At 40.5% G+C, this 64803-nt stretch overlaps 3 protein-coding genes and 1 long non-coding RNA gene across 7 annotated transcripts; 2 read left to right on the top strand and 2 right to left on the bottom strand.

Annotated features, from left to right (window-relative positions):
- Window positions 1–8009: 8009 nt before the first annotated feature.
- Window positions 8010–11997, bottom strand: LOC113012912 (E3 ubiquitin-protein ligase TRIM39-like). The gene is made up of 9 exons (XM_026153355.1): window positions 11771–11997; window positions 11586–11679; window positions 11383–11487; window positions 10379–10612; window positions 10077–10224; window positions 9757–9783; window positions 9369–9433; window positions 8833–8955; window positions 8010–8469 (listed from the first exon to the last, which is right to left on the bottom strand). Exons 1-9 carry the CDS (start codon window positions 11995–11997, stop codon window positions 8083–8085), a joined length of 1410 nt encoding a protein of 469 aa, XP_026009140.1. The 3' UTR covers window positions 8010–8082.
- A 10350-nt stretch (window positions 11998–22347) lies between these two features.
- On the bottom strand, window positions 22348–32716 carry LOC113019110 (E3 ubiquitin-protein ligase TRIM39-like). The gene is made up of 9 exons (XM_026162634.1): window positions 32490–32716; window positions 32305–32398; window positions 32103–32207; window positions 31103–31336; window positions 25036–25183; window positions 24716–24742; window positions 24328–24392; window positions 23792–23914; window positions 22348–23429 (listed from the first exon to the last, which is right to left on the bottom strand). Exons 1-9 carry the CDS (start codon window positions 32714–32716, stop codon window positions 23043–23045), a joined length of 1410 nt encoding a protein of 469 aa, XP_026018419.1. The 3' UTR covers window positions 22348–23042.
- LOC113019111 (uncharacterized) lies at window positions 26618–29464 on the top strand. Of its 4 annotated transcripts, none has more exons than XR_003271947.1 (4): window positions 26618–26927; window positions 27627–27692; window positions 28043–28743; window positions 29042–29464. It is a non-coding gene; the product is annotated as an uncharacterized LOC113019111 (long non-coding RNA). The 4 variants fall into 4 exon arrangements; XR_003271948.1 differs by having other exon boundaries at window positions 26618–27692; window positions 28043–28198; window positions 28651–28743; XR_003271949.1 differs by having other exon boundaries at window positions 26618–27671.
- A 21659-nt stretch (window positions 32717–54375) lies between the features above and the next one.
- On the top strand, window positions 54376–58033 carry LOC113012904 (polymeric immunoglobulin receptor-like). Its single transcript, XM_026153342.1, has 8 exons — window positions 54376–54482; window positions 54929–55267; window positions 55354–55435; window positions 55619–55845; window positions 57138–57186; window positions 57272–57354; window positions 57562–57605; window positions 57719–58033. Exons 1-8 carry the CDS (start codon window positions 54434–54436, stop codon window positions 57758–57760), a joined length of 915 nt encoding a protein of 304 aa, XP_026009127.1. The 5' UTR covers window positions 54376–54433; the 3' UTR covers window positions 57761–58033.
- Window positions 58034–64803: the final 6770 nt, after the last annotated feature.

Here is a 64803-nt window from a genome sequence, read left to right as displayed (position 1 = left end):
GTTGAATATCAGTCAGTTTGTTATCAGTCAATTTAAAGTGGCTTTTATCAGTTTTCTCTCCCCTAGATATTTGTAATATTGGTCGACTCCTTCACCTATTAGCAGACTCGGGAGACTGCTGTCACCTCCTTTGATTATGCAAACAAGACGACTGAAACTCCTCCTCTCTAAAAACAGCAACTAAAGGTAGTATGAGGGGGTCAGAGGGGCGGCGTAAGTTTTGGGTTTACACACAGGCTGATTCAGTTGGTTTAAACAACAAACTGAGGTTTGTAAATTACACAGGTATGAGTTAGAACACAGTTGCTCACAACCAAATGTAAAAAGTCCAGATTTTATTAGGTTGTCAAGCATCAACTAGGCATAACAGCCGTGTGGTGGCCTGACATTAACTTTTAGTGTACAAACTGGAGATGCCACAAAGTCTAAAACTGGTTCCATGATCAGGACAATGAGTTCACTGTGAGAGTGTCTGTGTTCACCTGAGAAGTGGGATGTGGTAGTACGGGTCATTGACAGGATGGATGAATGTGAATGCTCTAAATGTTTTTGCTTCTTTCCTGTTGAAAGGAAGGAGCTGAAAGCCAAGATTGCAGAGGGTAAAGAGTCCTACAGACGGAGGCTGGAAAACAAACTGCAGGAAAACAACACTAGGGAGGTGTGGAATGGAATGCGGGCTATCACTGGCCTGAGACAAAAGAGAGGTATTGGGATGGATGGGGACGTGGAAAGTGCTAACAACCTTAATCTGCACTTCAATAGGTTTGACTGCCCTGCGTCTCCTGTTTCCACACCCAGCTCTTCTCCCCTCTCCTGCCCCCTCAGACTGTCTCACCCTGTCCCTCTCAGCAGATGACATCAAAAAAAAATTGGGCAGACTCCACTCTAGCAAAGCTGCTGGCCCTGATGGTGTCAGTCCCAGGGCCCTCAGGTGCTGTGCTTCCCAGCTGTCTGGAGTTCTACAACGGATCTTCAACATGAGCCTGGAAATGCGGAGAGTCCCATCACTCTGGAAGACATCCTGCGTGGTTCCTGTCCCTAAAAAGATCAACCCGCCGACCCTCAGTGACTACAGGCCAGTGGCTCTGACCTCACATGTCATGAAGACGCTGGAGAGACTCATCCTGAAACATCTGCGTCTGCTGGTGGAGCCTTGGCTGGACCCCCTGCAGTTTGCTTATCAACCTCGTATCGGTGTGGAGGAGGCCATCATCTACCTGCTGGACCAGGCTTATTCTCATCTGGACATTGTTGGGAGCGCTGTGAGGGTCATGTTCTTTGACTTCTCCAGTGCTTTTAACACAATCAGACCATCACTGCTGGGGAATAAGCTCATGGAAATGCAGGTGGACGCCCCACTGGTTGGTTGGATTACGGACTATTTAACAAGTCGACCACAGCATGTCTGACTAAAGAACTGCCGCTCAGATAACATCCTGAGCAGCACGGGGGCGCCGCAGGGGACGGTCCTATCACCCTTCCTCTTCACTCTCTACACATCTGACTTCAGGTACAAGTCTCAGTCATGTCATCTGCAGAAATTCTCAGATGACTCTACCATTGTGGGCTTTATCAGGGATGGACAAGAGGAGGAGTACAGGAGTGTGGTAGACAGCTTTGTCGAGTGGTGTGAGCTAAACCACCTACAACTTAACATCACAAAGACAAAGGAACTGATTATGGACTTTAGGAAGCAGGCTCCTCCTCCTACCCCTGTCACCATCAGAGGGGCTGATGTGGAAAAAAAGTCATCTTTTTTAAGCTTACTTCCTGCTGTTTATTTGGGAAGATAGAGAGCTTTCGATTAAGTGTTTTTTTTTTATCTTTTTTTTTTTTTTTACTTGTCAACAAGGATAAATCTATGTGTACCTCTTCTATAGATAAATATGTCTGCTAGTGTAAGACTACTGTGCTGGGATGTAAGCGATTTAATAGACCTGGGAAATATTTATATAAGTGGTGTATATGCAGCTGCTTTAAATATCACTGTAAACTGTAAATTTAGTGTAAAGTGTTGTTATGGAGATCTGAGTGGCACTGGTGGGGAGTAGATTTCTGTCCCAGGCAGGGCTGGAGAGGCCACAGGGAGCACTAGTTTATTTCTTGGTGACCTGAGGTTTGTTTCGACCTGCCGAGAAAATTCAGTCAGCAAATAGTTTACAGATCGCCCAGAATCCATCCAGTCCAACACATGAGCTGAAACACAAAATAAGGAGTAATCATCTGCACAAACAGAGCAGCCTGGGATGATGTCCTGGCCTGTGTCAATCAGGCGCCTGGAAAAAAAGGAGGACATGACGATTCTCACTCTCGCAGTGGAAAAATCAGAAATTTATGAACATATTTGAGCCGTAGCCAAAATCTTGGAAAAAAACCTGCGACTGGTTCTTGTGATACAACCTGATAAAAGATGAGGAAATCAGCAAAACCGGCATCATTGTTCCTCTGGGAAAGATTTGAATGTCTGTAACAAGTCTTGTGCTGAAGCATCACAGAGACGGTGGCATTCAAATCAAAGCATGGCTAAAAAGGGAGAGCTGTCTATATACTGCATATTTGTGCTTTGTCCCTCCACAGCATTATTATACAACAGTTTTCTTTTCACAGATGCCAGTCTGGACTTTTATGCCAGACAGTCAGGATGCGATCTGTGCATCCCAGTTCAGGGTCTCATGAGGATACTGCCTTGTCTACTTCAAAAGCCCCTTCAGTGCTTTTGTCCACATTTATCACAGCTGCTGCTTAATTGTGCACTCCTCAGTGTCTGTTATACTGGAGACTGTTGTTAGTGTGGCAGTCAGGTGATGGTCAGCTGTAACCGAAACCAAAACACATATCAGGTTTAGTCAAAGCTGCAATAAATTAAAAAATAAAAATAAAATAAAAATCTTTAACCCTTTGCTGTCACAGATGTGCAACATCCTGTTTGGGATCGGTGAGCAATATTTTTATTTTGACAGGAGCTCGATTGTCTCCAAATGCTTTCCGCCTTGAAGCAGTGACAGCAAAGTGGACAGTGTTCATGCCTCAGTCTGTTCCCCACCCACACACTCAGAGATGTACAGGCAGAGCAGAGCCAGTGTTTCCGGGACTTTTATCCTTCACGTGGGTTTATCTGTTAAATCACGCCACTTGCCGAATGTTTCAGTCATCAGCCGCTTTTAGTGGAGACAACAGAAAGCTACAATCACTGCTTCATTCTGCGCTTACGGTCAATAAGTTCTATGTGAATTTTAGGGCTACAGCGACACCTAGTGGTCAATAAAAATGTTACTGTGGGTCAGTGTCTGCTCCCATGTGTGCTCCACTCAACGACAAACTGCTGCTCATTTCATTCAGTCACAGTTCAGACTACAGATGTTTTTTAGGTCCACACTTAAAGAAAATATAAACTGGCAGAAAAACGATCCACATTTGAACTGACAGAATGTCACCGTACCTAACTGTGCTGTTCAGAAACTATTAGTGTACAGAAAATGAGAAAAGGAGTATTTTTTGGTACCAAAACCCTATCTTATCTGCATATTTTCTCATTCTAAGTAAGCTGCATTGTAAATAAACTCTTTAACTTTTGTTCAGGACTCCTGCATTTGAGCCCCTTTTCATTCATCTGACTACAAATTCAGATATGCTTAGTATAATGCCCAATGGCAGAAGGTTGTGACTTTCTGTACAACATGTTTAAGCACAAGACAAAGAAGTGCAATTGTCACTTAATACAACACACAGGGTATAGCACAACATTTGTGAAAAAGCAAAGGGCAAAATGCAAGTGTAACCTATAATGCAAGTGCTACTGTAAAATGTAAATATAAGTTATATTTTACACTTCACTTACATTTACACTGTAAAATGTTAGTGTAACTGTACAATTTAACTGTAACTTGCATTTTACATTTTGTTTACTTTTACACTGTAAAATGTGTAAATGTAAGTGAAGTATAAAATATAAGTGTAATGTAATAGCACCTGTGCACAAATGTAAGTTGCACTAAGTGTAAGAAATATTAAGCAGTGTGAGATTCTGTGAAAAGGAAATGATATATTTTTTTCTCCCACTGTAGTTGCTGTTGCTACAAGTCAGTTATGAATTTTGAATGTATGACCTTTGAACCGTGCTACTCAAGCAGGATAAAGCACACTTTTTTATTGTAGTTATTGGGATACAAATACACAAATATAATAAGGTAGCAGAAGTAGGATTTAAGAAAGTATTTCTATTGGTAAATAACAGGAAAGAAACCCTTGTTCAAATAAACTCATTAAAGTGCTGCTTCTTTAACGATAAACCTACAAGCAAACACTGTACATCATCTATAAACATAATACATGAAGACATTTTAAAAAGATCTTCCAGCACCTCCAGCACTGAAAGCAGCTTCAGTGCAGTTTCAGTGCTCTGCCCCACATAAGATACTCTAAAGTTCAATACAGTGTTGACACAGAATGAGTCTGACTCACCATCCATGATGCAAATAAAAGCAGCGTGCAGACAACGTGGTTTGTTGTCAGCTTTTGTGTCGGTCTTTGATGACTTGTTGCTTATGGAGGTATGTTCCTGTGCTCTGTCTGTCACCAGTGGTTTGACTACCCAACGAGAGGTTGTTGAGTCATTTTTCTTTTTGTTTTAATTGTATTTTTTCTTAGTTTGATCCTGTTTACATTCTAGTATCTGAAACATTTATTGTTGCTAATGCTGTAGTTAGGATTTAGTTTGTGGAGTTACTTGTTTTTTGTTTCCAGAGTATTACTTTTGTACTATGAACAGTGTGTCATGACTTTCTGCTTGTTATCTTTTGTTTTCTGTGCTCCATTTTCTAATTCTAACTTTAGAATTTGTCTAAACTCTGCGTTGGGATAAAAAGTTAAAAGAACACAGCAGACTCTCAGGGATTCAGTTCACATTTATTTCAGCTTAAATACATCACAATAATCCAAATTTTTACAATAATGACAAGAAATTATATATACTCAATGTCTTACATGCACATGATATACTGATGTTAATATACTATTGTGGTACTATGATCTACGTGCTACCAACTAAAACAGACATGCACCTCTGAACTCATAAGACCATGTGACGTGTCCCTGATCTTAAACCAAAGATCCAAACAAAGTTGGATTCATAAAGTTCTTTTAAATCAGGCCTTGAGCTATAATCTAAGTTATACCATATCAATAAATTACCAAAGAATGAGTAGTGTAAAAATTAGAGATGGCACGATACCACTTTTTTATGTCCGATACCGATACCGATATCATAAATTTGGATATCTGCCGATACCGATATGAATCCGATATAGTGTTTTTTAATCAACAAAACTGTTTTTTAAATATCTTGCTGCATTTTGTATAAGTTCATACTCAAGTTTAAAACAACAACTACACTAAAGCTATTCTGTTATACCTGTATGCAAAAAAAATATTTCATAGTTCAGCAATACTGATCAATCTAATAAACTTACAGTTTTTTACAGACGCTAGGACACATTTCCCAATACTTAGGTCACTTTTGCAAAACTCTTCACACAATCCTCCTAACTGACCGTCAGCTTGGCAAAGCAGTTCATTTCACATTCAAAATGCACTACAACTACCAAAACACTTCATTCAGGTCTCAAATAAACTCATTCTTCCAGAACACTAGCAAAGGTTGACAGCCGACAAACACACTTTGTCACCCACAAAACAATGACCTAAAAAACACTAACAACATGTAGCATTACACAGTGTTTTCTTGTGTAAAACAAGGACACATCTCTGTTTATAATTTCAATATATGTTACTGGAATGAATCAGACATCATGCAGAATTCGTTAATATTTGTTTCTGTATTTTTATTTTTTTGCACTAAGTAATCCCAAAATACAAGAATTTGTATACACACCATCCACTGATACACATACAATAGTAATGCTAATCTACTCGGTCTTCTCCATTTGGCCACATCACATCTTATGTCATCTAGGGCAATACACCTAGGAAAGAATCTTCTGGCATGCCAGAATTGAAGGAGTTGAAAAATTGAAGGAGTAACACCTGTGTAGATGTTCATCTACAATGAGAATAAGCTGTGGCTGGTTAAACTGCATTTTTAGATTTAAAATATGTTTCAATAAAATATTGCTGTTGGATTTTGCTGTCTTTTTAAGTTTTGCATTGTGTTATTGTTTTGGCCATAAGTTTAACAGTTTTGAAAACAGTATGTAAGCACATGCAAAATGTCCTGTACGTACAAAGATTTTTGGCAGTTGTTGTGTCTGAGTGAGAAGATGATTCATGAAATTTGAGAGATGTAGTCATTGAATGCATTTTGTGCCAAAACAATGATAACTGGTCCTCAGTTTAGCCCACATAGACTTCTGTTGTGCTCACTGTGTGAGGAGTTTTGCAAACGTGACCTAAGTATTGAGAAATGTGTCCTAGCGTCTGTAAAAAACTGTAAACCTGCACCATCCTCCCTATTCTGGTATTTTAAAGAGTACTTAGCGTAAATATTAAGCAACCTAACTAATAGGGTTCCAACTCCCAGCAACAAAAATAAATAAATAAAAAATAGGGAACCACCCCTCACGCGCCACCTCATGATGCTTAATCGACGTAATCAACCTTAATTTGATGCAGTGTGAAAAAAAATGCACAGAAATCAATTATTTTTCAAGAAATATTAAATAGATTCAACATCTTTCTTCAACAAAATTGCAGACTGCACAGATGGTACCTTCCCAAAGGAAAAAGTACTATAGCTTACTAGGGTATATATATTATACTTAATAGTTACTATATACAGTAATGGACTTCTATTCATTTTGCATCAAATTAAAACTTTGGGTGTCAGATAATTATTTATTAAAAGCTCAGCATTTTAAATGAGGATAAGAAAGAAAAGTATGTCTTTGTGCCCCCTTTTCCCTGTTAATGCCCTATCGGCCCCCCTGGCTAAACTTTGCTAGATCCGCCCCTGCACAGTTACAGCCGTCAGCTACGTAGAAAAAGATCCTGGAGTAGAAAGTAATATTAAATACATTCTAACAACAGCTGATCAAGCTTAAACGTGCTGCTGTTGTTCAGCCACTGGTTTCCTCTTTCTGGTGCAAAGTGGGCCAAAAGCAAACTAGAGACACGGACTCCCGACAGAAAAGCCGATCAGCTGATCATTAAGCAGTTTCATGATTGAAGTAGCAGCAGGAAGAAGCAGTCGCTCCATATATCGCTTGTTAAGCTTAACGCAGGAATGCTTTACAAACATTCAGAGATGGACTTACACACTTGCTTTACTTCTCTCGGGATAACTTTGTCGGAGATGAAATGCCGGGTTGCTAGCGAAGCTCCAAATGCTATCCAGACCACCACAGGTCCCGCATGCCACAGCCGCTCTATCACGTGATGCATACTGCTCCGACGTGCTAACGTTCTGAGGTGAGTTACGGCGTGTGGCAAGTTTTGTGAGGTGCTTTCGTGATATTTAATGGATCGGATTACATTTTTTATTTTTCTCCGATATCCGATCCAGTAATTTAGGTCAGTATCGGACCGATACCGATACGTAATATCGGATCGGTCCATCTCTAGTAAAAATGTAGGCAGGATTCATGCAGTGCTATCCACCGTAGTGATCGTGTATAGGTGCATCTTATAGTTCCTAAACCATCACTAATGTGTCGTTGTCAGATAACTGTGGACTTATCAGTGGAAGTTTTATCCTCATTTACATACATTTGTCCTACCTTAGCAGACATAAGTGGATGGTTCAGATGAACCCTCGCTTGGGTCTTTAGCTCTTTTTAAAAACCTCTTTATAGATATCATCAGGAAGATTGAGAGACATTAGCAAACCTTGTGGTTAACTTATAGCTTTTGACTGGAATAAATAAATAAATATATCCAAACACCTTGCAGGAGCTAAGCTTGGGCTTGCAGTCTGTACCAGGACAATATTAAGGGTGTTCGCTTTACACTTGGGAGAAGAATATTTTCTCCTGTTCTTGGTCTTTCGTTTGCATTTACAGATTACAACTTATCCAGACAATGAATGTGGATGCTCTCGAGGTTTTAAAAAGGATCCTCCGAGTCTCTCGCTCAACGTGCTGAAGGGTCTACAGTGATCCCAGCCTCGATCGGGCAGATGACCAGCTGGGCCGTGTTCTTCCCGTTGTCATGTATGCAGGGGTTAAAGTACGGATACAGCGGCTCAGTGAAAGTGAGCCCGCTGTAAGTATAAATGTGAGTCTTTGCCTCTGTGTTGTAGAAGGACACCGAGCCTTCTTCATAGTCCAGGAATATACCGACTTTCTGAGGAATTTCTTTAAGGTGAAGAGTGACGGCGGGCCCAGCGCAGGCGCACAGGCTACCACCGTTACGTCGGCATATCGCCCAGTAACCGTTATCAGGGCGAACTGTGATGGCGCCCTTCCTGTTGATGGACTCCTGGGCCACCCCAAGATCCCAGTCTGTTTTATCCCCAACCTGAAACACAAAGAAGGACAAAAATGATGCTAAACTGCGGAGCAGAGCTTCATTTCTTTAGGTTGCTTTTTAAATGATAATAAACTTTTTCTGACAGTAAACACAGCAGATATAAAATCCGAAGTGAACATCATGTAGCCACCAGGGGGCGTAAAGAGTTTTATTTTCCTGCTTGTTTAGATCATATACATTATACAGTCCTAGTCACAGGTTGTGTCGTTGTGTTCATGTGTAATTTTCTTTGGTGTATTTTAATCCAAATCTTACTCTAAATAAAGCTGTTGTGTTCCACTTTGGATAATATTCACACTGATCACGACTATAAGCTGTTTAGCAGTTATTTATTTTATCCTTTTATCCTACCTGAACCACCCAGTAACGTTTCCCAGATGTGAAGCTTTGTTTTCCCAGCACGGCGACGCAGGAGTCGAACCTGCGGGGGTCGTCAGGTAGCAGGGTCCTCCACTGCTGGTAGCTCATGCTCACCTGTGGATTGCCACGATCACATTCATACAACAACTACTGATGCCGTACTTGTCATTATTTTGCATCTGCCTGACTTCTGATCCACTAGTTTCCATCATTTTAGTTCCTGCATAATATTTGTCATCCATCAGCTGTTGTCTGTAATTCACAGACTCTAATTTCACAGACAAGAAATGCAATTTCTCAATAACAGGTGTTTTAATAAGTGTTTTCCCAATAATATTACAGGGCTAAACTGAACTAGTGTGTATAACTAACTAAGAAAATGACTTTACACTTAATTATACAAACAGCTGCACATGTATCAACACTTTGTTGGATCATTTTTTACAGCAGGACAAGACTTTGTTTAACTCCGAGCTCTTGTTAAGGTGTTACAGTCAGGAATCATGCAGCTGATAATTACAGCTCACCTTTTTATTATCCGGGGACAGGACCACCCAGCCAGCAGCAGTAGCAGGATCCAGAGTTACATCCACTGGAGACAGAAACAGAAGAAAAACACATAAAAAGATTTGCTATTTCAGATTTATTCTAAATTTTCAGGATTAAAGAAATAATATGAAAAAATAACCCTGTTGTTTTGAAGCATATTGTTACTGAAGTCACCTTTTTTGGCAACAGAGTATCTGTATTCTGAATCATGTACATGTATAAAGATTATTTGAATCAGTGTGATGAGCCACTTTCTTTCTACTGACATCAGTAAGAGTCTTTATTAGATATGATGGTGACAAATTTTCAGTCTTGTGTAATCCATATAATGTAATCACAATATAAATATCATATCCATACACATACCTGCATATTTATTCATCTTGTTTACCTCTGCAAAAGATCAGAAAAGAAACTGTGTCATTTTAGTGTCATTAAACATTAACGTAGAACAATTAAAATATTCACTAATATTTTAGCGAATGTTACAAGATTTATTTTTGCACCCTAAGTGTATCACTAAAGTTAGTTATGTGCAGACTTATAGTGTAAAATATGATTTAAATATATATGCAATGCAAAAAGTGGCAGGATTATAATAAAACCAAAGGAACCAGTGATGCAAAGAAAGTCTTGTGTTCTAAAATCAGAGACTATAATGTCATGTCATCATAAGGATTACAGACCTTCTGCACACAGCTTCCTCTCCAGTTCTTGGCAGATGTCGACCAGTTTGGAGAAATTTCTCCTCACAGTCCGTGCGTAGCTCTCCGATTGGACTCTGACGTCAGCCCAGTGCTTGACGGACATCGGAGCGTTCAGATGTAAAAAGTTCTAAAACAGCATCAGTGACAGAAATGAGCACAAATAAATGATTTCACTAACAAGCAGACAGGCCGGTTTGTATTCATATCATATTACAATCGCTTTAGATGCTTTAAACTTGCTTGGCTGAGCAGAAATATTAAACACAAGTACTGATTCTGACCTGCTGGAGCTGAACTGGGTTCTCAGTGTGCTCCAGGAGGTGCAGCTCACTGCGTCTCTTCTGCAGCTCATTGATCTCCTGGCTGATCTCCTTGAGAAGCTCCTCTGCTCTCTTCTCAGCCACCTCCTGCTTCCGTTCGATCTCCTCGATGAGCAAAGCCTGGTTTCTCTCAATGGCACTTACCATCATTGTGGCATTCTGAACGCTGGCCTGTATCTCTCTTTCTTTATTTCTCTGCAGATATGAAAAGAGTTGAATTAATATGTGAAATATGTTAAAATGCACCACCTTTGTACTTTGCTACCCCTTCTTCAATGAAATTCAAAACAAATTAAACTTAGGGTAAAGCTGCTTATATACGATGATTCTTATTAATATGCCCATAATTTAACACATTTCCCCCAAAAAGAAGACAAAGAAGATGACCTCAGTGAGACCAGCCTGCAGTCCTCTGATAACAGTTGATCTATTGTCCCAACCCACCTCCAGCCCTGCTTTTCCATGTCTCTTTATGTCCACATAATGAAGGTTTATTATATCAATAAAAACAACTAATAAAAGATCACAAGAGCTCTTAAAACAGAGCCACGCTGCCATATATGAATTACTAAAGATGGAAAAATACTTTGACTGAAGTAATCCTGACTTTAGAAGATATGCAAGGATTTTAGCTTTTGAGTTTCTATAGTTACTCTGCCCTGTAATCAGAGTCTTTTGTGCACAAGGTTACTTACACTCTGCATGGATATTATAGCAGGATAAACTGCAAATAAAAGCCAAAAGTGGATTCCAGGCTTGAAAAGTGAAGCTAATGCATTTTTTAAAATGACCAGCAGGGGGAGTCTTCTCTGTCTTTTAAATACAGTCTACATGAAGCAGAACAACACTGCTGTTTTTCTTCTGATGTGAGCTTCTACAAACAAATTGGTTGAAGTTTTGTTTCTTAGAGAGCAAACAGGCCGAGAAATGTTCATGTCTGTAAATGATTAAAAAGCAATGCTCACTTTGCTCAGCTCCATTGACTGTTTGATCTCCTCGGTCTTTCTGATTCGGATCTGGATCATCTGTTGATACTGCTCTTGGGTCTTCTTTATCCGAGTCTGCAGAGGCTGAAGTTGAAAACATGTATTTCACATCTTGGATTATCTGGTGTTCCTTACAAGATAATCCATGAGCATCGTTACATTTAACCACTTCTTTCTCCCACCTTGATCTTGAACTCCATCTCTCCTCCAGACCTATTTGGCAGTAGTGGAATGATGGGTCTCTGTGGTTTGAATCCTGGCATTTCCTTTAACAAGCTTTAAGATGATGATGTACATCTGATTAGTTTCAATCAAATGTGCTAAAACGTTGAAATAAAGCACTATAGTATAGTTACAGTCAACCAACCTTTGAAATCTTTCAGTGATTTCTTTTAAGGTCCTATTCACCCTGAGTTCGGGGCGACTTCCAAAGGATTCTTTGCACAGCGGACAATCCGACTTTTGCGCCACATCCCAATAACGTTTGATGCACTCCAGGCAGAAATTGTGCCCACACGGGATAGAGACAGGATTTTTGAAGCTGTACAAACAGATGCTGCACTGAAATTGCTCTTCAGACAATGTGGAGGCCATGTTTCTGACAGAGAAATAACATTTTGTTACCCACACATGTTGAAATTCTTCTGTACTCTATGGGATTTAAACTCTTTGGGTCAGATTGTAAAGATGCAGGTTTATAAATCTAAGTTTAAAAAGATCTAAATGGCAAAGCAAGAAGACTAAAGGATATTTTTAAACATAAGATCAAAGTAAAGCGTCCAGTGTGCCCTTTTCACTTATATTTCACAGAAAAGGGTATAACACATGAAAGCTCATCATGCTGTAGCGCAGAGAAAAGTGGACAGATTTATTTCAGATGCTTCTAAGACAACAACTACGTTTAAGTTCAATCTGCCGACTGCAAATATACAAGGGTTCACAAACAGAGTCTGAAGGTCCTATTGGCAACATATTGTTACATTTTTATGAATCTAATGGATTTACCAGTGAAGAGATCAAAAAATGGGCTGTGAAAGAAGCAATAGAAGGAGAAAATCTCAGACTTTTCATTGACTGAATTCTTGACTACAATAATTTTCTTTGTAGTCAAATTTAAAATCAAAGAAATGCTCATTATTTCAGCGTAGATTAACTAAATTAAAAGAAAGAAATTTTGAGACAATGGGTAAAATTCAAATGAAAACAATATAAAGAGAAATTGTTTCTGAACCTTTTCTTACAATTTCATCACTATATTAACTATTTTACTTACTTACTTTAAATTTTTCCCAATAAATCAGCCTTCAGCTCTTTATTAATGCATTTTATTTAGCCACTGCTCTCCCCTTACTGAGTTCTCTCTAACACTCAAACTCCAGTCAACGTGTTAAAAATGTAAAAGTAGTAGTAGTTGTTGCTCTATTTTAAAGATTGAAACCTGAGATTACATCCAGAATACACACACCTACATTTTACACAGCATCTCTGAGATATCCACTTTTACTATTTCTGTGCCTCTAATTAAAAATATTGCCGTCAATATTTGGATCAAAAGTCAGTCTATCTTGAAGAAAAGGCAGCTGATGTCTTGTTTCATGTATTTTTATTCTCTATGCTATCTGCTTGGTATAAATAATCACTTACTTGTTTAGGTCATGCAGGTAGACGGTCCTTGAAAGATATGAAGAATAAATATCCACAAAAACACGCTTGTCTTTCTATAAAATAAAACATGGTACAAAGTTCCTCCCACAGTGGAGTTTCCCAACGAGTTATACCGGTTATTCTTGTTCTGCCTGTTAGCTTTTCCTGGTATTTACTCTACATTTTAATTGCTGTTCACTGTTGCAAATGTTTTTGTATGCAGTTATCAATTTAACTACAGATTTAATCCAAGCAATTAATAAATACAGGCTGGGAATGACAACAACGTGCACTTTGGTGCAGAAATAATCTACCTTCCTACACAGATGCTGGTTAAAATGTACAAATAAAACTAGAACAATGGAAATACAAATAGTATAAATAAATAAATGGAGACAAAAATTGAAGTATTAAATAGATTTGTGTGTAAAAGAGCTATGAGCTTAATATGCTGGTTTAATATGTAAGATGACCTTATGTGCCAAAATTATTATGTTACCTTATATTATCTTGGGAAGAGGGATGATAGTTGTGGTCTTGAAGCATGTGGGGACGGTACTCTGGCTGAGGGAGAGGTTGAAGACGGGAGTGAGAACATCAGCCAACAACTAGCACATGCTTTAAGGACCCGTCCTGTCTGGTCCTGCTGCCTCAATACATTGAGGTCATCTAGCAGACTGCGTGCAGAGCTGATGGTGCTGATGTACCCGGTCACATATTCAGCATAGTCCTGTATATTGACAGAGCAGATCTCCTGTGTGGCTGCAGTTTGAAACACATCCCAGTCTGTTTGGGCAAAACAGTGCTGTAGGATGCTCTCAGACTCTGGGGTCCACAGTTTAACAGGTGTGATGATGACAGGGTTCGATTGTTTCAGTTTCTGTCTGTAAGCCGGGTACATGAACAGAGAGATGTAGTCAGACTGTCCAAAGTGGGGCTGTGGTGCAGCCCTGTATGCACCGTGTATGTTGCTGTAGACGTGATCCAGGGTGTTAAGTAATGTTGCTGCGAGATGCCACAAATCGTAAAATCTTTCATTGTTAAGTTTGTAGTCATTTTAAATCTGTAAACAGAGTAATTCATTCGAGGAAGCTCTGTGTCACAGAGGCCTTGATGAACACACCCATGGTTGTTGGGATGAATCATTCCCAGGTCAGAGCTGGATTTTTCTAATCCATCCTATGTGACACAAAGCCAGCTAAAAATATGCAGCAATGCTTTTCAGGTCATTTACAGTAATTGCATTAGGTAGTGGCATATCGGTATAAACACACCCAAATAAAGACAATAAACACCATCAGCAGCCAGCACACAGACTGGCTCCCTGATACCAGTATCTTTTAAAGCTTCAATTATTCCTGGTTTATGTAGAAGAAGAAAGGAGGTGCTACCCGCTCCTGCTTCTGTTAGAAATATCACTGTTCCTACTCTGCTCTGTTTTGTTTCACTGGGTCACACTCATACTGTGTCATGACTCATTCAGGTTCCCGCTGGACGCGTCCTGTTTAACCTTTCAGCTGAATGCCACACCAAACTCACGTGTTTCACACTTCCAGTACAATAAGTATTAATTCTATTGTTCTTGCTTGTTCTCTGCACGAGCGTTGCCAATATGCACGTGTGTAAACCTGGTACACTGTCACAGCATTGCCCTTTGAACTAGGAAGTCATTTTTACCATGACAATTTTGGTTTCCAGTAATCTTCTAAAACAGTTTCCCCAAAAGAGATGACAGGTGAAACTGCTAGTGTAAAACTTCCTGGTATTTTTTGTTATTCAGCTCTTCACGTGCTATCTATAAATATACTGAACAGTGATGTGGGTATAAAGACTGGTAAAGAGGACCAGCTCTGTCTTGGCCAGTCCCCTAGACTCCAAAGAGGAGGATGTTAGCCAAGCAAAGGTTTATTATGGACAACACTGCAAACCCCCTGCATGATACTGCAGAGGCCCTGAGCAGCTCCTTCAGCAACAGACTCTTCCTGGCACTGTGTAGGAGACAGGTTCTTTATTCCTGCCTGTCTGGTTAGGCTCCTCCTACGCTCACCAGACAAAACATGACACACATGCTTACCAAATCCTTGATGAGAAGGAAGAATGAGGCTTTGGGAATTTAGGCCACGTAGTGAAAAGATTGACAAACACAAGGATTAGCTCATGTGGACGTCAAAGTTCACTTCCAGTTGGATGACACAGTTTTATTTGTTTGAGCTATTAGCATTAATTTTTCAGTTTTTAGTGAAGTTTTATTTGACTTGCTTCCCTTACAACTACCAGAAAAAAAAATCACAGTTTGGTGTTAAAGTACTTCCTGGTACTCTGAAAGGCCTAAAGTGAAACTCCACACGTGTTCCCCTGATCCCCAACACAGCTGTCAGGAACAATGACAGAATGATAAATCATCTTGTAAACGTTTTCTCACGTGGCTGTTACGCCCATGTTTTTAGCCTGGCTAACTGTTCCTGTTGTGCTGCTCACAAATATGCAAGCCTTATTTACGTGTAACACACTTAAATATAAAGTCTGGAATTCTCGGGATTCAACACACTAACAAACTATTTCTTTGTTGATTTTCAAAGCAGACTGACCTGACATAACAAACAATATGCTATCTCCATTCTGGAAGTAAGGAGCACAACCTGCCTGTTTTGTTAAGAAAGCTATTATGATAACTTCAAATATCCCAGTCTCAACTAGTTTGGGTCAAGTTAGTGGTTGATATGACTTCAAACACTGAGGCGTCCTCCCTAACTGATGTGAAAAGCACCTGATAAAATACAGAACCGATTTTTGAGTTAAATTAAAAAAGTCTTTGTAAAAGTGATGCCTGTGAAACCAATTCAAACCTACTTCCTGTCAACATTATGCCAGTGTGATTGTGTAAAAGGAAGCAACGATTCAATATTAATAACTATAAATGATTAAAAAAGGAAACCCAGAATGGACAAAAAAAAATGCAAGTAGATAAAAGGGATTTTAAATGATTAAAGCAGCTGACATGGAAAAAGAGACAGAACAAAGTACTTTCATTATTATTATACACATTGGTTACGCTCATCAAAGAAAAAACACAAGAACAACAAAAGCAAACACTCTTCCATCACTTTGGACGCCAGTATTTGTCCCAAAATGAACAATGTTGGACTCTGTGGATAAAAGGCAGTATACTGGTGCATACAGTATACAGTATACTATATTGACAGTAAATTCTGTCTGTAGACAGAATTTAGAAAACAAGAAAGAGCTAAAACATTGTATTTACTTCTTTCTAATCAAAACCATAAATTAGATCAGCGGACTCAAATGTTACTGAACCTCATCTCAAAGGTCACAACTGTATTTTAAAAAAATGATAGCATATAGGCAAAGTCAAAGTCAAATTTCTTTATATAGCACATTTACGACAACAACCGTTGACCAAGGTGCTGTACAATTAAGACAATTAAAAGAAATAAAAACATGACAAGAGTTAAGAAAAAGAATCATAAAATTAGAAGATTTGAGTGAGAAATAAGATAAATAAAAGTAATACAAACTCATTCTGATTTAAAAGCCAAGGAATAAAAGATACAGCAAATGAACAACAATCAACTACGTATTCTTACTAGGTGACGTCAACATTTTTTAATGAGTGAATGAGTCACAGCTCATTGTTTGGTGACTTAACAAAAACAGATTCCTCTGAAGATGGTCAGGTACAAGTACTGAAAGTGAACAAGCATGAATGAAGAAACAGCCAAGAAACAAACAAACAACAACAACAACATTTATTTTTCACTTCCCGTTTTACACTTTCAAGTAAAAGATCCACGCAGGATCAGTCCCCTTCCTCCTGACATGTAAGAACTGAAGTCTCTCTCACAGGTTGAGACAGTGGTTCCCAAACTTTTTTTGCTAACCCCCCTTTGTTGTAAAAGAAAAATGTTGCCCCCCCCCCACCTAAACACCCCCGCACAAACACATCCTCCAACCACACACACCCATATTTTGTTTTCAAACTCCATTGAAGTTTATTTCACACCTCAAACATTTAGTAAACAATTAAGCAAATAGACGTAAAGTGCAATAAATTACAGGTAGTAATAAATAAATTACTAACTCTTTTACGATACGTCAGGGGTCGGCAACCCTGGGCAGCTACTGACAAAACAGCAAATAAACATCAAATGTGTCATCTGTGACATTTGTGAGGTTACCTCAACCACACTCTGTCAGTCCTGTTGCTGTTGAACAACCAAATGTTTAAAAATGTCACGAGTTTACCTGGTGATATCCTCATCCAGGAGGCGATCACAAAAAAAGCTTTCTGCAGAAGGTGGTACCACACTGTGTGTGTGGACGTCCCCTGTACAGAAGGCGACTATAAATGTTGTGCATGCTAAATAAACAGAAACAAATGATCCCTGTTGTCATTGCTTAATGATTGTTTTTAATCTTGACAATTAATGTTGCTGGCATTGCATCTTTCAATATGTTTGTGGGTGGATTCGAATGCACCAGGGTAAGTGCAGCCACTCAGACTCTACTCAATGTGGTCATAGAAACAGATGCAGATGTGTCACAAGTTAATCTAGTAGTAGGCAGGCTTTGGCACTTGGCCACAGGTGGCAGTAGAATAGAATAGAATAGAATTCAACTTTATTGTCATTGCACATGCACAGGTACAGGGCAACGAAATGCAGTTTGCATCCATCCAGAAGTGCTTTAGTGATATAGATATATTACAATATATATTAGCAATAGTATAGATATGCAAGTATATTACAGAAATGGGTCTATTATGGTATGTTATAATGTACACGGTATGAAGTATGTTGTGAATATTCTATAACTATAAGTATGTACAGGCTGTAGTGAGTACAAGCTATGTACAGGCTATGAACAGGATATAAATATGAAAAACTATACAGAATATGAAATAAATAACTTTACAGAAATCTGAGATATACAGCTATACAGAAATGGGAACTATGCAAGTTGTAAACAGTTGTAGGATTAAAGATTATCGAATGTACAGAATGATTATTTACACAGAGCTATACAGTAGTGCAGTTAAGATAAGTGAGGGTGTAGATAGTTTCTACAGAGGCTATATAAAGTGCTAGTGGTTGTGAGTGGTGCTTCAGTCCATGTTATTATTGTGTGTTTGAGGGTACAGTTGTCCATTGTGGGTGTGTGTATGTTCAGTCCATGAGTTTAACGTGGGTCAGATGTCAGGAGGCAGAGTTCAGGAGTCTGACAGCTGTGGGGAAGAAGCTGTTCCGGTACCTGGTGGTCTTAGTCCGGAGGCTCCTGTAGTGCCTCCCAGAGGGCAGGAGGGTGAAGAGTCCATGTGATGGGTGACTGGGGTCTTTGATGATTTTCCCAGCCCTTTTCAGACACCGCTTCCTGTAGATGTCTTTTATGGCAGGAAGTGGTGCTCCGGCGATGCGCTGGGAAATTTTCACGACCCTCTGCAACGCCTTCCGGTCCGAGGCAGAGCAGTTCCCGTACCAGACTGTTATACAGTTGGTCAGGATGCTCTCGATGGTGCAGCGATAGAAGTTCACCAGGATGTCTGAGGACAGGTGGTTCTTCCTCAGAGATCTCAAGAAGAAGAGGCGCTGGTTAGCCTTCTTGACCAGCTTGGAGCAGTTGGTCGTCCAGGTGAGATCCTCGGAGATGTGGACTCCCAGGAACTTGAAGCTGCTCACACGCTCCACAGCTGTCCCCTTAATGTGGATGGGTGGATGTGGGTCCTGTAGTCCACGATGAGCTCCTTGGTCTTCTCGGTGTTAAGCAGCAGGTTGTTTGTGTCGCACCACTCAGCTAGTCGATCCACCTCCTCCCTGTAGGCGGCCTCATCGTTGTCACTGATGAGGCCAATCACCGTGGTCTCATCTGCAAACTTAATGATGGTGTTGGAACCATCAGCAGGTCTGCAGTCGTGCAGTAGTGGACTGACCTCCATTTGAGACTGCTCCAGCTGCTATGTGATAGTCAGTAGATCTGCTACAAATTGCAGATTATGTGCAAATTTTGGAAATTACATTATGAATATTCCTAACATAGCTTTAAAACCAAGAAATTCTAACTCTCCCCCACACTCAAAAACAGATGACACACCAACTGACACACCTGAGTCACTCACTTTCTTAAATCCACTCACTCTCACTGGCTGTTTATTACTAATCACTGTGTAACTGCTGTAAATTCATAGTAACTGCAATGTTGTTCAACAGCAACAGGACTGAAGGACTGTGTTTGAGGTATTCTCACAAGTGTCACAGATGACACATTTGGCGTTTTTTTTGCTGGTTTGTCGGTAGCAGCTCCTGAAAGCCAAGTCTGCCACACATCTGTTGGACCAAAGCCAGTTAATCTGGAACACCGGTCCGAGTGTCAGGTGAACTGAACTTCTATGGGATCAGAACGATGCCACCTTGAAATGAAACCTAAAGAATTATTGAAACGGAAAAAAAAAATTGTAACTGAAATAAATGTACTGAAAAATCTTGTATTGAAACTGAAAAAAAAAACGTATTGTAAAAAACAATTAATTAAGCTGTAAATGTTTTGTTTCGCTTTTTTTTCAGCTTCCATCCACTTTTTTTCAGTTTCAATCTGCTGGCAGTGTTTTGGCATCTGGGGGCGGGGCTTCCGACCCGCATGTATTTGCATAAATTATAGAGGCCACTAGTGCTGACCAAGCTGCCATCTTTGTCTCTTCTCGTCTTTCAATGGCTGCTTCAATTTCAGCTTGACCCTCTAAACCGCAGGTAAGTAATCATTTTTTGTCATCTTTCCTTGCTGTCCCGCTGGACTGGACATTAGTTTAGTTTTTTTAGCTACATCTGGTGAAGTTGTGGTAAAATGCTGGTATTAGCCTATTTGTCGCAGCAAGCTAGCCTGAAGCTAATATTTGCTAAATTTAGGGACACCCGTGTCTCTTTAGGAGTTGGAGGCCGGTGTTCTAGGAGCGGCACAAGATCTCATCAACAGGCAGTGTTGGGGAGTAACGTAATACATGTACCGGCGTTATTGTATTTAAAATACAAAATATGAGTAAAAGTATCCGTTACAGTTACCGTTTAATAGGTGATATTCAGAATACAGTTACTTTGTTGAAATAAATGGATTACATGGCGGTATTTTCCTGTTTCATATGTTAGGCTATGGTCTCTCTATTTTTGGTAATTCCACGCCGGTGGGAACCCAAACAAAACACACAATAAGAGGCTCTAATGCCTGTCTCTCTATCTCGCGGCCCATGTCACCCCTACTTACGGCCCGTGAGTGAAGAAATATTTTTAAAAATTATTAGGCTCTTACACTCAAACAGATATACGTGTGTTTGCTATACCATATATCAATGAGAGAAGATACGACCTCTCTCATGACCCTAGGAGGTGTGTGATCTATGCCAGAACACTCTGTAGAGGAGTGAACACACTCCCCTCTTCACGCTACTCAGAGTTGTTACAGACCCCCTAGGATGAGACATTCTTTCAATATGCAATCAACTATATATTTCTAAATGATTATTAATTTCTAAGAATATATGAATATGTATTTCTAAGAATAAATGACAACCCAACAATGTAAACCTTACAGTCACTGTTTTTCTTTTTGTTTTAATTGTATTTTTTCTTAGTTTGATCCTGCTTACATTCTAGTATCTGAAACCTTTATTGTTGCTAATGCTGTAGTTAAGATTTTGTTTGTGGAGTTACTTGTTTTTTGTTTCCAGAGTATTACTTTTGTACTATGAACAGTGTGTCATGACTTTGTGCTTATTGTCTTTTGGGCCATTTCCTGTTTTCCTTTTGTAGTTGGTCATCTGTCTTGCTTTGAGTTCTCCTTCACTAATGTGGTTATCTTGATTTTCTACATTTGGATGGCGTTTTTCCGACTCTAACTGCTTCCATAATGCAGCCATCTATCTGTTGAATTACTCTGTGCCTTTGAGTTTGTCTTTTCTTTTTCTCTTGATTTTGGCTTTTGCCATTCAAGATTTTAGGTTCTTTATTGTCACTGTAAAAAAAAAAAAAATACAATGAAATGCAGTTGCGGTCAAGAATTGGAGTCAAGAAGGCAGCGGGTCCAGATGGCATCAGCTCAAGGGTCGTTAGGTCCTGCGCAGACCAACTGTGTGGAGTGATGGAGCCCATCTTCAACCTGAGCCTGAGGCTGGGGACAGTCCCACAGACTTCCACAGGCACAAATATCCTCCACTACAACCATTGAACATCCAAGGTATGGACATTGAGGCTGTGGACAGCTACAGGTACCTTGGTGTTCATCTGAACAATAAACTGGACTGGACTCATAATTCAGATGCTCTCTACAGGAAAGGGCAGAGCAGGCTGTACCTGCTGCAGAGACTCAGGTCTTTTGGAGTGAAGGACCCGCTGCTGAAGACCTTCTATGACTCTGTGGTGGCCTCAGCCATGTTTTACGGTGTGGTCTGCTGGGACGGCAGCATCTCTGCCGGGGACAAGAAGAGACTGAACAGGCTGATCTGGAGGGCCAGCTCTGTTCTAGGATGCCCTCTGGACCCAGTGGAGGTGGTGAGTGAGAGGAGAATGGTGGCTAAGCTGTCATCCCTGTTGGACAACATCTTCCACCCCATGCAGGAGACTCTGACAGCATTGAGCAGCTCCTTCAGGGTCAGGCTGCGGCACCCACGGTGTGGGACGGAGAGACTCCGCAGGTCTTTCCTTCTATCTGCTGTCAGACTCCACAACAAAGACTTCAACCGATCAAACACACATCTACACATGTGCAATAACACTAAGTGCAATATTCTTTTCTGGCATTGTTGTATTATACTCAGTTGTATATAGCATTTGTATTCTATTTTATTCTATTGTATAAAGTATTTTATTGTATTCTATTGTGTACAGTTGTGTACAGTATCTTATTCTTATTCTATTCCAGTGTTTTTCTAATTTTTGCTATGTAACTTTGCATTGTCCACTTTCTGCTGTAACAAAACAAATTTCCCACGTGTGGGACTAATAAAGGTTGTCTAATCTTAAAAAAAAGTGGGGGAATATTTTGATAGTGTTTTTTGCACTCCGCACAATAGATAAGTTTTCTGTGCTCCATTTTCTAATTCTAACTTTAGAATTTGTCTAAACTCTGCGTTGGGATAAAAAGTTAAAAGAACACAGCAGACTCTCAGGGATTCAGTTCACATTTATTTCAGCTTAAATACATCACAATAATCCAAATTTTTACAATAATGACAAGAAATTATATATATACTCAGTGTCTTACATGCACATGATATACTGATGTTAATATACTATTGTGGTACTATGATCTACGTGCTACCAACTAAAACAGACATGCACCTCTGAACTCATAAGACCATGTGACGTGTCCCTGATCTTAAACCAAAGATCCAAACAAAGTTGGATTCATAAAGTTCTTTTAAATCAGGCCTTGAGCTATAATATAAGTTATACCATATTAATAAATTACCAAAGAATGAGTAGTGTAAAAATGTAGGCAGGATTCATGCAGTGCTATCCACCGTAGTGATCGTGTATAGGTGCATCTTATAGTTCCTAAACCATCACTAATGTGTCGTTGTCAGATAACTGTGGACTTATCAGTGGAAGTTTTATCCTCATTTACATACATTTGTCCTCCCTTAGCAGACATAAGTGGATGGTTCAGACGAACCCTCGCTTGGGTCTTTAGCTCTTTTTAAAAACCTCTTTATAGATATCATCAGGAAGGTTAGGAGACATTAGCAAACCTTGTGGTTAACTTATAGATTTTGACTGGAATAAATAAATAAATAAATATATCCAAACACTTTGCAGGAGCTAAGCTTGGGCTTGCAGTCTGTACCAGGACAATATTCAGGGTGTTCGCTTTACACTTGGGAGAAGAATATTTTCTCCTGTTCTTGGTCTTTTGTTTGCATTTACAGATTACAACTTATCCAGACAATGAATGTGGATGCTCTCGAGGTTTTAAAAAGGATCCTCCGAGTCTCTCGCTCAACGTGCTGAAGGGTCCACAGTGATCCCAGCCTCGATCGGGCAGATAACCAGCTGGGCCATGTTCTTCCCGTTGTCATGTATGCAGGGGTTAAAGTACGGATACAGCGGCTCAGTGAAAGTGAGCCCGCTGTAAGTATAAATGTGAGTCTTTGCCTCTGTGTTGTAGAAGGACACCGAGCCTTCTTCATAGTCCAGGAATATACCGACTTTCTGAGGAATTTCTTTAAGGTGAAGAGTGACGGCGGGCCCAGCGCAGGCATACAGGCTACCACCGTTACGTCGGCATATCGCCCAGTAACCGTTATCAGGGCGAACTGTGATGGCGCCCTTCCTGTTGATGGACTCCCGGGCCACCCCAAGATCCCAGTCTGTTTTATCCCCAACCTGAAACACAAAGAAGGACAAAATGATGCTAAACTGCAGAGCAGAGCTTCATTTCTTTAGGTTGCTTTTTAAATGATAATAAATTTTTACTGAACATAAACACAGCAGATATAAAATCATAAATGAACATCATGTAGCCACCAGGGGGCGTAAAGAGTTTTATGTTCCTGCTTGTTTAGATCATATACATTATGCAGTCATAGTCACAGGTTGTGTGTTGGTGTTCATGTGTAATTTTCTTTGGTGTATTTTAATCCAAATCTTACTCTAAATAAAGCTGTTGTGTTCCACTTTGGATAATATTCACACTGATCACGACTATAAGCTGTTTAGCAGTTATTTATTTTATCCTTTTATCCTACCTGAACCACCCAGTAACGTTTCCCAGATGTGAAGCTTTGTTTTCCCAGCACGGCGACGCAGGAGTCGAACCTGCGGGGGTCGTCAGGTAGCGGGGTCCTCCACTGCTGGTAGCTCATGCTCACCTGTGGATTGCCACGATCACATTCATACAACAACTACTGATGCCGTAATTGTCGTTATTTTGCATCTTCCTGACTTCTGATCCACTAGTTTCCGTCATTATAGTTCCTGCATAATATTTGTCGTCCATCAGCTGTTGTCTGTAATTCACAGACTCTAATTTCACAGACAAGAAATGCAATTTCCCAATAATAGCTGTTTTAATAAGTGTTTTCCCAATAATATTACAGGGCTAAACTGAACTGGTGTGTATAACTAACTAAGAAAATGACTTTACACTTAATTATACAAACAGCTGCACATGTATCAACACTTTGTTGGATCATTTTTTACAGCAGGACAAGACTTTGTTTAACTCCGAGCTCTTGTTAAGGTGTTACAGTCAGGAATCATGCAGCTGATAATTACAGCTCACCTTTTTATTATCCGGGGACAGGACCACCCAGCCAGCAGCAGTAGCAGGATCCAGAGTTACATCCACTGGAGACAGAAACAGAAAAAAACACATAAAAAGATTTGCTATTTCAGATTTATTCAAATTTTTCAGGATTAAAGAAATAATATGAAAAAAATAACCCTGTTGTTTTGAAGCATATTGTTACTGAAGTCACCTTTTTTGGCAACAGAGTATCTGTATTCTGAGTCATTTAAATGTATAAAGATTATTTGAATCAGTGTGATGAGCCACTTTCTTTCTACTGACATCAGTAAGAATCTTTATTAGATATGATGGTGACAAATTTTCAGTCTTGTGTAATCCATATAACGTAATCACAATATAAATATCATATCCATACACATACCTGCATATTTATTCATCTTGTTTACCTCTGCAAGAGATCAGAAAAGAAACTGTGTCATTTTAGTGTCATTAAACATTAACGTAGAACAATTAAAATATTCACTAATATTTTAGCGAATGTTACGAGATTTATTTTTGCACCCTAAGTGTATCACTAAAGTTAGTTATGTGCAGACTTATAGTGTAAAATATGATATAAATATATATGCAATGCAAAAAGTGGCAGGATTATAATAAAACCAAAGGAACCGGTGATGCAAAGAAAGTCTTGTGTTCTAAAATCAGAGACTATAATGTCATGTCATCATAAGGATTACAGACCCTCTGCACACAGCTTCCTCTCCAGTTCTTGGCAGATGTCGACCAGTTTGGAGAAATTTCTCCTCACAGTCCGTGCGTAGCTCTCCGATTGGACTCTGACGTCAGCCCAGTGCTTGACGGACATCGGAGCGTCCAGATGTAAAAAGTTCTAAAACAGCATCAGTGACAGAAATGAGCACAAATAAATGATTTCACTAACAAGCAGACTAGAGATGGCACGATACCACTTTTTTATGTCCGATACCGATACCGATATCATAAATTTGGATATCTGCCGATACCGATATGAATCCGATATAGTGTTTTTTAATCAACAAAACTGTTTTTTAAATATCTTGCTGCATTTTGTATAAGTTCATACTCAAGTTTAAAACAACAACTACACTAAAGCTATTCTGTTATACCTGTATGCAAAAAAAAATATTTCATATTTCAGCAATACTGATCAATCTAATAAACTTAAACCTACACCATCCTCCCTATTCTGGTATTTTAAAGAGTACTTAGCATAAATATTAAGCAACCTAACTAATAGGGTTCCAACTCCCAGCAACAACAAAAATAAATAAATAAAAAATAGGGAACCACCCCTCACGCTCCACCTCATGATGCTTAATCGCCGTAATCAACCTTAATTTGATGCAGTGTGAAAAAAAATGCACAGAAATCAATTATTTTTCAAGAAATATTAAATAGATTCAACATCTTTCTTCAACAGAATTGCAGACTGCACAGATGGTACCTTCCCAAAGGAAAAAGTACTATAGCTTACTAGGGTATATATATTAGACTTAATAGTTACTATATACAGTAATGGACTTCTATTCATTTTGCATCAAATTAAAACTTTGGGTGTCAGATAATTATTTATTAAAAGCTAGACATTTTAAATGAGAATAAGAAAGAAAAGTATGTCTTTGTGCCCCCTTTTCCCTGTTAATGCCCTATCGGCCCCCCTGGCTAAACTTTGCTAGATCCGCCCCTGCACAGTTACCAGTCGTCAGCTACATAGAAAAAGATCCTGGAGTAGAAAGTAATATTAAATACATTCTAACAACAGCTTATCAAGCTTAAACGTGCTGCTGTTGTTCAGCCGCTGGTTTCCTCTTTCTGGTGCAAAGTGGGCCAAAAGCAAACCAGAGAGACGGACTCGCGACAGAAAAGCCGATCAGCTGATCGTTAAGCAGTTTCATGATTGAAGTAGCAGCAAGAAGAGGCAGTCGTTTGTTAAGCTTAACGCAGGAATGCTTTACAAACATTCAGAGATGGACTTACACACTTGCTTTACTTCTCTCGGGATAACTTTGTCGGAGATGAAATGCCGGGTTGCTAGCGAAGCTCCAAATGCTATCCAGACCACCGACAGGTCCGCATGCCACAGCCGCTCTATCACGTGATGCATACTGCTCCGACTGCTAACGTTCTGAGGTGAGTTACGGCGTGTTGCAAGTTTTGTGAGATGCTTTCGTGATATTTAATGGATCGGATTAAATTTTTTATTTTTCTCCGATATCCGATCCAGTAATTTAGGTCAGTACACTCAAAAAAATGAATGAGGTGGATTGTTCAGTGTATATTAATTATTTATTTTCATTTTACTTAAAATATATGTTTTTGTTAAGTTAACATATGTTTTTCTAATCAAGTCTACGTAATTGTGTCTATTATTCAACGTACATAATACTAATGTGTTACTTGATCGCATAACATTTAAGTTAAGTCAATGAGGATCGATATACCTTGTATATCCACAAGGTGGCAGTAATGCAAAAACAGTTGTAATGAAACCGCGCAGAACAAGAAGGTTTCACGGCTTGTGCCTGCTCATGCGCAAGACTTCAAATTTAACTGAAAAAGGCTGTTTTGGCGCCAAGCTGCTGTTTCTTTGAGAGGTAAGACCACTTTTTTCTTTGACTATGTTGTGTAGTATCTATATGTCCAGCATGGTTATATTTTGCGTTTGTCTTACAAGACATGTTATATCGTTTGCGTGTGCTTGTTTTACATTAGTTTTACTGGGTCCTGGACATGCTTATTTTGTGGACTGTGTAAGAAACATTTTTATTGTTTTTTGTTTTATTAAGGGATTAGCTACAGGGGTTCATGGGGTTATTCTTTCAAGGGGTTATTTTTCCATTTGCTTTCTTGGGATTCCTTTTCTGTAATCCGAGAGTCGGAAATATCGAATAGGATAGCAAGGATAGCATAAAGTGACATTTAAAATCCAAAAAGTCAAGGGCGAAAGCCACTGTGACACCATTGTTCTGCTCTATCAGTAATCTGTATTATGTAAAAATGGTCTGTAAATACAGCATGTTTCCTAGCGGAGTTATACATATCAATGTAGTTATAAATTACAGTTTGTGAAAGTACACACTTAATTTTTTTAATAAAATTATTCAAGACATATGAGTGGACAGACAATGGAGGACGACAGACCTGGTGATAATTGCTTCTATAGAAAGTTAGCACATGGCAGTGTCAATCTCTTGCTTTTCTTCTGAGTAGTATTTTATTTAGTTGTAATTCAAACAATAATTTGCTTCTTGAAATTAAGTAATGAATTTCTTGTTTTACTTTATAAATCTCAGATCCTGCCTTTACCTGCTCCCTCCTATACTGATGTGGTGTATGTGGTACTGCTGAGCTTGTATGTGGTATGTGAACTGTTATACTTTTAAAAACAAAACTGTTTTATAAGTTAAGTTTTCTTTTGTGACCCATCCCATGCCCCTGTTATTTCGTCTCCACATCTGAACCATGGTAAAGGTTGCAGTTCAAGGGCCTGAGGCATGAAATTCTTTTCAGATCAGCTGTGATCAATATTTTTTGGAACTTGATAAATAACAATAAAAGCTGTAATGGCTCCATTAGCATTTTGTGTAAATGTTTGTGTTAAAATTATAGCTTTAATGAGGTCTTTCTACATTAGTTTTAGTTTGTATATGTGTACATATAGTATGTATATTTACAGTACAGTATGTTGTGTTTGTTGACATATTTTCAGGTGGAAGCAGAATATGTGAGGATTACTACTGCTGCACATGTTCCAAGGCTTTTTACACAACTTGACCAATACACTGACCAGCTCATAAAAGTCTTCAAGAAAAAAGGAGGCGTTGCAGGGAAGAAAATTAGACAAACTTTGGCCCCAGCCACACAGGTGCGTTATTCTGTTGGTAGCAAAATATTATGGCTAATAAGATCATTTTCAAATTTAAACAGCTAGTGTATGGTAGCTGCACAGTGCACTTACATTTATATTAAGCAAGACAAAGTTTGGTACTCAAAACGTTGGAAAATTTAAATTACCTAAACATATGTAAAATCTGATCCCTTGATTTAGGTTAAACCAGAAGTGAATGTTTTTATGTTATGTTTTGAATGCAAAAAAGATGATGTATTAGTTTGTCTTTACCTCCATTATGGACATATATAATGTGGTGGAAACCCTTCCCAACAGGTTAACTATTCATGTCCATGTGATGATTAGTTGGTCTTGTGTACATGTCTATCTGTGCAGTGGCTATGTCATTCATTTTGCGTATAATGTGAGTTTCTGTCATCCTAAAGTATTTCTGTTTTCTCTTCCTGTATCTCTGCCACTCTCTACAGAAGGAAACCATTGAAAAGGGGAGGGAGTGTGTCCTCAGGGCACTACCTTTTTACCTGAATGAAGACCCAAGCATCCTCTTCAAAGAATAATTGGTTGGTAATTTTAGTTTTGGTTTAATACAGATAAAAAACTAATTTTGAATAACTAATGTTGTTGCATGTTGTAATGTTGTTGTTGTTGTAATTTGCATGGAACCTGTTTAAATGTTTTGGGAAATCTTCTTGTATACCCAAACTATTTATATTTATCGTTGAATCTGTAGTCTGAAATAGTGGCGCACTGGGGTGCATGTTCCTAATATTGTGTTTACGTCATTAAAGGGTAGCTTTGGCCCTTTTTCTTTCTTTTTTTTAAAACTGGATGCCATTTTTCTATGTTTTTGTGTCTAAGCTACAGCTGTTCAGAGGGAGCTGGAACAAATTACCCTTGCTATCTTTACCATCGAAAGAGCTGATGCCAGCACTCCTCCAGCCGATGTGGGTATAACCATCTAGTGTGTCCTGCATGACCTGGAAGACCTGGCCTCTGCATGTGCACTCTTAATGGGTGGGATATATGCACTGAATCTCAGTTAACCTCAAGACTGAAAGCTAAGAGACAATCAAAAGTATTGAGATTTAAAGGATTTAATTGAGAGATGATACTGCACCAGAAATGTTGAAGGGTGGTGTGTATATTAGCGTTCAAGGCATATTGTTATGAGGTGGAAATATGTTCATATTCAGTTTGTGTTACATTGTGTGCATTGTAAAGGTAATTGCAATACATACTAAAAATAAGGGTAAGTTAGGAGGTTGATCTGATATCCCCGTGTTGGTGTTGTTCCCAGATCATCATACTAAATGTTGTTCCAGGATCAACATTGCAAGTGACCAATCAGAATGTTGTGACGTCATACTTTTGCGACTTCGGGAAAAACCAGCGTAAAACAAAAAACTGTACTTAAGCTGCGTGAAACCGCCTCTGTCCGCCGATCAACTGACCCTAACCCTAACCCTTTAATAAACAGTAAGCAGAATTGATATTGTCCTTGCAACATTGGAATTTCATAAATGCACAAATGGCTTGGAATAGAATAACGTCACAACAATGTGATTGGTCACTTGCAATGTTGAACCTGGAACAACATTTTCATGATGGTCTGGGAACAACACCAACACGAGGATATCAGATCATCCAAGTTGGGAATGCAGGATGAATGTATATTTTGTGGACTTTTAAAGACGAACAATTGTTTCCATGTTAAAATGTTTACATCTGAAGTTTTTTGCCCAAACACTGGTAAAATAAATGTTGACAGTGGCAAGTGTTAAATGGTTACTGCTGTGCTGTTGCAAAAAAACTGAACGCTGACAAGCTGTTTTATTGTTAGACCATAATCTTGGCATGTTTTGTTAAAGTTTTATTTGGGATGGTGATGTAATTTTCTTTGATTGCTAATATCAGTGGACTATTTATTATTATTATTATGATTATTATGATTATTATTGTTGTTGTTATTGTTGTTGTTGTTGTTACATAATTTTTTTTTTTTTAAATTGTGGCTGTTGAGGTGGACACTTCACTTTGCATTGTTAAAGGAAAGCACTTCATTGGCATTGTGTTACTGGACTGACCCTAAGCAATCATTGCAAATAGCAACTTTGCTATCCATTTTAGACACTAAAAGAAAAAAAACACTCACAGACCTTACGAGCATCACATGTGCATAACTCAAGTGTCATCTTATCAATGTGTTATGTGATCTTCAATGCGTTTTTTTTTTTTTTCTTCTATTTCTGGTAGCTACAGACATTTAATTTAAAGTCTTGATGTTGCATCTGTCTACATACTGTTAATTACTAACCCTAATGAGCTGTTGTGTTTTATTTTGGACTGGGTTTACACAAATGCTGACTGAATGTGTTGGCAATAAAATAAATTTTAAAAAATAAGTTGGATGTACTTAATTCATTTGTGTGGAACCTGTTGACAAAATAGATTTATGTAAAACTAATTAATAAAGCACAAGGTGGCTGAAAATATAATATTTGAATTAATCTAACTTAAATTTAACATTTTACTGCCACAAATAAGAAATGTGTTGAAGTAACTAATCTAAACTATCTAACCTGAAAATATATCATCTATGTTCATAAAACATAACTTGATTTAGTTAGTCTTAAATATGTCTTGTTAATCTTAAGTAGTTTTTTTAAATTAGATGAACTAAAGATTTTTGCTTTAAACTAACATAATTCAATTTCGTGGAACCTGTTGACAAAATAATTTTAATTAAAGTCAACGTTTCATTTTTTTGAGTGTATCGGACCGATACCGATACGTAATATCGGATCGGTCCATCTCTAAAGCAGACAGGCCGGTTTGTATTCATATCATATTACAATCGCTTTAGATGCTTTAAACTTGCTTGGCTGTGCAGAAATATTAAACATAAATACTGATTCTGACCTGCTGGAGCTGAACTGGGTTCTCAGTGTGCTCCAGGAGGTGCAGCTCACTGCATCTCTTCTGCAGCTCATTGATCTCCTGGCTGATCTCCTTGAGAAGCTCCTCTGCTCTCTTCTCAGCCACCTCCTGCTTCCGTTCGATCTCCTCGATGAGCAAAGCCTGGTTTCTCTCAATGGCAATTACCATCATTGTGGCAGCCTGAACGCTGGCCTGTATCTCTCTTTCTTTATTTCTCTGCAGAGATGAAAAGAGTTGAATTAATATGTGAAATATGTTAAAATGCACCACCTTTGTACTTTGCTACCCCTTCTTCAATGAAATGCAAAACAAATTAAACTTAGGCAAAAACTGCTTATATACGATGATTCTTATTAATATGCCCATAATTTAACACATTTCCCCCAAAAAGAAGACAAAGAAGATGATCTCAGTGAGACCAGCCTGCAGTCCTCTGATAACAGTTGATCTATTGTCCCAACCCACCTCCAGCCCTGCTTTTCCATGTCTCTTTATGTATAATGAAGGTTTATTATATCAATAAAAACAACTAATAAAAGATCACAAGAGCTCTTAAAACAGAGCCACGCTGCCATATATGAATTACTAAAGATGGAAAAATACTTTGACTGAAGTAATCCTGACTTTAGAAGATATGCAAGGATTTTAGCTTTTGAGTTTCTATAGTTACTCTGCCCTGTAATCAGAGTCTTTTGTGCACAAGGTTACTTACACTCTACATGGATATTATAGCAGGATAAACTGCAAATAAAAGCCAAAAGTGGATTCCAGGCTTGAAAAGTGAAGCTAATGCATTTTTTAAAATGACCAGCAGGGGGAGTCTTCTCTGTCTTTTAAATACAGTCTACATGAAGCAGAACAACACTGCTGTTTTTCTTCTGGTGTGAGCTTCTACAAACAAATTGGTTGAAGTTTTGTTTCTTAGAGAGCAAACAGGCCGAGAAATGTTCATGTCTGTAAATGATTAAAAAGCAATGCTCACTTTGCTCAGCTCCATTGACTGTTTGATCTCCTCGGTCTTTCTGATTCGGATCTGGATCATGTGTTGATACTGCTCTTGGGTCTTCTTTATCCGAGTCTGCAGAGGCTGAAGTTGAAAACATGTATTTTACATCTTGGATTATCTGGAGTTCCTTACAAGATAATCCATGAGCGTCGTTACATTTAACCACTTTTTCTCCCACCTTGATCTTGATCTCCTTCTCTCCTCCAGACCTATTTGGCGGTAGTGAAATGATGGGTCTCTTTGCTTTGAATCCTGGCATTTCCTTTAACAAGCTTTAAGATGATGATATACATCTGATTAATTTCAACCAAATGTGCTAAAACGTTGAAATAAAGCACTATAGTATAGTTACAGTCAACCAACCTTTGAAATCTTTCAGTGATTTCTTTTAAGGTCCTATTCACCCTGAGTTCGGGGCGACTTCCGAAGGATTCTTTGCACAGCGGACAATCCGACTTTTGTGCCACATCCCAATAACGTTTGATGCACTCCAGGCAGAAATTGTGCCCACACGGGATAGAGACAGGATTTTTGAAGCTGTACAAACAGATGCTGCACTGAAATTGCTCTTCAGACAATGTTGAGGCCATGTTTCTGACAGAGAAATAACATTTTGTTACCCACACATGTTGAAATTCTTCTGTACACTATGCTCTTAAGGTCAGATTGTAAAGATGCAGGTTTATAAATCTAAGTTTAAAAAAATCTAAATGGCAAAGCAAGAAGACTAAAGGATATTTTTAAACATAAGATCAAAGTAAAGCGTCCAGTGTGCCCTTTTCACTTATATTTCACAGAACAGGGCAAAACACATGAAAGCTCATCATGCTGTAGCGCAGAGAAAAGTGGACAGATTTATTTCAGATGCTTCGAAGACAACAACTATGTTTAAGTTCAATCTGCAGACTGCAAATATACAAGGGTTCACAAACAGAGTCTGAAGGTCCTAGTGGCAACATATTGTTACATTTTTATGAATCTAATGGATTTACCAGTAAAGAGATCAAAAAATGGGCTGTGAAAGAGGCAATAGAAGGAGAAAATCTCAGACTTTTCATTGACTGAATTATTGACTACAATAATTTTCTTTGTAGTCAAATTTAAAATCAAAGAAATGCTCATTATTATTAGATTTACTAAATTAAAAGAAAGAAATTTTGAGACAATGGGTAAAATTCAAATGAAAGCAATATAAAGAGAAATTGTTTCTGAACCTTTTCTTACAATTTCATCACTACATTAACTATTTTACTTACTTACTTTAATTTTTTCCCAATAAATCAGCCCTCAGCTCTTTATTAATGCATTTTATTTAGCCACTGCTCTCCCCTTACTGAGTTCTCTCTGACACTCAAACTCCAGTCAACGTGTTAAAAATGTAAAAGTAGTAGTAGTTGTTGCTCTAATTTAAAGATTGAAACCTGAGATTACATCCAGAATACACACACCTACATTTTACACATCATCTCTGAGATATCCACTTTTACTATTTCTGTGCCTCTAATTAAAAATATTGCCGTCAATATTTGGATCAAAAGTCAGTCTATCTTGAAGAAAAGGCAGCTGATGTCTTGTTTCATGTATTTTTATTCTCTATGCTATCTGCTTGGTATAAATAATCACTTACTTGTTTAGGTCATGCAGGCAGATGGTCCTTGAAAGATGTGAAGAATAAATATCCACAAAAACACGCTTGTCTCTCTATAAAATAAAACATGGTACAAAGTTCCTCCCACAGTGGAGTTTCCCAACGAGTTATACCGGTTATTCTTGTTCTGCCTGTTCGCTTTTCCTGGTATTTACTCTACATTTTAATTGCTGTTCACTGTTGCAAATGTTTTTGTATGCAGTTATCAATTTAACTACAGATTTAATCCAAGCAATTAATAAATACAGGCTGGGAATGACAACAACGTGCACTTTGGTGCAGAAATAATCTACCTTCCTACACAGATGCCGGTTAAAATGTACAAATAGAACTAGAACAATGGAAATACAAATAGTATAAATAAATAAATGGAGACAAAAATTGAAGTATTAAATAGATTTATGTGCAAAAGAGCTATGAGCTTAATATGCTGGTTTAATATGTAAGATGACCTTATGTGCAAAAATTATTATGTTATCTTATATTATCTTGGGAAGAGGGATGATTGTTGTGGTCTTGAAGCATGTGGGGACGGTACTCTGGCTGAGGGAGAGGTTGAAGATGGGAGTGAGAACATCAGCCAACAACTAGCACATGCTTTAAGGACCCGTCCTGTCTGGTCCTGCTGCCTCAATACATTGAGGTCATCTAGCAGACTGCCTGCAGAGCTGATGGTGCTGATGTACCCGGTCACATATTCAGCATAGTCCTGTATATTGACAGAGCAGATCTCCTTGGTGGCTGCAGTTTGAAACACATCCCAGTCTGTTTGGGCAAAACAGTGCTGTAGGATGCTCTCAGACTCTGGGGTCCACAGTTTAACAGGTGTGATGATGACAGGGTTCGATTGTTTCAGTTTCTGTCTGTAAGCCGGGTACATGAACAGAGAGATGTAGTCAGACTGTCCAAAGTGGGGCTGTGGTGCAGCCCTGTATGCACCGTGTATGTTGCTGTAGACGTGATCCAGGGTGTTAAGTAATGTTGCTGCGAGATGCCACAAATCGTAAAATCTTTCATCGTTAAGTTTGTAGTCATTTTAAATCTGTAAACAGAGTAATTCATTCGAGGAAGCTCTGTGTCACAGAGGCCTTGATGAACACACCCATGGTTGTTGGGATGAATCATTCCCAGGTCAGAGCTGGATTTTTTAAATCCATCCTATGTGACACATAGCCAGCTAAAAATATGCAGCAATGCTTTTCAGGTCATTTACAGTAATTGCATTAGGTAGTGGCATATCGGTATAAACACACCCAAATAAAGACAATAAACACCATCAGCAGCCAGCACACAGACTGGCTCCCTGATACCAGCACCTGTTAAAGCTTCAATTATTCCTAGTTTATGTAGAAGAAGAAAGGAGGTGCTACAGCTCCTGCTTCTGTTAGAAATATCACTGTTCCTACTCTGCTCTGTTTTGTTTCACTGGGTCACACTCATACTGTGTCATGACTCATTCAGGTTCCCGCTGGACGCGTCCTGTTTAACCTTTCAGCTGAATGCCACACCAAACTCACGTGTTTCACACTTCCAGTACAATAAGTATTAATTCTATTGTTCTTGATTGTTCTCTGCACGAGCGTTGCCAATATGCACGTGTGTAAACCTGGTACACTGTCACAGCATTGCACTTTGAACTAGGAAGTCATTTTTACAATGACAATTTTGGTTTCCAGTAATCTTCTAAAACAGTTACCCCAAAAGAGATGACAGGTGAAACTGCTAGTGTAAAACTTCCTGGTATTTTTTTGTTATTCAGCTCTTCACGTGCTATCTATAAATATACTGAACAGTGCTGTGGGTATAAAGACTGGTAAAGAGGGCCAGCTCTGTCTTGGCCAGTCCCCTAGACTCCAAAGAGGAAGATGTTAGCCAAGCAAAGGTTTATTATGGACAACACTGCAAACCCCCTGCATGATACTGCAGAGGCCCTGAGCAGCTCCTTCAGCAACAGACTCTTCCTGGCACAGGTTCTTTATTCCTGCCTGTCTGGTTAGGCTCCTCCTACGCTCACCAGACAAAACATGACAGACATGCTTACCAAATCCTTGATGAGAAGGAAGAATGAGGCTTTGGGAATTTAGGCCACGTAGTGAAAAGATTGACAAACTAGCTCATGTGGACGTCAAAGTTCACTTCCAGTTGGATGACACAGTTTTATTTGTTTGAGCTATTAGCATTAATTTTTCCGTTTTTAGTGAAGTTTTATTTGGCTTAGTTGACTTACTTCCCTTACAACTACCAGAAAAAGAAATCACAGTTTGGTGTTAAAGTACTTCCTGGTACTCTGAAAGGCCTAAAGTGAAACTCCACACGTGTTCCCCTGATCCCCAACACAGCTGTCAGGAACAATGACAGAATGATAAATCATCTTGTAAACGTTTTCTCACGTGGCTGTTACGCCCATGTTTTTAGCCTGGCTAACTGTTCCTGTTGTGCCGCTCACAAATATGCAAGCCTTATTTACGTGTAACACACTTAAATATAAAGTCTGGAATTCTCGGGATTCAACACACTAACAAACTATTTCTTTGTTGATTTTCAAAGCAGACTGACCTGACATAACAAACAATATACTATCTCCATTCTGGAAGTAAGGAGCACAACCTGCCTGTTTTGTTAAGAAAGCTATTATGATAACTCCAAATATTCCAGTCTCAACTAGTTTGGGTCAAGTTAATGGTTGATATGACTTCAAACACTGAGGCGTCCTCCCTAACTGATGTGAAAAGCACCTGATAAAATACAGAACAGATTTTTGAGTTAAATTAAAAAAGTGATGCCTGTGAAACCAGTTCAAACCTGCTTCCTGTCAACATTATGCCAGTGTGATTGTGTAAAAGGAAGCAACGATTCAATATTAATAACTATAAATGATTAAAAAAGGAAACCCAGAATGGACAAAAAATGCAAGTAGTAAAAAGGGATTTTACATGATTAAAGCAACTGACATGGAAAAAGAGACAGAACAAAGTACTTTCATTATTATTATACATATTGGTTACGCTCATCAAAGAAAAAACACAAGAACAACAAAAGCAAACACTCTTCCATCACTTTGGAAGCCAGTATTTGTCCCAAAATGAACAATGTTGGACTCTGTGGATAAAAGGCAGTAGACAGAATTTAGAAAACAAGAAAGAGCTAAAACATTGTATTTACTTCTTTCTAATCAAAACCATAAATTAGATCAGCGGACTCAAATGTTACTGAACCTCTTCTGAAAGTTCACAACTGTATTTAAAAAAAAAAAGATAGCATATAGGCAAAGTCAAAGTCAAATTTCTTTATATAGCACATTTACGACAACAACCGTTGACCAAGGTGCTGTACAATTAAGACAATTAAAAGAAATAAAAACATATGACAAGAGTTAAGAAAAAGAATCATAAAATTAGAAGATTTGAGTGAGAAATAAGATAAATAAAAGTAATACAAACTCATTCTGATTTAAAAGCCAAGGAATAAAAGATACAGCAAATGAACAACAATCAACTACGTATTCTTACTAGGTGACGCCAACATTTTTTAATGAGTGAATGATTCATTAAAAAATGAGTGAATGAGTCACAGCTCATTGTTTGGTGACTTAACAAAAATAAAAACACATTCCTCTGAAGATGGTCAGGTACAAGTACTGAAAGTGAACAAGCATGAATGAAGAAACAGCCAAGAAACAAACAAACAACAACAACAACATTTATTTTTCACTTCCCGTTTTACACTTTCAAGTAAAAGATCCACGCAGGATCAGTCCCCTTCCTGCTGACATGTAAGAACTGAAGTCTCTCTCACAGGTTGAGACAGTGGTTCCCAAACTTTTTTTGCTAACCCCCCTTTGTTGTAAAAGAAAAATGTTGCCCCCCCCACCTAAACACCCCCGCACAAACACATCCTCCAACCACACACACCCATATTTTGTTTTCAAACTCCATTGCAGTTTATTTCACACCTCAAACATTTAGTAAACAATTAAGCAAATAGACGTAAACAGCAATAAATTACAGGTAGTAATAAAATAAATTACTAACTCTTTTATGATACGTCAGGGGTCGGCAACCCTGGGCACGCGTGCCACAGCTGGCACGCAAAGGGTTAACTGATGGCACGACCATAGCTGGAGAAGTTCAGTAACATTTGAGTCCGGCCCACCATCGATGGTGATTTTCCGTTGTTATGGGTAATGAGTTATTTTTTTCTTTTAGTAACGATATAAACAATGAAAGCTGGTGGATTGGCCAGATGCTGGCAGATGTGTAAAAATAAGTCAGTTGTTTGGTGGTGGCTATGGTGGAGCTCCCACAGAGGCCAGCAGGTGGATGAAGGAAAGAGAAGGGAAGGAGGAGGAGAGACCCGAGGCGGCCTTCAGTCCGAGTGTCAACTGAACTTCAGGTAAGAAGTTATGACCTGCAGTCTATCTGGGTCAGATGATATAAACCAAGTTTAGGTGGAGTTTATTTTCGTTGTGCTGACTTTTTACAGTCAGTTACAATGACTCGCACTGCGTACTAGCTAGCAATTAGGTGGGTGCTATGATGTTACTGATAGTGAACTTTATTTTATTCATAAGGTTAGTTAGTAGAGTTGCCAACCGTCAGGTAAAAAACGTAATCGTCCCGTATTCAGAGAAAATATTACGCGTTTTGTATTGAGCTGAAAAGTAACACAGTTTGTCCCGCACTTCAGATAGGATAAAAAAGACACAAAGCTGGATTTATTCTGTCTTTGCTGCATAGCTGCCTCTTCTTCTCTCATTCTCTCCCCCTCTCTCGCCTATTTCTACTTCAATCATGAAATGATTTCGCGTTAAACAACAGCAGCACGTTTAAGCTTGATCAGCTGCTGTTAGAATTTATTTCATATTAATTTCTATTATCAGCTGATGTTTGCTGGAGCCACAGCTGTAAAAGCTGCTGGTCATGATATCTGTTTGGTTATCTGGTGAGAGGTAAACATGAAGATAAAACCAGGAGATGTCCTTACTGGATCATCAGAGCTGAACAGGTGATGGAGAAACAGGTTTACCTTTTAGGTCACATGAATGAGTTGAAGGGAAGTTATGAACTGTTTCTGAGAGACAAATAACACCAGGATCCTTTTTTATGTAGCTGACAGCTGGTAACTGTGCAGGGGCGGGTCTAGCAAAGTGTTGCCAGGGGCAGGTAGGGCATTAACAGGGAAAGGGGGGCACAAAGAAATACTTTTCTTTCTTATTCTCATTTAAAATGTCTAGCTTTTAAAAAATAATTATCTGAATCTTACAACCAAAGTTTTTATCTGACGTAAAATGTATAGAAATCATACATATACCAACAAGACTGTACATCACTGTCACAACAGCGTTTGTTTTCATTCAAAGGCTTTATGAAACTGATGTTATTGTACTCGGCCCTGAAAATCTTAGAAATATGGTATCTATTCTGCCCCTCGGTTGTTACTTTGTTGGGTTTCTTTGGCTGGCGCATTTCTCAGGTTTCCCAATAGTGGGCAGTATTACCCCTTCAGTTTGTGGCTTCTTCTTTGGTTGTTTGGTGTGCGCTACACTGCCCCCTTTGGTGATGTGTTGTAAGCAGCAGGCAAAGTTCACGCGGGCAGTGTGAGAAAATGCATGGAGCAGAAAACAAGCTGCACAACTTTAAGCCCAGTTTACATCGTTGGGGAGTTTGTTGAGCCATAATCTGTAAGTAAGCAATGTCTAACTTCATTTTCTGTAAGATTGTTACTTTCATGTTACTTAAAAGGTTATTTGAACGTATAAGGAAAGATGTTAATGGTGAATGTAAAGCATAAGGAAAGCTATGTTGCTAACTTCTGTCTTGTTTACAAAATATGTTGATACTGATGCTACGTATTATTTTACTGTATGTTCACAGTCTTACAAATTAAAAGAGGAAAAAACGGTCTTCAGTTAAAGACACAAAGACGAAGCGATGTGTCCTGTCGTTCCTGGAACCATCTCCTCTTATGTTAAGCTCGCTGCATAGGGTGAATAGCCATACATTCACCTGAGGGCAGCAGAGTAAGAAGATTATCTACCTATCAAGCACCCAAGATGTCTCAGCCTGAGGCGTCACCGCCTCTCTCCCAGATGGTGGTCCGGTCAGAGTGCCACTCACGCTCTTCACGCTCTTCACGTTGTTCATCCACCAGTCAAGCTGCAGCCCGAGCCAGAGCAGAAGCAGAAGCCGCCCGCACTAGAGCACAGTACGCCAAACGCCAGATCGACATGGAGGTTGAGAAGGCACGCATCGAGGCAACACTAAACGCTCTAAAGAAGGAGGGTGAGGCTGAAGCAGCGCTCGCCGCAGCTCATGTCCTGGAAGCGGCAGCCGATGAGGAGCATGACGCCGTTGACCTCACAGAACAAGGAGTCTCCTCTAAAACACCTCCTTCCATCAGACGCGCTCAAGATTATGTGAACGCTCACTTCGCTAACCGCAGCTTGGTAGTTAATGAAGACGGAAAGCCTGATACAGGACAACTGGTTGGTAATAACGACGCTCAGCATCTACGACAGAGTCAACCACCAGTTGCCTCCTCTCCAGGTGAACATCTCACTGACTTTGTAAATCAGAAGCAACCAAAGTCCCCTCCTATAAACAGAAAAACTGACATTTCAACCGAGCCTAAATCTTCATTGCCTCCAAAGACTGAACTCTCAGATCTCACAGCCTATCTAGCACGCCGTGATCTGCTGACAGCGGGATTCAAGGTTTTTGACAACCGTCCTGAGTCTTACTTGTCCTGGAAGTCCATTTTCCGCAACGCCATAGAAGGCCTCAACCTCAAGTTCAGCGAAGAGCTTGACCTTCTCACGAAGTGGCTCAGCGGGGAGTCACTACAACATGCGCTGAGGATCAGGGCGGTCCATGTGAACAACCCACACGCAGGTCTTCAACGTTTGTGGCAACGCCTGGACAAAAGTTTTGGTTCTCCAGAGGTAGTCGAAGCGTCACTTTTCCAACGCTTACAGTCTTTTCCAAAAATATCTAATAAGGACACTCACTTATTGCAGGAGCTTGCAGATCTCCTGTTGGAGTTAGAGTATGCACAAAGTGAAAATTATCTACCCGGCCTTAGCTTTCTGGACACCCCAAGGGGGATAAACCCGATAGTGGAAAAGCTCCCCTACGGACTCCAGGAGTCCTGGGTGAAACAGGGGACAAAATACAAAAGGGACAACGGTGCAGTTTACCCACCTTTCTCATATTTTGTTCAGTTTATAAATGATTATGCAGAAATGAAAACAGATCCTAGCTTCATGTTACAAAGTCCAAACATAGTAGCTCCAAAACCTGATAAGCCATTGTTGAAACCAACTAAATACAGAGGTGCGGTTGCAGTGAACAGAACAGATATTAGTCAAACAAATGTCACAACTCGAACGTCAGTTCTCAACCCAGACAGACAATGTCCTATTCACCACAAGCCCCATTCACTTGCCAAATGCAGGGGTTTTAGGTCAAAAACACTAGATGAAAGGAAAAGCATCCTCAAAGAACATGCTATTTGTTATAAGTGTTGTTCTTCCACAGGTCACCGAGCTAACGATTGCAAAGCCATTATCCAATGCTCGGAATGTAATAGTGACGCTCATGTGTCTGCCATGCATGCTGGTCCACCTCTGTGGGCAACCAAGGACTCTAACCTCCTGCCTCAAATCCACGGCGGGGAGTCTGATCCTTCAAGCCCTGTAACCACAACTGCTTGCACAGAGGTGTGTGGCCCAGGTCTAAAAGGTAAATCCTGCTCTAAGATTTGTTTAGTCGACGTGTATCCCCGCACAAATCCTGAAGAGAAAAAGAGGATGTACGCCATGTTGGATGATCAAAGCAACTCATCCTTAGCCAGGTCTGCTTTCTTCGACATGTTTAATGTAAAAGGCACTATGCTCCCATACACCATGAAAACATGTGCAGGTTTGTCAGAGGCTGGAGGACGCAGAGCAACTAATTTCATTATTCAGGATATAAATGGGGAAGTGTCCATGGTGCTGCCCACACTAACAGAATGTGATCACATTCCAGATAATAGAGATGAGATACCCACCAAGGAGGCTGTGTCGGCTCACCCTCATCTACACGCACTCGCTTCACAGATCCCTCCTCTGGACCCAGCCGCGGACATTCTCCTCCTCTTGGGCCGGGACATCATCCAAGCTCACAAGGTTCGCAGTCAGGTAAATGGTCCAAACAGTGCACCTTATGCCCAACGCCTCGATCTGGGATGGGTGGTTGTAGGCGATGTCTGCCTCTCAGGTGCCCACAAACCCACAGTAAACTCTTTCAAGACAGACATTCTGAATAACGGGCGCCCTACCTCCCTTAGCCCCTGTGCAAGCAAAATCTATATAAAAGACAAATACACAGAAAGCTGTCCTAAATTCGAGAAGACACAAGCAGAAGTAGGCAGACACATTTTCCAGCAAACAGCAGATGATGACAAAACGGCTCTTTCAGTAGAAGATGCATTATTCCTGGAAATTATGCACAGAGACTTTACTAAAGATGAGGCGAACAACTGGGTAGCTCCACTCCCATTCCGCTCCCCCAGACAGCGTTTACCCAACAATAGGGACCAAGCCCTCAGTCGCTTAATGACGCTCCGCAAAACACTGAAAAAGAAACCTGAAATGAAAGAACATTACATTGAGTTTTTAGACAAAACTTTCAGTAAGGGCCATGCTGAACCAGCTCCAGCTTTAGCTCCAGAACAAGAATGCTGGTATCTCCCTAGTTTTGGCATTTATCACCCTCAGAAGCCAGGAAAAATTAGGGTGGTTTTTGATTCAAGTGCGCAATACAACAATGTTTCTCTCAATGATGTGCTACTAAAAGGGCCAGATCTCAATAATACTCTTGTGGGAGTTCTGATGCGTTTCAGGTCCGACCCATACGCAGTCATGGCCGACGTGGAGCAAATGTTTTACAATTTTGTTGTCAGAGAAGACCACCGCAACTACCTTCGCTTCTTGTGGTTCAAAAACCATGATCTGGATGGAGAAGTACAGGAATTCAGGATGAGAGTCCACGTGTTTGGGAACTGCCCCTCCGCATCAGTGGCCATTTACGGACTGAAACGAACAGCGATGGAGGGAGAAAAAGAACACGGCAATGATGTAAGAGAGTTCATTGAACGCCACTTTTATGTGGATGATGGACTAAAATCATTTCCTTCCACTGATGAGGCCATCAACATTCTCTGTGGGGCTCAGAAGATGCTGGCTCAGTGTAACATACGCCTGCATAAAATCTCATCCAACTGTCCTACCATCACAAACGCTTTTCCAAGTGAGGACCTTGCAGCTGACATGCAGGGCCTTGACCTTGGGCAGACACCCATGCAGAGAAGCTTGGGCTTGGGCTGGGACCTGTCTACAGACTTGTTCAGGTTCCAAATAACCGTCAATGAGAAGCCCTTTACCAAGCGTGGAGTATTGTCAGTCGTTAATAGTGTGTACGACCCACTCGGCTTTGCTGTCCCTGTCATTGTAGAGGGCAGGGTCATACTCAGAGACATTTCCACTGACATTCGTGAATGGGACACTGAACTCCCTAAAGACAAATTACAACAGTGGCAACAGTGGAAACACTCTCTCAAACATCTACAACAACTTGAGATTCCCAGAATGTTCACCTCAATACCACTCTCTGCAGCAGTAACTAAGGAAATCCATGTTTTCTGCGATGCCTCTACCAAGGCAGTGGCCGCTGTTGCCTACCTTAAACTCACAGACAGAGATGGTCATAATGAAGTGGGCTTCCTTCTCGGCAAGGCACGGCTTGCCCCAAGACCAGACATCACCATACCCAGACTTGAGCTCTGTGCAGCGGTCCTGGCTGTCGAGGTGGCAGAGTTGGTCGTGGACGAGCTGGACGTCGCAGTTGATCAGGTGAGCTTCTATTCAGACTCCAAAGTAGTCCTTGGTTACATCTTCAACACAAAGAGGCGTTTTTACATCTACGTGCACAACAGAGTGGAACGCATCAGGCGATCCACACAAGCTCACCAGTGGCATTATGTGCCCACTCACTTAAATCCGGCTGATCATGCCACGCGCGCATTACCTGCTGAGCAGCTTTCTACCTCCACATGGCTCAGTGGACCTGCTTTTCTTACCAAGTCAGAAATAGGTCAATCTCAGGCAGAGTCGTTTGATCTTGTAGACCCAGAGACTGACAACGAACTGCGTCATGAGGTAACTACTTGTGTTACCACTCTTGCAAAGGATGTTCTCAGTAGTGCCAGATTCGAAAGGTTTTCTAGTTGGAATGTACTACTGAAGGCTATATCTAGACTCCGACACATTGTTCAGTCCTTTAAGCAGAACATAGAAGGCACCTGTCAGGGCTGGCACAGCTGTAGTGAGCATTTAACTGAAAAGCAGCTCGATCAAGCTAAGATCATTATCATTCGCACTGTCCAAAGAGAAGTCTATGCAGAAGACATAAGACAGCTTGAAAAGAGTATGCCCCTCAAAAGTTCAAGCCCACTTAGCAAACTGAACCCATTTCTTGACACAAATGGAATCCTCAGAGTGGGTGGGAGACTAAGACGAGCACAGTTGACTTCAGATGAAACAAATCCGATCCTCATGCCTGCCAAACACCACCTTGCCCAGCTCATTATAAGACACTTCCATGTGAAAGTATGCCATCAGGGCAGACATTTTACTGAAGGAGCAGTCAGAGCTGCAGGCTTTTGGATTGTGGGAGGAAAAAGAGCAATAAGCAAAATGATATTCAGCTGCGTGACATGTCGAAAACTAAGAGGCAGACAGCAGGAACAGATTATGGCTGAGCTACCAGAGGATAGGCTGTCCACTGACCTTCCGTTCACACATGTAGGGCTTGATGTATTCGGTCCCTGGTCTGTCACTGTCAGAAAAACGCGTGGTGGGCAAGCGGATGCAAAGCGATGGGCAGTCATATTTACGTGTATGAGTACACGGGCCATTCACATTGAAGTTATAGAATCAATGGACACGTCATCATTCATCAATGCCCTGCGTCGTTTTTTTGCCATCAGAGGTGCAGTCAAACTTCTTAGGTCCGATTGTGGGACAAATTTTGTGGGTGCCTGCAAAGAGCTGCAAATAGACAAACAGGGCTGCTACAACAGCAAACTAAACAGCTTTCTTGAAGACTCTGGCTGCAAATGGCTATTCAACCCCCCACATGCGTCGCATATGGCTGGCTCCTGGGAGCGAATGATTGGGGTCACACGCAAAATCCTTGATGCAATGCTCCTAGAACACAGGAATGCAAAGCTTACCCATGAAATACTAGTGACCTTAATGGCTGAAGTCACTGCAATAGTGAATGCTCGTCCGTTAACGGCAGTTTCTGCAGATCCAGATAACCCAGTCATCCTTACCCCAGCCATGCTGCTCACGCAAAAGTTTACGACCCCACCAATCCCACCAGGTCAGTTTGGAAACAGTGATCTGTTCAAAGCTCAATGGAGGCGCGTACAATATCTCGCTGATGTCTTCTGGAGACGATGGAAAAAAGAATACATCTCAGGACTTCAGGACCGCCGCAAATGGAAAACAGTAAAGCCTAACCTACAAACAGGAGATGTTGTTCTTTTAAGAGAGACACTCGAACATAGGAACAACTGGCCACTTGGACTTATCACCAAAACCTTTCCCAGTGAGGATGGGCTTGTAAGGAAGATAGAGGTGAGGATTTTCCGCAAGGGTGAAAACAAGTGCTACATAAGGCCTATAAGTGAGGTTGTGCTATTGGTGTCTAAGGATTGTACTTAGAAGCAGAAACTTTGTTTCATTGTATGTCACTTGCCTTTTACATGTTAGTTGAGGGTGACATTCCATGGATGTCAGGCAGGGAGTATTCTGCCCCTCGGTTGTTACTTTGTTGGGTTTCTTTGGCTGGCGCATTTCTCAGGTTTCCCAATAGTGGGCAGTATTACCCCTTCAGTTTGTGGCTTCTTCTTTGGTTGTTTGGTGTGCGCTACACTGCCCCCTTTGGTGATGTGTTGTAAGCAGCAGGCAAAGTTCACGCGGGCAGTGTGAGAAAATGCATGGAGCAGAAAACAAGCTGCACAACTTTAAGCCCAGTTTACATCGTTGGGGAGTTTGTTGAGCCATAATCTGTAAGTAAGCAATGTCTAACTTCATTTTCTGTAAGATTGTTACTTTCATGTTACTTAAAAGGTTATTTGAACGTATAAGGAAAGATGTTAATGGTGAATGTAAAGCATAAGGAAAGCTATGTTGCTAACTTCTGTTTTGTTTACAAAATATGTTGATACTGATGCTACGTATTATTTTACTGTATGTTCACAGTCTTACAAATTAAAAGAGGAAAAAACGGTCTTCAGTTAAAGACACAAAGACAAAGCGATGTGTCCTGTCGTTCCTGGAACCATCTCCTCTTATGTTAAGCTCGCTGCATAGGGTGAATAGCCATACATTCACCTGAGGGCAGCAGAGTATCTAACCAGATTCTTACCCTGGATGGCATTACCTTGGCCTCCAGTAACGCTGTGAGGAACCTTGGAGTCATTTTTGACCAGGACATGTCCTTCAACGCACATATTAAACAAATATGTAAGACTGCTTTCTTCCATTTGTGCAACATCTCTAAAATTAGAAATATCCTGTCTCAGAGTGACGCTGAAAAACTAGTTCATGCATTTATTACTTCCAGCCTGGACTACTGTAATTCATTATTATCAGGATGTCCAAAAAACTCACTGAAAAGCCTTCAGCTAATCCAAAATGCTGCAGCAAGAGTCCTGACAGGGACTAGAAAGAGAGAGCATATTTCTCCTGTTTTGGCTTCCCTTCATTGGCTTCCTGTTAAATCCAGAATTGAATTCAAAATCCTGCTCCTCACATACAAGGTCTTAAATAATCAGGCCCCATCTTATCTTAATGACCTTGTAGTACCATATCACCCTATTAGAGCACTTTGCTCTCGCTCTGCAGGCCTACTTGTTGTTTCTAGAGTATTTAAAAGTAGAATGGGAGGGAGAGCCTTCAGTTTTCAGGCCCCTCTTCTGTGGAACCAGCTTCCAGTTTGGATTCAGGAGACAGACACTATCTCTACTTTTAAGATTAGGCTTAAAACTTTCCTTTTTGCTAAAGCATATAGTTAGGGCTGGACCAGGTGACCCTGGATCCTCCCTTAGTTATGCTGCAATAGATGTAGGCTGCCGGGGGATTCCCATGATGCCTTGAGTTTTTCCTTTCCAGTCACCTTTCTCACTCACTATGTATTAATAGACCTCTCTGCATTGAATCATATCTGTTATTAACCTCTGTCTCTCTTCCACAGCATGTCTTTATCCTGTCTTCCTTCTCTCACCCCAACCGGTCGCAGCAGATGGCCCCGCCCCTCCCTGAGCCTGGTTCTGCCGGAGGTTTCTTCCTGTTAAAAGGGAGTTTTTCCTTCCCACTGTCGCCAAAGTGCTTGCTCATAGGGGGTCATATGATTGTTGGGTTTTTCTCTGTATCTATGAAGCGCCTTGAGGCGACTTTTGTTGTGATTTGGCGCTATATAAATAAAATTGAATTGAATTGAATGGCTTTAATACCTGGTGGGCCGGTCTTTAGTCAAAATGCCAGAGGCTGATTTTTTGACCCAGTCCAGCCCTGTGCACGACACACAGTGAACTAATCTGAGAGGGTGCATCAAAAAATAAATGGCCTGGCCAGCGGTGCACATCGCAAATTAGCTCGCATAGACCTCTTAAAATTAGGGGTTTTAAGATGGGCATTGACTTGCTTTTGGAGCCAGCCTTAAGTGGCCGCTAGTATCGATTTATCAATTTATTTATAAAGGTGTCGTTATTGCCGTTTGTAATGGACAATAAATAAAAAATTTAAAAATATGGATGCTAGAGTTGATGCTTTCGAGATTGTGCTAAGATATATATATATAACCACTGCTTTTATGTGCCCTAATATGGTTGTGATTGTGCAGAAAGAGCGTGACGATTAGCAGCTTTATTTTCGGGTTTAGAAGTGCTAACATAAGATGTAGGAAACAGTCTCATCGCTATAATATTTCATTGCACACAAGAAACCACGAGTTCTTGTTTTTCTAAGTTTAGCAGGATTGCTTACTTCTGCTTTTGTGTTTAAAGGTCATGCCTAAATGGTGTGACTTGAGATGTCACGTCATATATGATGTCAGGAAGTGTCTAACAAACACACCCACACACATGCATATATGGGTCGTGTCCAAATTCATGGGCTGCATCCTCCCGAGGACGCATTTGTAGGCCGATTATGTCACAGCGATGCACCGAAGGCTGTCCTCCTTTTCCCCGAATTTGAAGGATGGGTCGGGTGTGTCCTTCGTGGCCTACCATATCCCAGAATTCATAGCGCGGCCCAGCCAAACTCCAGTTTTCAACAATGGCGGTCGCTACTAAGTTTTTAATATTACTCTTATCAATCTTTCTGGGTCACAAAATAAACTTTTAACATATTTTCAGGCGAGAAAGTAGTTGTGTAAACTTCAAATATCTGCTCGGTTTATCAAGATATCGCATATTTGCAAAAGCGCTCCAACATTTTCAGAGACGTCTGTTACCCACCAGCTCGATAGCTAGCTGAGAGCTTGAGGGTCACTAGAGCCGCAGAGAACGGTACAACTCCCGGCACATAAATCTCAGATCACCGCGGAGTTTCGCTACTCAGGTTAAACGTAATATGTAAGTTAGTTAACTTAGACAACCTAAATGTTATTGTTTGGCTTTTTCAGCGTTTTATTTGTTTGTGAGTAAATCGGTTTGGCTCAGATAAAAGTTATTACTAGAGTAGATAAAATAAAACTTTATTGGTGGTTTTCACACAGCTGAATAAATGGCAAACAGAAAATTGATTAAACAGAAGTGTGAGATGGTCGAGAATTTACGCCAGTGTCCTGTTATATTTTACATAGCAAGGAGCAGACGGCCGAGTTGATTAAACTCCACCGAGATGGCGGTGACGCAAATCTGAAGGCTAGACCGTCCAATTCCACAGCTGTTTACTTCCGGCCTACCCGACCTTCTGAGGACCCGGCCCACGTAGACCGCGAAGGCCGGGTCCTCAGGAGGATGCAGCCCATGAATTTGGACACAACTATACACACAGACAACCTCACGCATGCACGCTTCAGACTGCCACGTGATTTGTTGAACTGTGTATAGCTGCTGTGGCACTTTTACCACCAGAAGATGCTGTTAGTGAACTCTAATTTCTTTTTCTGTCAGCTTGTTGTTGTTTGTGGCATTACAAACAAGCGATGCCAACAGGAAGTTGCAGAGTGCCCTCTGGTGTACACACTATGTAACATCAGCAATCATAATATGGTCAAAGGGTGTTTCTCCTATCAATACTTCTTATCAGATTTTTATATCTCGTCAGTTATAAATTCCAATACCAGTGGCTCTTCCAATAGCTACTAGAAGTCAGTAATTTAAGCCCATTGGTAAATTGGTGGGCTTTACAACTCATCATGTTGGACATTAACAAGTATGATAATTTATTTGGTTTATAAATGTGTTGGAGGTGTGGTGTTTTGAGGATGACAAAAAATGGAAATTATCTGTCTGCATTGACCAATCAGCTAATCAGTTAATTATTTCAGCTATACTGCATAGTATCTGTGCTTCCTATTTCCTCCTAAATGCAAAAACAGGTAACGACCTTGTTACATGCCAAGAGGTGTGGCTTTGCTTTTGTGTTCTATTTATCTTTCAGGTGTCAAGCCTCCACCTATTGGCCAGTTCGAAGTTGATTGGCATGTGTCTGTTGGCTGGTCTGGGCCCAGGTGGCCAATCACACGCTGAGGATCACTACAAATGAGCAGCTCCTTAGCCAGCTGGTGGCTGCTGGCGTCTGCTTTGACAAACATTTGCGAACAGGCTTCTTTGTATTGTGCGTGGTGGGAGGCTGGACAGGTAAGCTGGGGTATCCTATACACTGGTTGTAGGTTTTACTCTGTTAGTCACACTAGGTTATGCGGTTGATGCCACTCTTGTATGTTTTCACTGACCTTTTGTCGAGTAGCTAGGTAGGCCTTTTGTTTTGCATTTTTTCTTTCAGTTAGGCCCTGGAAGCTATCGACCTCTTTTTGTTTTATTAATTTCTTTGATTTGGATCAACCGCCCAGTCCTCCTCCCCCACCTCTTTTCTGTTGTTAAGTTTTACTATCCAGGCAAGCAACCAATAAATCCTGCCTGATACTTAACTGTTCTGCTGTCTCCTTCCTACCTTTGCCTCCACCATGGTGGGGGGGACGTAACAACCTGAAAATTGTGAAAAAATTAGGCTGTCTGACTTTTGGTGTTTAACTTCTAAACCACTAACCCTAATATTTAAAACTATTTAAGTTATCATGAAAAAAACAAAACAAAACTCTGCTGTAGCCCCACTGCAGTTGTTGCAGTAGTTGGCAAGTGAAAGAGGTACTGATACTTAATCCCTTGTTTGTTTTTCATCCAGATAAACCCACAGAACAAATGAGATTTTCTGTCCATCTCCCCAGAGAGAGCCTTCGCCGACTTCCTGTTCGCTCACACCGTCCTCCATCTCGTTGTGATGAATTTCATTGGCTGAGGCAAACATGTAAGTGCGTCTAAGTGTTCCACGACACAATGGAGGCTATGCCATGGTTTGATGGTGGAATTTCAGCCAGCGGTGTTGGGGATCTTGTCAGATTTGACGGTATTGTGAATGCTGAAAAGTACCATTAGATTTTGATTCACCATCTAATACCATCTGACCTAAACGTTATTGAAGCGGTGTCAGAGCATTTTGACAGACAACAGAACAAAAGGCAGTCAACATCCAAAGCTTTGAATGGCCTTCAAGAAGCCCGGAGAACTGCTAGATGAAAGCTTGTCCGAAAGAGTTCAGGCTGTGTTGCAGAATAAAGGTGGTCAAACTAAATATTCACTTTGAAGCTTGGTAGGATTATACAAGGCCCTTATTTGCATTATATGCAGTATTTCTGTATGTATTTAAACATGCTTACTATTTCTCATTTCCCTGGCAAAATATAAAGAAAGTAGTGGTGACTCCACACTTTTGCACAGCACTGTATTTCTGTGCATCCCCCCACCCCCCAACTTCTGCAGCTTCTTATACACAGTAGGATTGTTCAAATCTGGCTTTTCAAATGACCATTTAGTGCTGGTTATTGCAAAGAGACATCCTTTCTTCTTTTCAAGGGTAGCAGGGAAGAAAACTCTAACATCCAAATGGTTGTGGTAAAGGACTCCAGGCTCAGTGGTGGAACACACATCTTTAGAAGTTGTGCATTTCCATTTTATGCCACAGTCCAAAATGTCCCCCCCCCCCCCCCTTTTTTTTTTCTTTCTTTCTAACTTCGGGGTCTAAGCTTAAGCATATTCAGTTCTACATAAAGAAATGAATAATGTATTAATGTGCCAAGACTCAGTTTTAATTGGAGTGGATTTACGGCAGTATTGAAAAGTGTTCCATCAAAATGCAGCAATTTTTACTGCAGAATTTAGGGGTGTGAGAATAATTGCACAGATCCACATCCAGTCATATTTAATCATTCTAATTGAAAACCATGTGGTGAATGACTGCTTTAAGTCTTAGACATCAGCAGACACTTTGTGTTTTCCCTGGAGATGCTCCCACAGACTTTTACTGCAGACACCTGGGGTTCTCTCCACCTTTTCTCTGCCTTCACCTTTCAAGGTACAATGCATCCAAGTGTCCAATTAACTTTAAACAGCGACACTAGAAGGACCCTAACTCCCACACATTTCTTTCAAGGTTGAAGTGAATCTATTAGGATTAAAGCCTAGACTTCTCTTATTTTTAAAATGAATACTTAGAGTCAGAGTCTGGATAATGAAATGTGTAACTGTTAAACAGAACAACGGAACAGAACAAAACAAGACCCCCCCCCCCAGGAATCCAAACAGTGAAAACAGTCACAGAACCATCAGGCACAGGGGCCCCTGGCACACACAGGGCTGAACCTGCAGGCACGTGGGCCTCTGGAAAACACAGAGCAGACTGCAGCTGCGCAGAGCACTGACCCTGCTCAGGCAGCGACAGCCAAGTGCAGTCCTCAGCTGGGTTCTTAGCTCCCAGGGGTCGAGAGTGGGCTGAGGGCTGAAACTCAGCCTCTGGGGAGGCCCTGGAGTGAGTCACAGCCAGCTTTTGAGGAACCTTTCCATTGTTAACAGGTTTGTCTCTCTGCTTAGAAACAGTGGTTGAAAAACAGTCGTTTCAGGGTTGTGCTGACCTAGCCCTAATAACAGGATAGATGGTAAGTGGCCTGTATTTGTATAGCGCTTTACTAGTCCCTAAGGACCCCAAAGAGCTTTACACATCCAGTCATCCACACATTCACACACAGGTGACAGTAAGCTACATTGTAGCCACAGCCACCCTGGGGCGCACTGACAGAGGCGAGGCTGCCGGACACTGGCGCCACCAGGCCCTCTGACCACCACCAGTAGGCAACGGGTGAAGGACACAACGACCGAGACTGTTGGAGCCGGGGCTCGAACTGGCAACCTTCCGATTATAAGGCGAACTCCCAACTCTTGAGCCACGATCGATAGGTGGTGCAGCTAATGACTGAACTGAGGAGTGAACTAATGGGTGGACAGTAGACTGTGCAGGAGAGAGAACTACAGTCTGGGAAGTAACTGACACAAAGTTACCAGGGTAAACGGAGTCACTAGAAATTAATTTGGGCTTAGAAGGGGCAAAACAAATAGTCCTTAATAGTGCGTGCATTAGAATGCAAAGCAGTCTCAGAAGAAACAGTCTTTACACCACTTGGCTCTGGAGCGACAAAAGTTGCACAGTCTTTAGAGCCCAGAGAGGTGTAATTATTCTCAAAATGAACACTCATTTTATTATCATGAACCAGAGGAACACAAGCTCTGGGGTTCATAAAGCTGGCGTTAGCAGCCTTGGGGAAAACAGTCTGTTTATCCCTTGACACAAAAGGCGGCAGAATGGAGTCTTTGTCACTCACCCCCGCTGGACGTTCCTGAGGGAAGTTAGACAAACCAGTTATCACAAAAATTGCATTGCAGGAGTAGATGCACGGTTGCATTATCTTAGAGGGTGCAGAGAGCAACCTTTAACAAGTGTCTGACATTGTCATAAATATAGACAGAGAAGCAGAACTAGGTAGAAAGCTTGCTGTGTTTTAAAATAGTTAATTTGTAGATTGCCCACACACATAGGAAATGAAGGCTTAAATTAAGGAAGAGACAGAGTTAGGGTGCATGATCATAAAAGGAGCTGTTTTGATCAAAACTGTGCATGAGGGGCGCAGGGGACACAGAGGGCTGAAGAACAGGAAAGTCAGATGCTGAAAACAAAAGTTATAAATGTAACAGACTGAGGGAGCGCCCCTCAGATCTGCAGGAGGCTGTACATATCTCCCTTCTGGAAGGTTTTGTTTGAATAAAGCATACATTTTGAATACACTGAGTTTGCGTCTTCTTTATCCAGCCTGAGAGCAAAAGAATTGGGTCTCAGCATCCGCTGACCCCGTAAGAGTCTAGTACAATTCAGAATCAGAATGTCTTTATTGTCATTGTCACAGGTACAGTGAAATTAAAAATGGTCCCCGATCAGTGCATCATCCCTAACAATATCAAATTATCAATAAAACAATAACATTCAATAAAATTGATAAATAACAATAAAAGTGATAATAGGAATAGTATTAGCAAACATTCACATACATTCCCACAAGAGTGGCGTAATGGACATCTTTTTTTGCAGTATTCAGACGTGTTATTGCAGTTGGATAAAAACTGTGTTTGAGTCTATTAGTCCTTACACCGATTGCTCTGTGTAAGGGGATCTGAAAAGAGCGGGGAATTTTAGGGGTTATTTTGCTGGCAAGGTCAAACTGGCTAAAAATGTCCCTTCTGAGATCATCACAAATGTTTCCAGGAAATAGATGACCATAAAAGGTCTTGTAGCAGAAGCAACAACTGTCAAGCAACAACTGCAGAAGTAACAACGGCACAGTTCAAACAGGGAGTCCCCAGGATGTGAGGTATCTTTTATAATGGTTTGAGCTTTTTTAAGACAGCGGGTATTGTTTAGATCTTCCAGTGTGGGGAGAGGGCAGCCAGTGTTAATGACCCCTTGGAGTGCTTTCCTCTGAGCCACTGTGCAGCTAGTGTACCAGATGCATATTGCAAATGTACTGTTTATAAGATTGAGGAAACCTGCAGTCAGCTGAGACTGAAGAAGTCACTTGGAGGAGTGACGAAACGTTTCTCCCACAAAACGCTACGTCCAGATGAACAGAATCAACTTTTGGAGACACCAGAGTTACATCTTTATAAAAGCATTGCTGCTTATCATTAGACATATCATAAAGAGACATTATAAACATTATAAACAAACAAAGTCAAAGATTTCATAAAAATCAGAGAAAAGCTGTTAAAATAATCAGCAGAACATCAACACAACATTCATCAAATTCTAATTCAAATCTAAAGAAGTGTTCCTTACAGTGTCATTACAATCTGGCATTTATGTAGTTAACGTCTGAAGCATCTGAATCTGCCCAGTGGTCACATGACAAAGGGAAATTTTATATATGGTGGAATCTGGAGTCTGTGTTTGCACAACACAGAACACTTTCTTGTTAAGCGTCAAACTTGAAGAGGGAACATGCAGCGACTCTTTATACTCACGCTCAGCCTGATACCATGGATCCCAGGTATTCAATGTGACTGTGTGCATTTGATTAGAGAAGTCAGACAAAAAAGATTTTCAAGCTGTTTTCAGATTAGGTAGAGGATCATCAGGGGGTCCTTTGTCCCTCTTTGGGGGGTTACTCCCACTGGGTTTAAATCTGGGACTCTCCACTATTTGACCCTTAGAACTGAAAAAGCTTCTCGGATGAGAGGTGAAACATCTTCAGGCAACTTAAATAAGTCCAGACGCTTTTCTTTCCAAGCTCCTTAGACTAAAGCAGGAAACTGTGCTTTGTAACAAAGGAAACTGAAGCGGATTAATATGGTGCAAGTGTTGCCAAAGGCCACACCTTTTATTTATAGATAACAGGTGTCCGATGTGAGCAACTGCTCTGTTAAAGTTGTGTCATGACTAAACGTTTCATTTCAAATTGGTGTTTAACATTTAATGATTTCCACTTTTTGTCAGCTGTTCTCTGCTGGGTGACCACTCAAAAGGAGTTTATTGGCCCGGAGGGTGGATCCCTCACTGTCCAATGTCGATATGGTTCTCACTATGCTGACCATGTCAAATACTGGTGTCATGGGGGGACGAGAATTTTCTGCGAGATCCTGGCCCGAACTGACGAGACCTCCTCGGCCAATCCAAGTGAAGACAAAGTGAGCATTTTTGACGACCCGGCCCGGTTGATGTTCACAGTGACCATAAACGACCTGAAAGAGACGGACTCTGGGTGGTACTCGTGTGGTGTGGAATTAGCATCAAGCGCTGATGACGTGGCTTACACTGAAGTGAAAGTGTTTCATGGTGAGTAATGGAGAAATTTTGAGATGATAAACATTTATTAGCCCACAGTTTTAAAGAAGTTTGTTGCATTTTCATGATCTCTGCAGGTGTGTCAGTTGTGAACAGCATGGTGAGTGGGGAAGAAGGAAGTAGTCTCACGGTTCAATGCCTTTACACTCAGAGATTCAGGTATTTGGTTTTCCTTTGGAGGATTTTATCCACATTTTATCCTTTAAAACCCTTAGAACTGTCCTTAAAGAAGCACTGACCACACTTCAGTAAATGTGGGAATTTGTCCAAAAACTTTCATTGGTATCAAACGCTGGTGGACAGTGAGCATTCACTGACTCTCCTGTGACTGCCTGTCAACAGACTAAGTGAGAAGAAGTGGTGTCGGAGCGGAGACCCGAGCTCCTGTCTGTCGACAGGTTCTGAAAGGAGTTACGAAGATACTTCAGTGACCATCAGCGATGACAGAACTGAGGCTTTCACTGTAACCTTAAAGAAGCTGCAGATGAGAGATGCTGACTGGTATTTATGTTCTGCAGGGCAGCAGCAAGTAGCCGTACAGGTTCAGGTCAGACCACACGGCTCTACTAGTAAGTTGATAAAGAGCCTTTCATATTTTAGACATAAAAAACATAACAAATTACACTTTTGAGCTTTGCTGTCTAACTGACTCGAAACTGTGATAATTAAACTTCATTATGGATTTTCTGTGTGCTGATATCATCAAGGATGCTTTTTTTTTTCATCACAGGGAGTCTAGAGTTATTCAACATCCTTATGTTGAATAACTCTAGACTTCCCTCTCTAGAAATGCACCCTGTATATTTTTATTGCTATTCAGCCAACATTTAAAAGATTTATGATGCAAAAATCACATGTAACACAGTTGGGTGTAAAAGAAATAAAAAGAGCAACACAGCTGACGGCATGCATTAAGAGGAAAAGAGAAACCTGTATTCAGATAAAAACATTGCTATTTTCTCTCTCTGTTTCTATAAATATTAAGTGCTTCTCTCAAAATCAGCATGTGGTGCATTAATTAGACTAAGTCTAAATCATGATAGAATGTGTTATCAAGGAAAACTGGGTGACAGGTAACACAATTGACAATTCTTTAGTTTTAGGCCCTCGCTAACATGTCACCTCTAAATGCAGCCTAGTGTTAATTTGAATAGCAAAACTCTACATTTAGCTAAATGGCCAGGAAAAAATAAATGATGGAAACTGTTGATTTTTAAAAAAATTAATTAAAAACAACTATGATATTTATCATTGCCTGAAATGAATGTTTGGCTGATAAAGCTCGTTGACATGAAATTGACCTGTAACTGTAGAACGAACCAAAAATTGCTAAAATGCTAAACAGACATAGTCTGAGATTGTGTCATTATTGTGTATCATCGGTTGCAAATGATTTTAACAAACATAATGCCATTTTGTGTTATAGACAACATTATTTTAAGTGAAAGAAAACAAACTAAGACCCTTCCCATGTTTCACAGTCCTTACATGCTAATACAGGCATATTTACCATCTCTGTGTTCTTAGGTTAGAGTAATAGCAACATTTCCAAGACAAATAAATGATTGCAGCTTATCATTTGCATAACCTATTAGCATTTTAAATCATGCATTGTAGTTTTTTTGTGATTGCTTGGCATTTTCTCCATGTTACCTTGTAGCTGCTGAAATGGGAAGAAGCAGCTTTAAAGATCAATATGTGTTTGTGACAGATGGCAGAGGCTCTCAAGTCTCTACTTGTTCAGGGTATCGATTATTAAAAGTCACCTATGAATAATATTGATGTTAGGATGCTGGAAACACTCTTTACCTATCACAGCATATTTACAGAGTTGTTACAATATCTTTACCTTCAAAAACAGAGCCCGTGACATCCCCACCTACTCCAAGTCAGCCCTGGAACCGTTACCGGTAAAAGTCAGCACTTCTTTATTTTCACTTTAATGGATGTCGAAGGTGGATTGTCTGCTCAGTCTGCTTTGTGCCTGCTTCCTAGTTACATGTTGGAGTCTATAGTGGGGTGTTCGTCTCTCCTGCTTCTAGTGGGCTTGGCTGTATTGGCAAGAAAGATACTGCGCAGTAAGGCAACTTAATATTCCTTTGAATTTTAAATTGTTATTAAGTGTGTGTGTGTGTGTGTGTGTGTGTGTGTGTGTGTGTGTGTGTGTGTGTGTGCATGCATCAGCCACAAATTCTATATATAAATAAAGATTTATACGATATAACAAAATGCATTAAATATATCTGACTACTAATTCGCATTTATATTTTGGGCATTCTTTCTAGAGAAGGCTTCTTCACGCTTTAAGCAGACGGAAGAGATATTCCCTGTAAGCCCCCATTATCATGGTCATCTCTGATCTATTACACTCCTTAAGAAACACAATTATCAGGGATATTTTTTAATGATTAGATCACTCATTCTCCTTTCTGTCAATTACAGGATAATCCAAAGGGCATGAGAGACCTGCAACGAAGCAAGTAACACATTAAGTGTTTGACAACAAGGGTACAATGAACCTACTTGCTTACTAAGATCATTTTGTGAATTGTTAATTGTTACTCTTTGTAAATGAATGTAATTTTTCTATTAATTTGCCACATAGAACATATGGTCTTTGGTCCAGTTTTTTTACCAAACCAAACCACGTCTGAACAAAGCTATATGTTCTGCTTCCTGCAATATAAATTTGGCACATTATAGACTTGGCTTATATAGACTCAGTATTTTAGACTCAATAAAATAAATCAAAATACACGTGTATAATTATATGGGACTTTTTATTTATGTACCAGACTCTATATATTTTTGCAACCTGTGACCTTTTTGCTCATTATAGGGGTCTTATGACAAAGTAGCATTTAGGTGGAAATCTATGCGTAAAACTTTCCTTTTTAGTTACACTTCAATAGACCTAGAGTGTTTGGGGCTTCCCATGATGTACTGATGGTTTCTTCTTCACTACACTTTTTTCACTCTCTCTGTGCTTACATGCCACTTTGCATTTAATCATCATTATTAATCTCTGGCCCTCCTTCACTGTGTATGTAATTTGTCCTGTCTTGCTCAACAAAGCGGTCAGTGCAGATGTCTTCCCCTCCCTGAGCCTGATTCTGACAGGTTTCTACCTGTTAAAAGGAAAAGGGAGTTTTTCCTTCCCACTGTTGCAAAGTTCTTGTTCAGGGTTAGCTCATTGTAGTTATATATAACACCTCGAGGCGAGTGTTGTGATTTGGAGCTAGATAACTAAAATTAAACTGAATTGAATCTGCCAACCAAAGTTGCAGCTGAAGAGAAGGAACACTCACTTGGGGTTTAAGTGTTTGTGTTTCACAGATGGTGTATATGGACACTATAGTTTAAGTTGGGCTCTGCTTTAGTTTCTACTACTGCTGAGAGACATAATGCAACTGAGTAGGGAGTTTTGGTACTGTATTTGCTCAAAAGGGCCAAAAGTGCAAAAATGATGTCAAGTACTGTCAAGAGCATGACAGCGCTGCAGGTGGTGATATAATCTTGTCTGTATTAAAAGGCGGGCCAATCAGAAGCCTAGGAGGAACTATCACCAACACTGTGCACATTGTGACATCGAAGAAGGAAATAGAGACCCACACCTTTGATGTCTGGAAGCCGTTTTCCTTGTCCACATGTGAACACATAAAGTAACTTTCTAAAACCTTCACCCTGTAAGCAGTTTTCCAAAGTGCCGTTTTCAGTTATCTAAAAAGCTGTTTACATGTGGATGAAACACACAAAAAAGCTACATTTTCTTATGTAAGTGTAGACAGACCCACACAGAGCTCTCTTTAATTGTCTTTAATGCATCCACGAGTGCAGCAGTTCCAAGAGGAAGCAACTGTTACATGTCAATGAAACTACTACCAATTAAGAACAAAACTGACTAGTTCAACATTGTAAGACTTTTTTTTTGTTATCATAAGGCAACATAATTATTGCAGTTCCCAAGAAATCATAAAGCCTGCATATATAATGTACATATGAAGTGGTAATGTTTTCAGCTCCAAACTGCTGCTTGTTGCTACAAAGACCAAACAGAAAGAATATCCAATGTAAACAGTAAATCTTGTCTGCCCAAAAAGCTCATGAGACCCAGAGGGGGAAAATGATTTCAGTTTTTGCTACTATTAGTGGAACCAGACTGCACTGTTTCATATGTAATATCGTCATAATAATATGGCTAATTAACACATTTAGACATGGATATAGTCTGACTGAAAATTTGTGGAGGAAAATGTACATGACGTTAGCGTAGTTGTGAAATGCACTTCAGAAAATAGGATGTCGGCGAATTAACTCTGAAAGGAACAGCTCTGCATTTTATGCTTGAAGTGTCTGTTCTCATACTGAACCACAAACCGGGCTTTAGAATTGTAAATTGAACAAGCTAATGAGCCCATGATTCAACTAGACCTTGAAAATATTATATTAATATTTAGCTCACCTTCATTTGAGGGGTAAAAAATATCAAAATTCAAAGAGTCAAGATTCATTCACTGTGCCATACCAGCACCTATGTTCAGGCATGGCAGGTGATACTTTTGTTTATGAACTGCAGCCTTTTAACAGGAAGAAACATGCTGTGGAAGATAGTCAGAGATTAATAACAAGTATGATTCAATGCAGAGATGTCTATAGTAAGTGACCGATGGTGATGTGTCCTGTGTGTCGAAGCTTTGAAGCGTGAGTCGAGTAATCTCGGGGGAGTTTTTGTGAGGCTTGCTTTGATTACATATACAGTGATGTTCGAGGCCTCGTGGGCAGTCCGTACCATGTGACTGATTTAGGAACTGGCTCGCTGGTTTGCGCCAGATTAGACATAAAATGGGCAGCAAAACACAGCTGATTCCCCATCACTTTGTGTTGTGGAATTGGATTACGTACGTGCTACATAGATACTTGAGCAATTCTACTTGATGGAACGAGCAAGGAAGAGAAGATTTTCTCCTGTCTGGCAACATTTTCATCTCATCTCTCCTAATAAAGTATGCGCACAGTAATAAATATCACGAATGATAAGTACCATAATATAAATGAACAACACCACAGATTCCTATAATCTGATTTCTGTCTTTTAGTTTATTAAAGAGTGAAGCGTCACACACTAGTTTGTGTCATGATTACACAGTTACACAATCATACCAAAACTCTGTCCTGATAGTTTCCACTTTCTCTTTCGTATCAGACATACTGAGACAATATTCATGATAAATAACCATGAAAACAATTTATTTGTTCAGTTTAGAGGTTTACACATCACATCATTATAATCACAGAGCCTGTTTCACTTGAATCGTCCACTTGATGGCGCAGTAGAGCAAATGAATCATCACAGTGCTTCAAACCATGAGTCGACCAGTTGGATGGAAAGCTTCAGTTCACCACAAGGCTTCATCTCACCATCACTAGGTACAGCCTATGCTCAGTGATGTATGCAGCGCTTTAAAAAGGGCAGCGATGCCAAGCTTTTAAATCACCTTGTGTTGAACTCGGAGCTGAAGCTGGAGTGATAGCGTGTTCATTTGTTTATTTTCTTTCTTCAAACTGCAGATCTGACTGAGTCATTTGAACCATTTATGAAGAATCTTGATAGACAAAAAGCGATCAAAGCAGAGGTATGAGGTCATAGATTGTGGTGCAGAGCTGCGTTCAGCCATGCAAACACATGCAAAGTTTTATGCCTGATGCAAACAGTTTGCTGACATCTGGGTACTCTTTCCTTTTGTATAAATGCATATTAAAATAAATAAATAAATTAGACAATATTCAAAAAACTTGATGGAGAACAGGCACAGTATTTCACTCCCTGCATGGACGCTTTGCTAAACCTTTAAAAAGCTATAATTGAGCAATGTTTTCATAGCTATGGTTTTGCTTAAAATGTTCGTATTGAAATGGACTCATTAGTTGTTGTTCAGCAATAATGAGCAATGGATTTGTTTTGTGTACCAAAGCAGTTTTGCTATTGTAACTGCAAACTGGACTGCTGAGCCAGTAGATTAAAAATTTGTCAGTTTCGGATTTGAATCCCAAATTTGAAGCCAACACCTGAAAAAAGTCTTCCACACATTTATTATCGCAGCAAGCTGACACTGTGTGTGTTTAAAGCTACAAAGCAGAGATGTCGACCCCACAAGATGCAGTCAGCAGCCTTAGCTCTGTTAGACCAGTAGGTGTGCAGGAGCCCTGTTTTATATGATAGCATTACATGTGTTGTGTTTGAACCTCTGGTTATTTACTTGTTTTGTTTGTTGTTGCATTCTCAATCATAATAATTCTCTGTAATAATAAATATTTTCTGTGACCTTTTGAATGAAAGGAGGAAAGCACAATAAATGTGACCTTTGAGAGGAAATCTATCTGTATTTGACATTTATAAGTGTGCTTTCTTACTTAAAGTGTAACGAGCTTTATATTCAATATTTTATTCTTATTTTTGTATCTTTAAGGTCTTGAGCATCAAGTGGTGTTACTTCTCTCCCACTTAATTTTCACATGTCATATGAAGTGATAAACCTTCCACTGAAATGCTTTGCCTAGCAAAAGAGAGAGCGAGATAAAAAGGAGCCGTGACTCCCTCAAGGCTTTGCAAATTATGATATTAAAATTTTTTTATCAACTTCAAACATATTCCATTACAGGACAGACACCAGGAGGACCAAACATCTAGTCCAACTCTTATACATTTATGGTAATGCGGATGACATCTGGAAAAAGAGCATTTTTAATGGTTTTAATATGGATGTGGTATGACTGCTGTAGGCTACACAACTCATGATATGTAGTCAGGAAATGTTTTCTGTCAGCAGTTGTTGATGTGAGCACGCCTGCAGGCACGTAAATGACAGCAGCACAAGGTTCTGCGTGTGCTTTGCATGCAGGTAAATAGTCACATTGAGACAGAAGGCATCAATTATGTCTTTTTTCTTATTGAATGTGAAACCGTATATACATGGGTGTAATTTGAGTCTAGTGTGGACACAACTTTTTTCTGATTTCGGATGCACAGTTAATGCTGATCCCCACCAAACTTTTCAAATCTACTCAGTTCAATTGCATTATTTTTTTTATTTTATTTTATTTTTTAAATGACATCAGAAACAGCAGTATGCGACATTACGTGATGGCAGAGCTTCAGTTCATCCTTTGTCATTTTTTTTTTTTTTTTTTTTTTTTTTTAATAAATAGGACAGGGGGAATGAATGAGAGAAAGAGGGGGAGAGAAAGAAAGAAAACCAAAGGGGAGAAGAGACGGTGAGAAGGGGGGGGGGGGGGGGGAAGAGAGAGAGAGAAAAAAAAAAAAAAGAACTCCTGGGTCACCTGTATGGAGAAAAAAAACAAACAAACAAAAAAAACAAACAGAGGCGACAGCAAACAACAAAGAGCAACATAATAATAGAGAAAACAAAGCACCATCACAATAAACTAGCTAGTCATAGATATCAATATTTACTAAATAATAAACGATATTGTGCAGCACGCAAGATAGACAGCGCACAGTGTGCTTTGAGGCAGCAGCCAAGAAAGCTTTAGTCCGCGTCTGTGAATACCCATGTGTGCATACCTGTGTGGATCAGCATGCTTGCATTCCAAAGGTTTCTCCATGTAATGATCTGCTAGGGAGTGTGGGGGGGCCACAGCCCCGTCCTCCAGGGTGTGAGGCGGGTATGGAGGAGATCAAAACTCCAGACATCCAGAGGCCCCCAGAACACAAGAGACCATGGAAGACCAACAGAGGGGCAGCCACGCCACTGTTCCAGTAAGAGCTGAGGAGAGTCCCAGATGAGGGCTCGCCCAGCAGCCGCGGAGCAGAAGTCAGGGGGAGTTGCAGTGACGCGCCCGTGAGCTCCGCCGGCCCCCAGCTGTGCCTGAGTGACCGAGCCCCAGGCCGAGAGGCCGGGGGCACCCCACCTCCAAAGGGGCCCGAGCGAGCCCCAGGCCCCAGGCCCCGACAAGCGGCCGCCAAGGAGTGAGCCGGTGTGTACCCGGACGCCCACCCCCAGACACAAAGAACCACCAACACACCGACACCTGAGGGAGTCCGCCACCGGCAGGGGAAGTGGTGGTGGGTGGAGATAGGCCTCCAAACCTTGGAGGGCCTGAGGTGTCCCCAGAGAGGTGGCATCTGATACCCAACCTGACATATAGACACAGACATACAGGCACACACAGACACAAACATCCATTCCCACCCTCATGCTCTCATATGCACTCACTCCACACTCAACCAACGTGGAGGCAGACATAAAGAGACGCTGTACACACGATCACACTCCCCAAGCGTACTCTACAAACCGGGTCTAGGTACCCTTGCCCCTGGAGGGGGGAATTGCACCCAGACCCAGGTGGTGTTACCCTTTTCCCTGCGGTGGGGAGAGGCAGACCACCCCGACTCCGCAGCAGCAGGGAGGCCCCACACCCCAGACCGCAGTCGGATGGCCAACTCCTCCTACTAGCCCTCCCGCTCCAGCAGGCCGCAGAGAATGGGGGTGGGAGAAGACTCCAAACCTCCCTCCACCCGCTCATTGTAGTGTTGATGCATATGTGTTCTAAGGTGCAATTAAAACCCAGGAGGGCATGGAGCTACCTGCCAAGGAGCAGCAGGTAAGCGCATGGTCCCTCCTGCTAGCCCTCAATGACTAAGTGTATTTAAAATTGAGAGGTGGGCAACGACGTCAGGTGTGAGGTGTACACCCTGATGGTAATTTGGACTCCGTGATTGTGCCCACCCCCAAGATCCTATATGTATGTGTAATGAGAGTGTGAATAATGTGAATGTCTAAGTTGTGGGATAAAATTGAGGCAGAGGCAGCCAGAAGGGGACGGGGGGGGGGGGGGGGGGGGGGGGGGGGGTAGCCTCCTCTGCACCCTGGTGACATACCCCCACTCCAAGGCCCTGCATGTGTGGGTGGTTGTGGAGGAGCGGGAAGAGGGAGGCAGCTGGAGATGGGGAGGGAAGGAAGGGAGGGGCAGGTAACCCCTCCCTGGGGCCAGCTCCCCCGCTGACCCCAGTAGGCACTCCCACCCTCCGCGACCCGCGGATTAAGTTTTTGCATTAAGTTTTGTTTATATCGCTCCAAATCACAACAACAGTCACCTCAAGGTGCTTATTATTATATTGTACATTGTACTGTAAGGTAAAGGCCCTACAATAGTACAGAGAAAAACCAGACAATCAGACAACCCCGCCTTTGAGCACTTGGCAGCAGTGGGAAGAAAAAACGTGTAACAGGAAGAAACTTCCTGCAGAACCAGACTGCATTCCCTGTTTCTCTCAAATGTGCTGCAATCTCAGCCTAGATTTATTTATAATTAGCGATTATAAACCTATCCCTGTGTGGAAACTCTCATTAAATACAGTGGAATATTTGACAAATGTTTACAAACAACTAAATAAGCAATTTTCAACTTATTGACTTTATAAGTGCCAGTTAGGGTTCAGATTGAATCATAGCGCAGAAACAGGTCAGTGACCTAAAGATCAACGGTGACAGAAAGTCTCATTCTTA

The sequence above is a fragment of the Astatotilapia calliptera genome, chromosome 3 (genome assembly GCF_900246225.1).
Source record: "Astatotilapia calliptera chromosome 3, fAstCal1.2, whole genome shotgun sequence".
Lineage (NCBI taxonomy): Eukaryota > Metazoa > Chordata > Actinopteri > Cichliformes > Cichlidae > Astatotilapia > Astatotilapia calliptera.
The sequence above is the reverse complement of the archived record's forward strand: the minus strand, read 5'-3'. Positions and strand labels throughout refer to the sequence as shown.

Bases quoted from the DNA above. Each gene is read 5' to 3' on its own strand.
- LOC113012904 (XM_026153342.1), top strand. From the start codon at position 54,434: ATGCAGCGACTCTTTATACTCACGCTCAGCCTGATACCATGGATCCCA. The intron at 57,187-57,271 runs GTAAAAGTCAGC...CCTGCTTCCTAG, and splicing joins CAGCCCTGGAACCGTTACCG to TTACATGTTGGAGTCTATAG. The intron at 57,355-57,561 runs GTAAGGCAACTT...CATTCTTTCTAG, and splicing joins GGCAAGAAAGATACTGCGCA to AGAAGGCTTCTTCACGCTTT.
- LOC113012912 (XM_026153355.1), bottom strand. From the start codon at position 11,997: ATGGCCTCCACATTGTCTGAAGAGCAATTTCAGTGCAGCATCTGTTTG. The intron at 11,680-11,770 runs GTTGGTTGACTG...ATCATCTTAAAG, and splicing joins ATCACTGAAAGATTTCAAAG to CTTGTTAAAGGAAATGCCAG. The intron at 8,470-8,832 runs GTAGGATAAAAG...TTTGTGTTTCAG, and splicing joins AACGTTACTGGGTGGTTCAG to GTTGGGGATAAAACAGACTG.
- LOC113019110 (XM_026162634.1), bottom strand. From the start codon at position 32,716: ATGGCCTCAACATTGTCTGAAGAGCAATTTCAGTGCAGCATCTGTTTG. The intron at 32,208-32,304 runs GTGGGAGAAAAA...TTTCAACTTCAG, and splicing joins AGAAGGAGATCAAGATCAAG to CCTCTGCAGACTCGGATAAA. The intron at 24,743-25,035 runs GTCTGTAATCCT...GATCTCTTGCAG, and splicing joins GAGGAAGCTGTGTGCAGAGG to AGGTAAACAAGATGAATAAA.